The sequence below is a fragment of the Acanthochromis polyacanthus genome, chromosome 1, assembly GCF_021347895.1.
Source record: "Acanthochromis polyacanthus isolate Apoly-LR-REF ecotype Palm Island chromosome 1, KAUST_Apoly_ChrSc, whole genome shotgun sequence".
In the NCBI taxonomy this organism is placed as follows: domain Eukaryota; kingdom Metazoa; phylum Chordata; class Actinopteri; family Pomacentridae; genus Acanthochromis; species Acanthochromis polyacanthus.
Window position 1 is genome coordinate 27,493,266 of NC_067113.1, and position 63,007 is coordinate 27,556,272.

The following is a 63,007-nucleotide window of genomic DNA, read 5'->3' on the forward strand; positions in this document are numbered from 1 at the left end:
CTCATTAGTGTCCTTTTGAAAAGTTGTCCAACTGAGCTGCTTTCTTTACACCAGTAATTGGAAAAATTACAGATTTCTCTACTGTGAAACTAACAAATCTACTTTAATTTTGGCAGAAATATTAAAGTGTGATCAACTGGGAGCCCAGTGGTCATGGAAAAATGAGATTTCTCTGTTAGACTTTTAAGGAGAATTAAAGAAAAAAAAAAACTTTTTTGGTTCTTATTACCTGTAGCGTATTATTATAACACGCAGTTCTAATTACAAGTGTGAAATTAGGTTTCTTTTGACTTCTTGAGAGTTTTGAACACATTACTGAGGCAAAATGTACCTGATCAAATTCTTTACTTAGGCCAAAGTCTGTGAGAACTATATGACCACTTGAATCCAGCAGGATATTCTCAAGTTTCAGGTCCCGATAGACAATCCCAAGCTGCAAGAAGAAAATAAAACAAAGGGCAAACTTAGATTATATGTAAGCAGACAGACACTACGATTTGATGCATTAAAACTGGCGTTCACCTTGTGTAGATGCTCTAGCGCCAACACAATCTCTCCACTGTACAGGGCGACTTCTTGCTCTTTAAACCGCACCCTTTGCACCAAGTGTGTGAAAAGCTCCCCACCATTTACATAATCTGCAACGGAAGATATCAGTAATGTTATGTTTAATCCAGGATAAATTAAACATTTTTTAAATTCCTGACTGCACTAATTCATTCAGCTGGTAACAATTTGTTTCCTTCACTGGATTAAAGACAACAGAAGTGGAAAGCTACAGCTCAACAAATGCACTAACCGAGAATGAGGTGCAGCTTGGTATCCGTCTGGAAGGCATAGTGAAGTGTGACAAGAAACGGCGACTGGCGGATGTGCTCCAGCACTTGCCGCTCCGTCCGTGTGTGCTCGGCAGTCTTTGCCTTCTGTACAATAGTGGCCTTCTTCAAAACCTTCATGGCGTAAAGCTTTCCCGCATCGTGGCCACTCACTTTCCTCACCAGGAACACTTTGCCATATGCTGGTGGTTAAAATAAACAAAGACAGAGGGCAAAGTTCAGCGCTGAGCAAAGGCTTAAACAGAAATAACTGGCATGCCGCGCTTATCACTCCAAAAACACACAATATCCGATGCTAGACTGGCATGCCAACTATCTTCTGAATGTCGTGATCGGTTTCTCGTGGAAATGGTTTACTCACCTCCTGTGCCAAGCACCTTCAACAGCTCAAAGTTTTCGATGCCCACCCTCTCTACATGACCCGTCAGGTTGGCTGGAAACAGAGCAGAAATTAAAATAAATACATACAGTAATAATAATCTTTATTAATTTGCTTGTATTGCTGGCTTGAGTGACAACATATCCTGACAAAATGAAACAACAAACAGCCTTAAAAGTCACTCCATCTTTTGCACAAATGTTTAATTATTACAAGTCTACATTAACTTTATCACTAAGACCCATAAAAGTCCTTCTTCCATAGTATGTACATTAACGACTGACTATCTGAGGGTTGCCAAACATCTAAAAATGTATATATTCGCTACACTAACAGGCCAGCTGTTGGCAGTTGCGATTTAACGCTCCATTATAAATTTCTCACCTACCCTGACTGGTGCTAAAATAGACTACTCACTGCGAATTTAGCATAAACTATGAACTACTAATAGCTGCTTAATACTATGTGCTAAAATCAAGACATTAAACATCTGAGGACGTACAAGTTGTGGTATACAGACTGTAGTATAAAAGTGAAGGGTCTGATTCATTAAAAGGAACCACTTAAGTCTTTAGGCCACATTTTCATAGCCCTTATTTATTGGATAGCTGTTCTTGCTGCTACATCTGGATCTACTGTTGCTTAGTTTTTTTGTATTTTTAAAGGTTGTATGTTGATTTTTGGGGTTAAACACTTTGTGCTAGATAAAGAAACTTGACTTACAAAATGATCAAGGTGCAAAAATGCTCAGTTAACAAGCGACCCAATGAGCTGCAATGAACACTTTCATGATGAAGTCATGTGTTTTGAGGTAAAATCAGCAACCTCACTGTCTTTTTAATACTATTTGGAAAGCCAAGTTGTGAAAAATACTCCCATTTATCAGTAGTTTTTGTTGCCAAATGTTGTTCACTCTGCATGGCTACCAGAAGACAAAAGAGTGAAGTTGTACCAACACTAAACACAACGTAAAAGAAGTAACTGCAACAGCTAATGGCGAGCTTGTTTAACAAAAGCGGTAAAAAATGACCAAACACTACAAGAAACATGCACAATTTTAGGAAAAAAATCCTCCAAGTAAACAATTTAAAGCAACGTTTCTTGTCTTCAAGTGTCTCCAAAACAACTTACTCTTCTTGACTACCTCCCAAATATGCAACAGTACAAGATAATCCACCACACAACTGCAAGCAAACTGGCTACATTAACCAGCAAAAGGTCATTATCTTCCATCAAAGATCTTCAGTGCATTCGGCACACGCTGCCACGGACTCCCCATGTCTTTCTAAATCCCGGTCTCCTCCTCCAGCTGACTGAGCATAGCATGCTCTCAGACATGCATGTCCATTGTAGTGAACACATTCCTTCTGTCTCGCACTCTGAAAATAGGCTACTGAGCAATTAAAGTGGCTCATTTCATCTTTTCCGTTGCTTCTCCTGTTACACACGAGAAGAAATGCAGCAACTATTAGGCAATTTTAATGCGAGCAGTCTAATTTCAAAACAACAGCGCTGTCCTTTAAATTTGAGGTCAGAGATTCAGGTTGCATAACACCCTTGTCATGCTCCTCCCTTGCCAAGGCCAAGTTTGATTTTGGCGTTTATTAATAGACTGACAGAGGTGTCTGACCACACGATGTCTCTCTGCTAGACAAGAGGAGCCTCTTTAGTTTACAGGAGGAAAATGCCAACGGTCCTTACAAAAGTTTTCAATAAATTCTGTATTTGGGTGGTTTCCTGAGTGGTCAAAGCTAAAAACTCAACATCTCATAAAAATTGAATTAGGAATGGCTGATGTTCTGTTTTGTTATTGTGTCAACCATCAGCACAATCATGAATAGGATTATCAACAGTAATCTGGCATGTGTTTCTTACAATCCTGCCTAAAAAAATCCTTGATATGAGGCAGGAATATTAAGGTAGAATGGCACATTTATGTACTGACACTGACAATAAGTAAACCTGGCCTCAGCTAAATGGGCTTAGTAGTATTTCTGAATAGTTTATCGACTTAAAATTTAAATCATAATTTGAGACCATGCAAGTAATAAACCACAAAGGCTGCAATTTAGGACACACGTGAATAAAGCTGCATTTAATTTGAGCAGATCTGAACTGTAAAGGGTTATTTATGTGTGTCTACTTTTGCATGCTGTGGTTTCACTGACATAAGCCCAGTTTCATTCTTTACTAGCCACATTTGCTACATTTAGCAGCACACCTGACTCAGAATTTAAACAGTCACATATGTAGTTTTTTTTTTTTTTTTTTTACAAATTAATGCCACATTTTGGTGGTACCTAATGTTGAAATACCGAACATAAGGCTCAACTTTTAAAATTTATCTCAAATCAAATTGCAAAATATATCAGGAAAATCCCAACCAGATATTTTTTCAAAATCCTTTTTTGTACTTTGCAGAATAAGCATTGGTGTGGCCTTTTATTGATTTATATTTAGCAATATTGTCTCCGCTGCTACAGCAAGGGTGCAAAGAATGGGTAAGTTGATGCAGCAGCTAGAACACTGAGTGTGAAATCTAATACCAGAAAAAAAAGAGTGCCATTGACAACTAGACAGACTACATATTTAGGGCAGGGCAGTAAATTGGGGTGCAGCACAGTCATGTTGCAGCCTGAACAGCAGCATGGTGTCATTACAAACCAGCTGCAACTGAGGCAAGAGTGCAACTTCATTCAGCAGCCTGCTGCACTGAAACACTCAACACAACCACTAAATATGTAGTGATTCCACCGATATTTCCTGCTTTTTGACTAATTGATGCATGTCAACAAAAATTCACCCTACACTGTCATTCAGTGAAATTATTCCTCACAGCTCCTACTTGACTCTGGATGGTTTAAGTCAACAAGGCTGCCCAGGAGAGGAATATATTTAACTACCTGCTTAAGGGTAGAGTTGATGCAAACCTCTGTGTAATATGCAGAATGACAGCCAGGCTAACGTTAGCGTTTGTGACTTGACATCATTGCAGCTGCGTCCGTTGGTTTAGGAGAAGTTAGCTGTGACCGCTAACAAATCCGGGCAATGACCACAAAAATAAATGTAAAAAACCCCCGAGCAAATTAACTTTATAATCAAGGCGCTGACACCGGTACAAACTTGGTGAATACTCCCGTCGATAGTGTGATTTAACCCAGTTCCAACTAGCTTAAGCTAATGTTATTATGCGAGGTTGGCAAGTAACGTTAGCAGTTAGCTCAGGTTATGATTAGGTAACGTTAGTTTGCGTGAGTTAGCAGCGGAGGTTAACAAGTGATAACGACAGTCGGACAACGTTAGCCTTCCTCTGCCATTTTTTTAAACTTGGTTAACGTTAATGTTAGCGCGTACTACAAACGCCCATTGACAGTGATACTTGGGCTTCTCCAAGCTAGCCCCAGCTAATATTTCTCCCCCCTTTGACACGTGTCTCCGAGAGATAAATGCCTAATAAAATGTGCTGCCGTTAAGTTTCACCGGGTCACAGCTAACTTACCATTTTTCAGCTCATGTTTCACAGTAAACAGGTCACCTTCTCTGGAAGATCCCTCCATCGGGGATGGCATCGTAATGTCCCTGTTATGTTCAAAGATGCTTTTTTCAGACAAGGTTACGTTCACCTACCGAGCTCGTTTGCAGTATCAACATGCAGAAACTGAGCACATAAAACAAAATAATTACGCGCCCGTGAGTTCGGCGCCAAAGTTAACATATATATAGGCTGAATGTTGTTACTAAACCTGGCAGCAAGCAAGCCCAAAGGAAACACTTGCTTCTTCCAGCACACCACCACGACCACTACCTTCGCAACCAGGCAGTCCCTCTCCTCTGATTGGGGTTGCTATGTGAAGGTCTGAGCGCTGATTGGCTGATTTTGAGGTAGCGACACATGATCCCGCCTCCCTCACAAGACTGGTGCTGCCTTCAAATGTCCCTCGTACAATCTTATGTCAAAGGTCAGGATGTAAAAATTTAACTCCAATAAACTGCGTATGAAATTGCAAAAATTGAGCGCAATGCCATTTGATTAGTTGTCGCAAAATAAAGCAAACAATAGTGTCAGTAGCAGTCCCAATACAGTGGTGGAAATTCACTAAATACTTTGTTCAAGTATTATATTGCAATATAATTTTGAGGGACTTGTGATTCACTTGAGTACTTCAATTTCATATTCATTGTTTTATTATGTTACACTTTTAGAAAAAAACATGCTCTTCCTAAGCCAATATGCTCATTAGTTACTAGTTTCTCTAAAAATCAAAATACATCAATATGATAAGCAGCTGGAATATGATGCATGTGATGTTCTATTTTAAATGTCCCTCACAAAATCTTATGTCAAACGTCATTATCTGAAAATGAAATTATAATAAACGGCAAACTCAAAACAATGCAAATGAATATGCAAAAATGTACTTCAGTAGAGTCTCATTTGTTTTTAACAAATAAGGTGAACATTAATATTGGTAGTAGTAATACTTTTTCAGTGGTAGAACATTACCAAATACTTTGTGCACATACTATATTTAAGCATAATTTGTGCTTCACTTAAGCATTTCATTTTATATCAATAATTATTATATATCAATTTACAATAGGAATGTACAGTGAGGAAAATAAAGCCCTGTAAATGGCAGTACAACATGTGCAAGTAATGCAATTAGTGCAACAGCTGCAGAAAAACAGATAACTGAAAAATCATTTGGAATATAATGCATGCGATGCTTCATTTTAATAATCCAACAGTGTAACAGTTGCTACTTTTTCTAAAGAAACTAAATACTTTATTATGTCACTGCTACTTGCATTAATCAAAGAACAAAAGTTCATTTACTTTTTAAAATGCACTTTCACTTGAGTTCATTTTGTCTTGCCATAGTGAAAGTGATGTTAAAAAAAAAGAAAAGCATTGGGCAACAAAAGGCAGCATATCTGGAAAGTGATCAGTTCCTGTTAGTTGAGGTAAATAGTTCCTCAGCAGCAGCACAAACCGCTTTCCCCAAGATTATCACAGAGGTGAATCAGCATCTCCCCTAAAGTGTTGTGACAAAAACTGAATATTATAACCTTCCTTTAGGTTGAATTTAAAGCAAGATTGTTCAATTATTTTAGTTTTGACTGTATGTATCTAATAAACTGCCATTTCCTGGAAAGATGCAAGTGTAATGTAGTTCCGCTAATTACACACAGGGTGTCATCATTGGGCAGTGATCAGCACTGCTACCATTGTAAGGCAGGTGAGCAGTAACCATACTTACAACTGTCTCCTGTTATGTAACAGCAAGTATGAATTAAAACTACTCCTAAGTAAGGAGAAAATAATATATATTTGACATGCATCTCAATATATGTAAACACAAAATAGTTAAAAAATAAAAACAAAAAACAAAGAAATAATTACAATAACCCCCCAAATTAATCTGAACAATGATCAAAACCAAACCTACTACTGGTTGTGGTATGTCGTTGTATGTAAAGAAAATTATTACATTTAAGACTGGTTTATTATTGTGTGAGTCACATTGTTGATGTTGCATTTAGTTGAGATAAATTTGGAGATTTTTCAGACTTCTCCTTTATCATTTTCTCCATTTGTTTTTAAAGAAATACTGCATAATTTTAGAGGTGGAACTGTTAACAATATATAGTCTAGACCAGGAGCCTCAACAAGACAAAATAATTAGATTTCCCAGTAAATCATATGTAATACTGCGCAAATCTTAGTAACTACAGCTGTTATATAAATATGAATAGTGTGTAAACATACAATGCTGAAATTTAGAGGAGTTGAAGTAGAAGAGCTGGAAATGAAAGCACCAGAGAACCTCATATTTATAGTACATGAATAAATGTATTTATGTATTCATTCACTGGTCATCTGTGCTAAAATTTCCACCATGTGCCAAGCATCTGTCGACACTTTAGTATGAAAGGAAAATTTTGAGAGGATCATTTAAATTTGGCTTTTATTACCAGCAAATGATAACCTTGACTCGAACCCCAAATGTGCAGTTCTAGAAATGCACAATAAAATATAAAACATTTGTCATATTGTTTCTAATATTTCTATAATTCAAATATTTCTTATTGTAGCTTCCGGTGCGAATAACTAAAATAAAAGACACATTTTTTTATGTAGACTAAACAACAGACAAGCAGATGACAAATTAAAGGAAAAGCCTGAACTATTTCCCCCTACGGTGAGAGGATCTGGTGACTTTTGCTGGTACAGCTTCGGCCAACTTTAGCCCTTAAAGGGACAAGTCATTGCAAATCAATACAAAGCTGTTCTTTATGATCACCTTTATATTATGATGCAACATTTCTATCCTGATTCAAATGGTTTCTTCCATGAAGAGAAGACCCCATCTACTGAAGAGTTTCATAAGTATAAAAATGTTCTGAATCATATGCTATCAGCTTTGCAGTCTCCAGATCTCAACCTGAAACAACGCGGAGGAGCAAATGCTGAGGCAGTTCTGGTGCCATATGCAGACCCAACATCTTTCTAAGATTCTGTGCATTTTCTTTAACTTGTCACACATTTTTGATCAGTGACGATAAAAAGGCCACCTTAAAATGCAAGCTGTGTTCAAATTACATGATGCCACAGATGACAGGAGGAAGATGAATGCTGGCAGTTGGCAGGCTGGATGCTTGCATATCAATTAGGAGCTTAGCCAAGCACTTCAATGTCCACAACTTCACCATTTGCCTTCTAAGAAATAGATTCAGACAGCTCTGGATGGATGGATGTATTGCATGTTGCACGTACAAATATTTATGTGTACTCAGTATACATATTTATATTATAATTGTGTATCATCTTACATAACGTCATATTATCAAACGACGATATATCGTTTGCCCTGCTTAATTATTGGATCTTCCTTACTTTCACAATATTCATGAATATCAAAAACTCAAATCAAGTATAGTATGTGTAGTATGTGAAATGCAAAGTCACTTTTCTCCATGCTGTGCAACAACAATAAGACATTCTTAAAAGGATAAATCTTTAAAAAATACAAGAATTTTATTTTAAAAAGTCACAGTGTCACAAATGATGAAGAAGAGATCTTAAGCTAAAGTGCAGAGTATGCTTAACAAGAATGCAGTTTTGTGCGTGTGCATTCGTTCAGCCGCAGACGGCACGTCTCCTTGTCTGCTGCCCCTCAAATAAATTCTGCTTCTGTTGTCTTTTTTCACTAATACAGCTACTGGAACAATCAAATATATTGACCAACACACACACACACACACACACACACACACACACACACACACACACACACACACACACACACACACACACAGATAAGTCTTGTCATGCACTTGTGATGTCTATTGGTTTAGTTCCCCACAACTGGTCCGATATGCAACATTATCTGGTCACATACTGGCTCCACTATGGACACACACACACACACTCATTTTAAAGAAAACCACTGCTGTACAGACACACATTTGAATATACACACACTCACATACTGTACACACTCTCACAAACTCTGCGTCTGCTGGTCTAGGCCCACTGATCCTGGGTTCGGTGCCATAGAGCTTTGAATACAATGCTGATAAGAAATATACACACATATACTTATATTAACACACACACACACACACACACACGCAAACAAGACAGACACAGACTTCAGCCATAGTTGTAGTTTTTATTAGCTGATAATTTCAAGGCTCTGATGCTGTTTTTGTGTCGTTACTTTTTTCTTTTAAAGGGGGCTGAGGACTTACCACCAGACTCTACTAAAAATAATCATCACATTTAGTGCTTTCCTGTCCTTTATTATCTGTCATATTCACTGTTAACTGTGTCTTCTCTCATCTATTGCTACTGTTAATGGTGTGAAATTATAATCTGAAGAATTTTGAAACCAGAAAAACTACATTTCAGCTTGTAGTACTGATACATGTCAGTGCTGTGGGTCTATTGTATAACTGTAACACGAGCTGCTTTAAGGAGTTAATTAGTTTTTTTCTTGGCATTATTACACTCAGTCTCCACTAGCTATGCCATGAATTGATCAGGAAGATATTTGTTCAAGTGCATCGACTTTTAAAGTCCCTTTTATTATTGTTTCAGCTGAAGTTATGTTTATGAAGAAATGTTCAGATACAATTCTCCCACCAAGGCTGTTTTTAACAGCATATGCATCACATAGTGTTTAGATACTGTAGATATGTTCTAGATATCCTTTATATCTGAGCATTTAGCAAGTTGCTAACCATGTTTTCATACTTTTTACCAATACCATTTGTTGTTTTTTGTACTGAAGAGACACAAAAATTGGTCAAATTTGAGGAATTGTGCTGTACTGTGATAGTATAGAGGTCGCTACTGAAACAGTTTGGTTTTTTTAGATTTTGTTTTTTTGCATACATACAGTATACCTGAGTCTCTCAAATTTTGAACTAGAAAAGCACCGAGAGACCACAGTACTCCGGCAAGGCCGTTCATTCCCTCGTATGGCTTTGTCAGAAATGCAGCATATTTTTGTAAAAATGAAGCATTTGTTTACTGCCAAGCCCAAAGTGCCATGAGTCATCATTAAGAGCGGTTCTGACTGGTGTATGCAGCTTCCCTGGTAGTATTAACTGCTCCATCATGGAGCTTTGACAGTTTCTGATGCTGCAGTAGTGATACCATTTCTTATCATTAACCTCCTCTGCTCCTTTAAAAGAATACTCCTGTTATATCCTTTCTGTCTTCACATTTGCACTACAGTCTGAAGTGACGTACCTGGGCATATGTGTGTTGGGAATGTTAGTTTGCCAAGTTCCGGAGCGCAGCTTACAACTCCTGGAAGCTCAAGAGCCTCGGCTTCATGGGTGCAGTTCTAGTATTGACCTCCTCATCAATAAGGCCTCTTAAGAACTGCCATGTATGTTGTTGGGAATATTTTGTTCCTCTACCATCCTCCCTGATGTTTCCTAATCAGATTTTCAGCTCTGATTAGGAAATATCATCACTTTTGGCAACATGAGAGCAAAATATTTCAATTTACATTACATAGATTTCATCAAAAATATCAAAGAAATGATGTTCCTGTGCAGCTAAGCTGCCTTCCGAACTACACTTATGCTCAATTTGCATTCAGAGGTTGCTTGTGAATGAAGCAACACAATAATAAACTGGATCACAGTCAGCAGGAGGAGCTCGGGGTCGATAGAGGGCATTCATAGTGTACAACTCATACACACATATTCACCCCTGTGGTTACACTTTACACTTTTCCTGCAAAAGGCTCTCCACATAGTGAGGCTAAATGCACCACATGCATTCAAATACTTTCATTTGAACTACTTCTTATTGGTAAAGCAATGCCACCAAAGCCTGGTCCGTCTATCCTCGTACCGCTGTACGCTCATGGAGCATTTTACAGCAAAAAGTCAAATATAATGGGCACACATTGACCTCAGCCTCTGAGATGAAGTGTGATGTGGCTGCAAGATGCAGATTGTCGGGTCACACAGGAAGAAACAGAAAATAACTCAGAGCAACAACAGAAGTGAGAGGTCACTATTGTGAACACTGACAGTTATATGATGCAAGCTGAAAGGCAAACAAAAAGAAACAAAAGAAAATGGCATGCATAAACAACAACAACTGAACAATCAGTTTTCTTGTAAAATATCCAGAAAATGGTCAGATAAATAAAGTCAGATGATGACAGCACATCCTGTTCCAACTCTCTTTTTGTAGTTCAGGTCTGTATCACAAATGACACACTCTTGTATTTCAGCTGTTCTTGTTTGTCAGTGACACAGAATAGAAGTTGTCAGTCAAGTTTCATGAATACATGACCACATCTTGATGTCAAATTTTTATACATTTAGTGAAGAAACGATCAAAAGTACATTCAATTCAGTTCAATGCAGTTTTATTTATATAGTGTCAATAGCAGTTCAGATTGTGTCAAAAATTTTGAGAGAACCCATATGGCCTGAACCCCCACAGAGCAAGCCTGAAGGCGACAGTGGCAAGGAAAGAACCCTTTTAACAGGGGAAAAAAACCTTGAGCAGAACCAGACTCATGTGGGGGGACCCATCTGCTGCTGGCCGGCCAGGGAGGGGGGGGGGGGGGGGGGGGGGGGGCAGAGAGACAGACACAGAGACAGAGACACAGAGAGACACAGACAGAGAGAGAGACAGACACAGACAGACACAGACAGACACAGACAGACAGAGAGACACAGAGAGACACAGACAGACAGAGAGACACAGACAGACAGAGAGACACAGAGAGACACAGACAGACAGAGAGACACAGAGAGACACAGACAGACAGAGAGACACAGACAGACACAGACAGACAGAGAGACACAGACAGAGAGACACAGACAGACAGAGAGACACAGAGAGACACAGACAGACAGAGAGACACAGACAGACAGAGAGAGACACAGACAGACAGACAGAGAGACACAGACAGACAGAGAGACACAGACAGACAGAGAGACACAGACAAAGAGACAGAGATAGAGACAGAGAGACAGACAGATAACAACAACACAAGGCTATTGACACTTCCTAGGAAAAAAAGAGAATAAAACACATGTTAGAAAGAGGAAACATGTTAAGTTGCTGACATTGTTTTCAGACAATGACAGAAAAATGTTGATAACAGCCACTTAATATTCTGTGAAATTAAATTGTGAGAATTTGATGTTTTTATGGTGGATTTTTCAATTTAGATTTTTTTAAAATTTTGTATGAAATCAGTTTAGATTTTATATCTACAATTTTTGATTAATATTTAGCTTATTAAATATAAAATTTTAGATAACTATTTAGATTTTATATATACAATTTTACATTGATATTGAGATTATTAGATAAAAATTTTATATGAATATTCAGATTTTTATATATGATATTTCTGATAAATATTTTGATAATTATATACAATATTTTAGACTAATATTTTGATTATATATATATATATCTTTTTCATAGTTTTTTAGTAATTATATAGAACATTTTTATTAATATTTTGAATATTATACATAATATTATAGCTTATTATTTTTGTAATTTCCCAGTTCCCCTAGCTTCCCACATTCCCACTCCCACATTCAGACTCCACATGTTACTTTAACAGATGTTCAGTGATAATACTTGCAACATTTAGCCATGTAAAACATACCTTAAGGAAACCTGACAAACCGGCGCCACCACGGTGTCTTCTTCTTCTCCGTCGTCACCGGCGTGTCCCACGCTATCTTCCTTGCCGCCGTCCCTGCAGTGGTGGTGGCGGGTGAAACCTCCTGGTCCTTTTCGTTGACACTGGTAATAAAGGGAAACACAGATTTTAGTTGACTTCATGATCCTGTGACAATGACTGGACCTTTACTGCTTTGATCAAGTAAAAGTAAATCTTTAATATGTTCACGGTCAGTCTGTGTCAGATCAGTCAGAATTCAGGAAACATTTTGCTGAACGAGAGTTCACATTTTGTTCAAAATTAACTTAGTTGTTATTTGGGACCCAAAACTAACGTCTGTAAAATATTCTGTAGATATTCAACTCCTAAAATGGCTTCACATCCTGGAACACGAGCAAAGAATTTAAGCTAGCAAGTTTCAACCACAACAAGCTGACAAAGCATAAATGTTGTTAACTTAACCTCCAGTCAGCTACATCATTTTTTTAGATAGAAAATAACACATTTTCTATTGCTGGTTAGCTGTTATGTAACTGTTTTAGATAGCTGTGTACATAATTTCTGAAATTTAACATTAGCAAAGCTACAGGTTGAAAATCACTGATGTCCCTTGTGTGTTTTCCCTCAAAGTCCTACTCTCACATTTTCACATGACTGAATAAGTTTCTGATAGATTGCTTTTTCAATCTAACAGAGAATCATCCACAGAACTCTCTTTTGTCTGTTTCCTCACTAAATTTCACATATCTCTGAGATACATTTCTGGAGATATTAAACACCTACAATGGCTTCACAGCTTTGAAGAGTAGCAAAAAATTAAAGTTAGCAAGTTACCATGACAATAAGCTAATGTAGCATAAGTGTAATTAGCTCCACCTAGAGTCAGCTAGGTCTTCTTTTAGATAGAAAATAACACATTTTCTAGTGCTGGTTAGCTGTTATTTTTCTGTTTTACATTGTTGTGTACATAATTTCTGAAATTTAACTTTAGCAAAGCTACAGTTTCAAAATAATTCATGTCCCTTGTGTGTTTTCTTTCAAATTCCTACTTTCACATTTTCATGTTACTGAATAAGTTTCTGATATATTGTTTTTTCAACTTAAAAGAGAATCATCCACAGGGCTCTCTTTTGTCTTTCCTCACTAAATTTCTTCTGTGAGATACATTTGTGGAGATATTGAGTATTAATTAGCTTCACCTAGAGTCAGCTTGGTCGTCTTTTAGACAGAAAATAATACATTTTCTAGTGCTGCTAAGCTGTTATGTTAGTCAGCATATTTCACAGAACTTAGTTTAAAATGACAATTAAATAACATAAACAAAATCTGGGATGGTGGAAAAAGAGTCACCTGAAATGATCAGTTTCAAACAGTAACAGACAGTAAAAGACTTTCATACCTTTCTGCTATGGCCATCTCAAAGACAGGGATTTCAGGAGTGGTGGTGGAGGGTGAAACCTCCTGGTCCTTTTCGTTGACACTGGTAATAAAGGGAAAGGCAGATTATTAGCTTCACCTAGAGTCAGCTAGGTCACCTTTTATACAGAAAATAATACATTTTCTAGTGCTGCTAAGCTGTTATGTTAGTCAACATATTTCACAGAACTTAGTTTAAAATGACAATTAAATAAACTCTGAACAAAATCTGAGATGGTGGAAAAGCAGCCACCTGAAATGATCAGTTTCAAACAGCAACAGACGGTAAAACAATTTCATACCTTTCTGCTATGTCTGTCTCAAAGACCGGGATTTTAGGAGACAAGTCCTTACAGCCGGTGTCAACACTGTTGATAAAAGGAAACACAGCTATAATTGTACTGCATGGAGTGAACAAAATGGAAATAACATCAATATAATGTGTTCAATCAATTTAAAAGGGAACAGAAAGAAAGAGAATTTCATACATCTCGTCCTTGTATTCATCTATTGGAATCACTTGAATCACTTGATTCCTGGTTTTCTGCAGGATACAAATACAAAAAAAATAACTGTTAAAGAGAGCCGAGACAGACAACATACTACATTGTTTGTTCACTGGTTATTATTTGACATATTTAGCTTTGTTAAACTTAAAAATAATGGCAAAATCTGGCAGCAAAAACACCAGACATTTTGATCAAGTTTGAAAAAAAATGATAGAATACTGAACTATTCAAAAAATAACATTAATATATATATATATTTTCTATGATTTTACCCATTATCTGAACTAACAAAACAGGGAAATGTGGAAAATAACAGTAAATTGTAGAACAAATAATAAGTAAAACGTACCTTGACATGACAGAGCCATCTGCCAAACCACCAAGTCTTTTTGGTTTTTTTCACAGCCGGACTTGAGACTGTGGTGGTTGGACCATCAGGGGAATCCTGATTACTAACTTTTTCCTGTTAAACAGATAGAAAATCACTTGTGAGGAAATGTCACAGACACATACCTAACTGAAAAACAGAAAAATATCAACAAACACATGAAGATTGTCACAGTTCTGTGCAAATCATCTCAATCCATGAAATCAAATGAACAGTGTAGACAACAGAGAATCAGATACTAACCTTTCTGCGTTTTCTTATACAGGAGAACATCGTGGTCGTAGATCTCTCCACAAAATACTGTGACCTTTCTTTCAAGAACTCCTCATCAAACTGAAGAGTTTAACAGAATTTCTCCTCCTTCACCTCTTTAAAGATTCTAGAATGTTCTCTTATGACAACAAAGATTTTAAAACAAAACAAACTTGGTTCATTTTATTGCTGCTTTTAAAATGTGCTTGCAACCAATTATTTTTTTTGGTTTAGGTTATACAAGCAGTTCTTTGACATTATTGGAATAAATACATAAAATGTGTGAAGAATTAAGACATACATTTATTTTATTTTGTGTTTTTAAAGGAATTTAAAACTAATGGTAGGAGTTTAAAGTTCCAGAAGGCTCAAGTTTGTCAATTCCTTATTGAGTCTTTAAAATAAATATGTAAAATAAAAACATTTAATGGTGGCTGGTGTCTGAGGTGACCACAGATTTAATATTGTAACATAACACAGACATGTGATAAAAAATTCATATGAAAAATTTGAATGAAGTGAAGTGGTAGACAGTGGAGTAGTGGTTAGCACTTTTGCCTTGCAGCAAGAAGATCCCCGGTTCAAATCCTGGCCTGGGCCTGGGATCTTTCTGCATGGAGTTAGCATGTTCTCCCTGTGCATACATGGATTTTTTCCGGGTACTCCGGCTTCCTCCCACAGTCCAAAAATATGCTGAGGTTAATTGGTTACTCTAAATTGTCCGTAGGTGTGAATGTGAGTGTGATTGTCTGTCTGTATATGTAGCCCTGCAACAGACTGGCGACCTGTCCAGGGTGTGCCCTGCCTTCGCTCGAGTCAGCTGAGATAGGCTCCAGCACCCCCCGCGACCCTAGTGAGGAAGCGGGGAGTGTATAGCGGTGTATAGAGAATGGATGAAGTGGTGGACTCACCTGTTCACATATTTCTTTTTTGAAATTCTTTATTTTTTCAGATCTGAAATGCAGACATTGGAACAGATCTCATACATGGAGGAGCAATCAAGACTCCTCTGCAATCCAGTCTTTTCTTTTTCTTCTTTAAGTGTGAAGAAATAACAAAACAATAACATGGGAGAGTATAAGTGTACTTTGAAGTAAACCAAAAATACAACACTTTCAGTCACGAGAGGCAGAAGGAAAAAAAAAGCAATTTGCCAAGACTGTTAGTTCACCTCCACAAAGTCTGTCTGAATGGGTTTGACATATTTAACCCAGCTGGCCCATAGCTTCACAAAAATATCTTTTTGCAAATGTAAACAACATGCCTTTATCCCCCATCATTAAATCGAACATCTTCCTGTAAAATGCAAAATCACTCCCAGGGGGCGTATAGACATTACAAAAAGTTACTAAAACATCATCTATTTTGCCTGACACTACAACAAATCTCCCTTCCTTATCTACTAACTCCGAAGTTTGTTCAAAAGCCACTTTTGATGATATTAAAATTGCTACCCCTCTCCTACGTCCTGTTTTATAACTAGAGGAAAACACTCTGAGAATCCCATCCTCTTTAATTTCTCATGCTCAGACGGTGTGAGATGTGTCTCTTGTATGAAAACCACCGGCCCATTCTCCCTCCTCATTTTAGACAATATTTGACTTCTCTTAGCTGGGTTTATAATGCCTTTCACGTTAAATGAGATAACTTTAAGGATCTGCTTATTCATTTATATATGATTTGACAGAAATCAAAGCCTTCTCGTGAATTTTAAGTAGTATCAAAGCTGTACACAACAAAACTCTCTCCCAAAGGAACAACAGGAACATATATAAAACAGTTTTGAACATAAACTTTGGAAACAGGTTTCCTACGAACGTGTCTGAGTTAGAGGCTCGTAAAGGAGGAGCCCTATGGGGTTTTGAGAGTAGAAAACTCTCGTTAGGGGGTGTCCCACGCAACAGCATCGGTCGTGGAGCCCTAGTTTTTAGTGTATAGGCTGAAGATAATTCGCCAACTCACGAGTCCCGACTCATTTAGATACAGAGCAGTAAAGTAGAATTCACACATTGCTGTGAAAAGTGCATCTCGGCTCATCAGTAAATGTTCATTACTTACAGGCTGCAGATAAGGTCTTCATATCAAAGGTACTATAGATCACTAGTCTTTGTCCATAGGGGATTGCCTTCTGAATTCTTTGAGCTTTTCTTTATACTGGAAACGCTGATTTTTCTTAAGCCGTGGGTTGTCCCAGTCCTCCGTGTCGGGCTCCGCATCTCTGCTCCGGCAGCGCCGTCTCCCCACCGTTTGCCAGGTGGACAGGTGTTGGAGCTCCTCTGGACTGGATCAGCTGTGGGCTTAACCACATTGACTGGGTACCCTCGTGAAGCCATGTCTTTCGTTGCCTCCGTAGCATCTTGGAACAGTCTGTTGCCGTCTGGATAAAAGATTCGTATCTTTGCAGGATATGGTGTTTGAAACTTAATGTTTTTAGCTCTCAGCACTCTCTTGGCTTCAGTGTACTCACTGCGTTTCTTCAGAACCTCTGGAGAAAAGTCATTGTCAACGTAAAACCGTACATTGTCACACAGCAGCTCTTTCTTCTGCCATTCCCGCCTGAGCACCTCCTCTTTCATACGGTAGCTTCCGAATCTGAGCAGGATGGACCGGTGCCTTAGCCTAGCCGCGCTAGACAACCCTCTGCCAGGGTGGGTCTAGTTACCCTCCATAAGGCTCGAGGCTGGATTCTCCCAAAACTGGCCAGACGAATCACCATGAAGTGTAGAGTCAGAAGGCGGGCGTAGCTAAGTGACGACAGAGGTGTGACGATTCTGACAGAAACAACCGGCGCACAATAAACAGTTATCTTTCGACTCGGCTTTGGCCACAGCCAGTAAAGATTTGAAGCTAAAATTCAACTTGAAAGATAAACAAAGGATGGCACTAAAGTGTTTCATTGAGAAGAAAGACGTATTTGGACTTATGCCGACGGGATATGGCAAATCCTTAATATACCAGTTGGCTCCGTTGGTTGGGAAGCTAATGGGACTTAGCCACAATCCACCGGCGCTCTAGGAACTCCGTCTGCCTATTCATTGTGCTGAGTGATTTGAAAGACAACCTTTTAGCCTGCCTCCCTCCCTGTCGAGCGGCCCTAGACCCTTGTGCCTTCAGAACATGGGTCTAGCGTGGCTAGGCTAGCGGTGCCTCGCATTAGCGTCAGTTGGCCTCTGCGCCAGGGCTCAGTGAGCCCGCTGAATTCCAAGGTCTTCATCCTGAGCGAGGCCGAGTGTGGTTTTAAATAAACTGTCCATGAAACCAATCATATAATTACCCTCTTTTCCTTAAAACCTCAAATTGTCTCTCCTAGCTCGGCCCTCCTGGTCTATTAGCCTGGCTTCCAGATTAGCCTGGCGCTGCAGCAGTCCCTTTATTAGCGAAGTTGTCGTCTGAAGCACGGTTTCTGTCTCATTTATCCTGTCTTCTGCTTCATCCAGTCTGTCATTTGCTCTTTTCAGTTCGTGTTTAATATCAGCGAGCTGCTCCCTGTTGTCATTCCTGAACTCTCGAAGTTCATGAAAGATGCTCTTCAAGCTAGCTTCTGGTCCGTCCTCTGGCTGCGGGAGAGAACTCGGTGAGCTGCCTCGGCTGATTTGTCTGATTTCAGTTGCCTTCAGTAACATTTTTGGTCATTCTACTTCTATTAGTAACCCCTTTCTCCATTATTAACTTATGAACACTGGTATTATAAGTTTAAAGGGGTATCCCGCAAAACCGTCGGGGAGCTCGTAAATTAGGCTGTCATCCTTTCTGTGGCTAGACCAGAAACCCCTCCTGTTCACATATTTCACATTTGATTGCAGCCCGATGAACTCCTCAACTGGTTTATTTTATGGGAACAGCAGTGTGAATTATGGTTTCATTTTCTCAAGTACAACAGACGGTTTTGTTCATAAAACAAAGCAATTGCATTAAAGCAATTGCCTTTAATGTAATCAGACTGATGCACAGTCGCCCCACAAATGTTGGTTTTGATCTACTATCTACTATAGAGCATCTAAAATAATGAGAAAGAAGCAGAAATGTTTTGTCTTCCTTGATAATATACTTTCATTTTTCAGTACTAGTTCCACCTGTGTTCAGGTACTAGTTTTATATTTGTACAACACCAAACATTTATGAGGAACTTTTCAAATCCAGGTTACATAGTGCTTCACAAGTCATAAAATCATCAGACACTAAAAGACGATACAAGCACAACATGGTGTTTAAAAAACAAGAGACGAAATCATTGCACAAAATAGAGGTCAGTTCAAAGAAAATAAAACTCAAATATAATCAGTAAAGGAGAAGAGACATAAGATACTCAAAGGTTAGAAATATAACGAGAAAAGAGGCCATTATGTACCTTTGAAGATTGAGTTTGATAATGAAAAAGAACATGAAAAATGTCTAGATATCAGCTCTTAAATTAAAGTCTTATGACAGATTTTTGTTGCTATCATTATACTTGTCCAAACAAATGTACCTTTAGTGGTACCAGGCAAGAAAACAGGGGTGGTCTAAAAAATTTGTAATGACTGTATAGGTATGTTTTTTCTTTTTATCTGACATCTGCAGGTATAGCTCCATACAACCTGATATTTATATAAAAATAATGCTGTAAAAATCTCAATATTCCACAGATTTTTTTTCATGAAGCCTGAATGGTCTTAAAATCAGATGTGCTTTCTGGTTGTTTAACCAAACAAATAATTACACCAGTGTGTGTGTGTGTGTGTGTGTGTGTGTGTGTGCTATGTGTGTTATGCATCAGAATGTGGGTGCATGTGTGTGCATAGACCTACATGTTATTTACATATTCACATCAGTCCAGTGCACTGTAATACAGATAAGTGCTATATTTTAGATTTTGAGCTGTGGTCAGATCTTCACATGTAAGTGCATAGTGAGACTTGACAAAGCAGACAGCTCACATTTCTACAAAATGTGCAGCGAAAGGCTGTTAAAATTGCCCAGAACAAACAGCTACTGATTGTGTTTTCACAGTTTGAAGTCAAACTGATTTCTGCCTCCACTTTGTGGTAGCATGCTGCTATTGCACTTAGACTAACACTAACACTGCATATTTGCAATAGGCAAACGATAACCACTGTGTCTTACAGCAGTCTAAAAATATTTTTTAATATAATTTCAATAATAGTGTAAGCTATTTTATAAGGTTATTCGAGTTAACATTGAGAAGCAGTGCATAACCTATCTGTGTCTCTTATTGTGAAAGACCAGAGGTGGAAGTGTGGTTGGCTGCCTTGCAGCAGTGGGTGTGTGTTAGGTGTGTGGCAATAAAAAACGGTGGAGCCGTCTGTGCAGCACCAACGGAGCCTCCGTGTTTCTTTATTTTTTAGCTTCATAAGTATAGGCGCAACAAGAACCCTCGGCTACATTGGTGGCAGCGGTGGGATCATGCGTCCCAGCTTTTACGACCCGCCGGAAGATAAGTTTGCTGAAGTTTAAGATAGTTAGTAGAAGTTAGCCACTGCTAACTCACGCTTAGCTTAACTTTTACAGTGTGGATAGAACACGAGTTCGTGCCGTGTGCCGCCCGGGAACTCACACAGTTGGGTAGAGAGGTTGAACGAAAACATAAACATTAAAGAATAAAAGACGAACACTCACATCATGTGGAAGCATGATGAGGACCCGTTGAGCTACACTGAGCACCGCGGGGAGAGACTTTGTGCCAGCAACAATAGGACTGAACTCCCACCGCCCTTCGCTGGAGATGAAAAGCGGAGTTTCCCCTGCTGGGCCCGGCAGTATGAAGTGGCAGTGAGAGCACTGGTAGGAGACAATGAAGGAGACTATGAGTTTGAACTGGTCCGGATTTTGCCGACACGACTTTCCAAGGCTGCTTTTCTGTTGTGGGACAGCCTTCCAGCAGCTGTCCAGACTGACTACTCTGCTGTGAAGGAAAGATTGCAGGAGGCTTTTGGACAAAGACATTTCCTGGACTGTTTCAGAGCAAATCTCGCTGCCCGACTCCGTGCCCCAGGTGAGAGTTTGGAAGTGTACGCAGCAGAAATAAGCAAACTAGTTCAAGAAGCATTCCCAGGTTATGGTGACATCGCTCAGAAAGAGGAAAAGTTTCGCAGATTTCTTGCTGGACTTCACCCGGCTCTGAGAGCTAAATGTCACGAGCAGGGTGCCACTGATTTGGAGGAGGCTCTGGTTATTGCTGGTCATTGTGAGATGGCTCGAGAGACGCTAAAGAAGGACTATGTAAGCCCTTATGTCCGCCAGCCTCCTACTACCGCAGCCATATCTGATGGAGGTGGGGTGTACAGGGCTATGGACAGACTTGCAGAAGACATGAGAGAAATGAGGATGGAAATGAGACGAATGACGGAGGAAAATAATCGACTAAGGTCCAGTGGTTGGAAAGAGGAAGGGAGAATGCCTCCCCGGGGAGGTCAGTGTCAGTGTACCCGTGGAGAGCAAGGCTGCAATTCATGCCGAGCACGTAATGAACAGAGAGGACGTTCCCCCGACCACGGCTGGCATGACCGTGGACCAGAAGGAGGACCCAGGGAAAGACAGGAGTACTGGGTATCTGAATACAGCCGCGCGGGGTCTCCCAATTGGCGAAGCCCTAGACCTGTCAAGGGCTCCTTTAACGATGAAACCGCCAGGCGTCGAGGGGTACGTTTTCTCTCCCCCAGGAGGGAGGACCCGGCCAGCCAGCCGGGAAAAGATATGTAGCTGATGTTGCGGCCCAGACACCAGCTACAGATTCCATGGGCCCTGTTGGGGAAGAAATGTTTGTCCCCTTCACAAGTAAGACACGGGACAGGATCGAGCAGCAGCAGACCTCATATGTGAGGGGAAGCATCGAGGGGACTGAAATCAACATACTGGTGGATTCAGGATCAACAGAGTCGTTCATCAGTGCTGACTTTCGCATGGCTGTCCCGGCACTGCGCAAGCGACCCCTAAATGCTGACCTCATTGCTGCCCACGCTGTGAATGGCCAGATGCTTGACACATTGGGCACGATAACAGTAACTCTTCATCTAGGTAATGAGACCTGGCAGCATGTTTTCTATGTACTTCGGGACTCTACACAAGCAGCACTGCTGGGCTTGGACTTTCTTGTTGCTAATCGCGCCCTCCTGGATTATGCCCATGGCCGCCTGCAGCTATGGGAGACCGTTATTCCCCTTTTGAGTGGGGGGGACTTGATACCCGAGTGTTGTAATGTTTCCATGGCCACTATGGTGACACTGCCCCCCCTCAGTGAGATGCTGGTGCCGGTGAATGTGTCACCAGCCTGGCACGTTGACCAACTCCCTGAGTTTGTGGGCTACTTATCACCCAACCTCCAGAGTAGAACAGAGTGTGTAGTGGCTCACACGGTGACATCGGTGAAACACGGGGCTAAACACGTGTTTTAAATCCAACCGACCAGGACATTATATTGAGAGAAGGCATGCACCTTGGGGAGTTTTTCTCTGTGGATGAATCTGAACTTGTGGCACTCCCCCAGGTCCCAACTAAGACTGTCTCTACCATTTTGTCCACTGATGGTCCTGTTGTGTCACTGGAGGAGTCCCCGGCTAGTCAGCAGCAGAAGGCGCAATTGGCTGCCTTACTGGCAGAGCATGAGGAGATATTCAGCACATCCAAAGGGGTGACTGGCAAATGCACCCTCATCAAACACCGCATCAAAACTGCTGGTCACCCCCCCCTGCGACAGCGTGCCTACTGCACCTCACCGGAGAAGAGAGAAGAGATAGACAGGCAAGTGGCGGAGCTGCTAGCTGATGGGGTAATTGAGGAAAGCTGCAGCCCATGGGCCTCACCTGTCGTCTTGGTAAAGAAAAAGAATGGCGAGTGGAGGTTTTGTATTGACTATCGTCGCTTAAACAGCATAACAGTGAAAGACTGCCACCCCCTTCCCAGGGTGGATGATACCTTGGATGCCTTAGCGGGATCCCTGTGGTTTAGCACATTGGATTTCTCCAATGGCTACTGGCAGGTTGAGGTCGCTGAGGAAGACAGGGAGAAAACGGCCTTCACAACAGGCAGGGGCCTATATCAGTGGCGGTCAATGCCCATGGGCCTCACCAACTCACCTGCAACGTTTCAGCGCATGATGGAGCTCGTGCTCAGAGGGCTTCCATGGCAGGTGTGTATGGTATACCTCGATGATATACTGATATATAGCCCCACCTTTGAAGACCATCTCTCCAGTCTGCGTGAAGTTTTCAGCAGGATCCAGGCGGCAGGCCTCAGGCTCAATGCTCAGAAGTGCCATCTGGCCCGAGATCATGTTGTTTTCCTGGGGCATGAGGTTTCACACCACGGTCTGCAGCCTGACCCTCGAAACACAGACAAAGTCAAAAACTGGCCCACGCCCCAGAACCCAACTGAAGTGAGAGCTTTTGTAGGCCTTTGCTCTTATTATAGGCATTTTGTTAAGGACTTTGCCCAGCGTGTGGCTCCCCTGCACCGTCTTACATGTAAAGACACGTCCTTCCTGTGGACTGCTGAGTGTGACGCAGCCTTTGAGTACCTTAAAGGGGTGCTCTCGTCTGCCCCAGTCGTCACTATGCCTGACTTCAATGCTCCCTTTAAAGTGTACACAGATGCCTCCATGGAAGCAGTGGGGGCTGTGTTAGCGCAGGACAGGGATGGACTGGAGAGAGTGGTAGTTTATGCCAGTCAGGCACTCACTCCCACAGAAAGGCGATGGTCCACGTTCGATCGGGAGCTGTGGGCTGTGGTGTGGGCTGTGCGCCAGTTCAGGCACTACATAGGGTCAGCTGTGTTCACCATAATAACGGATCATAAGCCGTTGTTAGGCCTCCGCGGCATGTCTGTGGACAAGGATCCCACAGGCAAAAGAGCAAGATGGATTTTGGAATTGGACCCTTTCAACTGGGTCATCCAACACAAAGAGGGACTACAGCATACTAATGCTGATGCTCTCTCCCGGCGGCCTCAGACCCCCGATGCTTCTGTGGTAAATCATGCCTCTGGGGCATCTACCATCGAGGTGAACGCCGTAGGGGTGGAGAGGGAGTCAAGTGTCCCCCAGGCAGGTGCTTTGTTGTCGCAGCTTTCTGCTACGGAACCCCCAGCTCTGAACCTCGTGACTGGGGGGCGGCAAATGGACATGGACAGGGGGTGGAATGACTTGTTTGGTGTGTCTGCACTTTCACATGATGGGACTGAGCTTAGGGAACTACAGCAGGCTGACCCAGACATCGCTAAAGTGCTTGAGTGGGTTGTGAGGAATGGGTCCCGGCCTCCTCGCATGCAGATGAGAGGCAGCTCCCGGGGGCTTAGGAAGTTGTGGACGGAGTATCCTCGTCTGTCTGTTGTGAATGAGGTGCTCTCTCGGTCAGTGAAGTCCTCCCTTACGGGAGATGACCATTGTCAAGTGGTCGTGCCCTCCTCGCTTGTTCCTGATGTGCTGCAGCACCTTCATGGGGGCCCAGCTTCAGCATATTTCTCAGCAGAACGGGTATGGAGCATGCGCGACAAACATGTTACTGGCCTTCTATGTTCAAGGACATCCAACATTGGTGTGAACAGTGTGTGCCCTGTCAGACCCTCCGAGCCCCGGTGCCTAAACATCGAGCACCGATGGGGGGGTCCCTTGTGACTCATCCATTTCAAAGGGTGGCTGCTGACATTCTTGAACTTCCAATGACTTTGAAGGGTAACAGATATGTGTTAGTGGTGGAAGATTACTTTACCAAGTTTGTGAATCTGTAGGCGCTGTCAACCCAAACAGCCCAGGCAGTTGCACAGTGTCTGTTTGAGGATTATGTTCTGGTACATGGCATTCCAGAAACGATTCACAGCGAACAAGGCCGGCAGTTCGAAGCTGAGATTGTTCAGAGACTGTGTCGACTTTTGAAAATCAAGAAAACACGGACAACGCCGTACAATCCCAAATTGGATGGGATGGTTGAGCACTTTAACCGGACCCTCATCGACCAGTTAGCCAAGTCGTTGCTGGCCTGTGGGGGTGAATAGGATGACTACCTGAAGCATGTGGCTTTCGCCTATAATACGTCTGTTCATGCCTCCACCAGCTACACTCCTTATTACTTGACTCATGGATGGGAGGCACGTGTACCAGTGGATGTGTTGGTACCGTCTCAAGCAGTGCCCCTGGATGTTCCTTTTTCTCATGCTGACTTTGTGACTTCTCTGGCAGGAAAGCTGGAGACTGCTTTTAGTGGTGCCAGACAGTGTGGGGCCACTGCACATGAGGACCAGAAACTGTACTATGATGGGGCAGCCCGTCACCGGCCGTATGTTGAGGGGGATCTGGTGTGGCTTCATAATCCTACGGAGGACTGTATGAAGCTGGCTCCCCACTGGAGGGGACCCTTCAGGGTCCTAGCCATGCTGGATTCCCTAGGGGAACCTGGGCTCACTTATCGTATTGGTGATCCTTGGGACTCTGATGGGCCAGTGCAGGTGGTCCATTACGATAGGCTGAAGCCCTACACACTGCCACTGTCTGCAGGGTCTTCGGATGGCCACTCAGCTTCTCCCGATCATCCTCCCCCGCTGCAGGATGGGGGGTCGCCACATGGTGGGCATGGGGTCGAGGAGCCACGCTCTGCTGGCGGCACAGGGGTTGGGAGTAACTCAGCTGTCGGCAGGGCGCATCACACTGTGTCTCATTCTGGAAGGCCTGTGAGGCAGCCGGTTCGTTTCAAGGACTTTGCCTTATATGATTGACTGGTTTTGTTCGACCCCTGACGAATATTCAAGGGATGACTGTTCATGTTGTTCATATCATATCCATGTTTTTCATATTAACATTTTCTCCCTGTTTCTCCCTTGGGTTACTGCATGTGGTGTCTCTGTGTACTATGGCCTGTGTATCAGCAATGTCTGGTGTACAATTAAGAGTTGTGGGAGCATTCTTACTGACTGTGCAGTTCTGATGCTGTTGTTCTCTGTCGTATGTTTGTGTATTGCATTCATGCTGATGGTGTTTGGAAACGAGGACGTTTTCTTTTGGAGGACGGGAGGTATGTAAGCTATTTTATAAGGTTATTCGAGTTAACACTGAGAAGCAGTGCATAACCTATCTGTGTCTCTTATTGTGAAAGACCAGAGGTGGAAGTGTGGTTGGCTGCGTTGCAGCAGTGGGTGTGTGTTAGGTGTGCGGCAATAAAAAACGCTGGAGCCGTCTGTGCAGCACCAACGGAGCCTCCGTGTTTCTTTATTTTATAGCTTCATAAGTATAGGCGCAACAGGAACCCTCGGCTACAATAGATTGGATTTAATATTACGAGATTATCGGCGTTGGCTCTTAACTGACTTTTGGGTAAGAGGAGTTTTGAAGTCTTGAAACTCCACTAAGCTGTGAGTTCCGCAGAATTGACCAATAGCGTGCGAGCTTGTTCGGCGACAGCCAATCATCTTTTGTCAGATTGATCGTTTTCAGGAAGTAGCACAAGTCGGTAATCTTCCACTCCAAAAAAAAAATCTCCCACTCCGATGATAGTAGTGAGGCAGACAGCGAGCTAGCTTCACTTCACACCACTGAAGACTGACCTCGGCTCCCAAGATGGCTGGTGTTCGAGCCCTTGGTGTTCTCTCCAGATTGTTAGCAAAGAGATATGCTCTCCTCACAGGTACAATGTACAAGTATTTAATATGTAAGATTTACTGCAAACCGGCGGAGAATGATACTTAATCCTGGAGGGTTTGCTAGTTGTCCAAGGTTAATAATTAGCTTGTTAGAACTAGCTGTTAGCGTCATAGAATACTATGGAGAAATATGCGGCAGTGCCACTTATACCGCAGTTGTTTATTTTTTTCAGCAAAAGCATATCCCAGTGACAGTTTAACCAGAATATCCATGTGAACAGAACTTGCCAAGTATTTTATTTTAGCCGGGCAAACTTGTGTGTAAACTTGTGCTAGTTAGCTAGCTAGCTAGCTAGCTGCTACGGAATCTTTCAAGTCAAGCGGCCCGAGTTCAAAACGAAGCTTTTAATTCAGATTGTTTGCTTTCACTCTAACCTTTGAAACGTGCCAGTGGAGGCTTTTTTCGGCTGTGTTTTGATAGGTAAGACAGACATTTGAGGAACTTGTGCCATTCGTTCGCCATTGTGTTGGCCACTGATCTGTGGTAGGCGGAGAATGTAGGTGAAGGGTCGTTTTCCATAGCATTGCACTGTCGAGCCGAGATAGTCTGAGGTCACAGCAATCTGAGGAGAATGTCTCATAGACTGTTCATCTATTTTATTGTACAAAGACATTTTGTTGAGGTGAAGCTTTATTAATATTGTAATAAACAATATAATGTTTTTAAAGTGGGTGATAGCTTGGTCATATGTGGCAAACCTATAGTAAATATAAGGTGCAGCTGTAATATATTTTTTCTTTTACAGGCAGTTCTTTTCGTACCTTCTCAGTAATGACTGCCATGCAAGGTATTTAAAATCACTGCATGCGTATATAGAATATGCATAAAAATAGGTCAGTTTTCGCTGATATAATTACACTTTCTTGTTTCTCTATTTATAGCCAGAACTCATGTGAACTATGAGGTGAAGGATGATGTTGCTGTCATACGCGTGAATGACCCAAGCTCAAAGGTGTGAACTCATGCAAGAATTTATGCACATGAGTTGTGTAGATGAAATGTGAACCTAGTTGACATGTCTCCTTCCAGGTAAACACACTGTCACTCCAAGTGCAAAAGGAGATGACAGAAGTGTTGAGTGAAGTGTGGGCCAACAATGCTGTGAACAGCGCTGTCCTTATCTCCTCAAAGCCTGGGTGCTTCATTGCAGGAGCTGATATCAAGTAAGACACGACTGCTAAACATTCCCTGGCCTCATTGTGTCTTGGATTTTGTGGTTCTCTTCTAATAAACTCTACATCTGATACAGTATGATCCAGGCCTGCAAGGACGCAGAAGAGGTAACCAAACTTTCTCAGGGAGCCCAGAAGATATTTGAGCAGATTGAAAAATCTCCTAAGCCAGTTGTTGCAGCCATCAATGGCTCTTGCATAGGAGGAGGCTTAGAGGTAAATTTAAGTCATTTCAGCAACCAACTGTGTGTTTGTGGAAGATAAATTATAGTAACGTGTTCTCTTATGGGCTCTTTTATGTGTTTCAGTTTGCCATTGCCTGCCAGTACAGAATTGCAACAAAGAGCAAGAAAACAGTTCTCAGTACTCCTGAAGTCATGCTGGGTATTCTACCTGGAGCCGGTGGTACGCAAAGACTCCCCAAAATGGTATATACTGGAATAATACAAATTTTCTGGGCTTTTAATTAGAAACAAAAACAATATAATGCACAGGATGATCAAGAGAATAGCATGTAAAAGCACCCTCATCTAGTTGTACTCTGGTTAATGCTCATAATTGGTTTAGGATGTTTACATGCACCTTTGACACTCGACACACCCAGAGACAGATTGCTCTCCTGGTCATCATGTCCAGCTGTCAACAACCTTGTGCTTCAAAATATAGGTTACATTAAAGCCGCTATAGAATTTTGCTGTAGTGCATCTTTCAGATATATATGTGTGTATATATATCATAAACAGCTAGATACACCATTAATAGTGACGACTGACCACTTCACTTATGTGCACTTTTCTTCCCTGTAGGTTGGTCTACCCAGTGCCTTTGACATGATGCTCACAGGAAGAAATATCCGAGCAGATCAAGCCAAGAAGATGGGGCTTGTCGACCATCTCGTAGACCCTCTTGGTAAAACATTGTCTTGACTCACAGATAGTTTAGAAACACTGAACTGCTTCAAATGGGTGAAGTATTGCCATATGTAGGAATGATATGTGCAGTTTTATTCAGTCTTCAGGATTAACCCTTTAAGCTTCAGTCAATTCCAGCCGTTTTCAGTACAAAAAATCGCTAATATTCTATTTTCAAATAAAAAAAATTACGAAAAATACGGGGAATATTGGACGGGCATCGCGAGGTGCTTTTCGTTGAAAAGGACCGATTCGGGGATTTTATACCGACTTCAGGACATGTTTTGGACAAAATAGTTTCCTGGCTTGTGTCATCTGGATGTAAAAGGTTGGATTATGGCCGTTTTTTGTGGAATCTTTTTTTGTGTATAATAATGAACCCGGAAATGTGAGTCGCGCTGCGTGCGTTGAAGCCGTGTATAGAGAACGGATGGATGAATATTTGTTTTTGTCGGACAAATGTGTTTTTCTCACCCGCTGTGGTAATCGCATCTGAAAGTGGTTTATACCGGCAGATTCATGAGAATCTAAGCTTTCCATCGGTGTATAGTGTTTGTATAAGCGCGTTTGCGGCCGTCGGACATTCTTGAAATTCCTATGCAAATTAGTAGGTGTACCGCCGGCGGTACACTGAAGCTTAAAGGGTTAAAGATACAAGCATTTTGGCATGTTTTTTCTGCTATTTCTGCTCATATAACAGGACCTGGGCTAAAGAGTCCAGAGGAAAGAACAATAGACTACCTTGAGGAAATTGCCATTGAATGTGCCAGAGGCATTGCCAATAAGAAGATTTCTCTTCGCAAAGAGAAAGGCAGAATGCAGAGTGAGTCTTAGTGCATTTACTTAGTACTTGAATCTACAGTCACTTGAGTTTTATTTCATCATGTATAACATTAATGTTCTTTTTCCATAGAAATTCAAGACTACGTTATGAGCTTTGAGCTTGTGCGGAATCAAATTTACAAAACTGTCCATGCTAAAGTTATGAAGCAGAGCAAGGGACTTTATCCAGCACCCCTGAAAATCATTGATGTAAGTAAAAGCACCTTCTGAGCAATGAATCTGAGCAGCTATGTTTAAAAGTGTACATAGCATTGAGAGTTTAAGTCACAGTGTCACGCTCACACTACTTTAAAGTTCCAGTTTCATATAAGCTCTCCATTGGGAGAGATCTAAAAAAATTAGTTTGACTTGAGCACATATAGTAAAAGGAGTCCTACAAGTGTGCAAGAGTGATCACACAATTGACAAAAATACTGAAGAACTACTTTGTTAATTAGTTAATTTTAACAAAAATGCCAAAAGGTCTCTGGCCCCTGCTTGTCAAAGGTAAATATCTGGTTTGGAAAGTCTTGCAGTCAGCTTCCACCCTCTTTTATGTTCTCTGTTCTGTTCAGTGATTTCTGTTTTGTTGTTCATTTTTCTCAGTGTGTGAAGACTGGAGTAGAACAAGGGCCCACTGCTGGATATTTAGCTGAGTCTCAGGTAAGGTTTGTTGGCCTCCATTATTAGCACATTTAGCTTTTGCAGTAGTGAACTGTGTTAGTGAGCATCATCAATTTCTGTGTTTGCCTCAGAACTTTGGTCAGCTGGCAAAAAGCACAGAGTCTGCAGCCCTGATTGGTCTGTTCCACGGGCAAGTTGCATGCAAGAAGAATCACTTTGGAACTCCTGAAAAAGAAGTGAAGTAAGTGTGCATGACTTTCATAGGCAGAGCTTGTGTTTGTGGTGGGAAAATGAGCACATGTTTAGTCTACATTTGGTATTTTAGATCAGTTTGTTTGGTCGTGGTTAAATCATTGATGCTGAGGACAGAGCCAAGTCTGACACATTTGAAGGCTCAGAGTTGACTGGGAGTTGTTAAATCAAAACTACAGGGACCTCATTTTCATTTTTTCATTATATTTTTGGGAGTGTTGGATAATGATTTGATTTCAAGGCTGGGACAAATTGTTCTAAGTAGACTAACATTGTCAATACTGTGCGACATTACAGAGAAATATGAAACCACAGCCCTTGAGCTTTTGAAATATAAATATTTAACACGCATACATGAAACAAGCTTCAGCAACACTGACAAAAGTGGTGTGCCTATATTTCTGAATGTGTTGGAAAAACCAGCGAGAAGATGTGACGTTATGTAAATGAGCCTAATCCTGTAGTACACCTTTGGTCAACAAAGCACAACCAGCAAACAACTCATCCTCGGAAAGTTAACACAGGAACTCTAGACTCTATCTTCAGCTTGTCTCTGGTGCTACATTGGTAATGCCTGCTATTTTTGTTTTGTTTGTTTTTTTTTTTTTTAGTGGTAGATAAATTGTGTTTGTTCTTTACTACCAGGACTCTTGCCATCTTGGGAGCAGGTCTCATGGGAGCAGGTATCGCCCAGGTGACCATAGACAAAGGTGTGCACACAATCATGAAGGACACGACTGAGGCTGGACTGGCCAGAGGAGAGCAGCAGGTCTACAAGGGGTAGGTCAAATTTCATATCAGGACAGTATGGCAGCAAATATTATCAATGCAGTGGCCATGCAATAATAGTAAAAATATTTATATTACTGGATCATCTGACTTTTATTTTGAAACAGGCTCAATGACAAGACCAAAAAGAAGAGCATCACGTCATTCCAGAGAGACTCCATACTGTCCAACTTGACCGGGCAGTTGGATTACAAAGGCTTTGAAAAGGCTGACATGGTTATTGAAGCTGTGTTTGAAGACATTAACATCAAGCATGCAGTCCTGAAGGAGGTGGAGGCTGTAAGTGTGACTGAAAACTGGCTCAGTAGGCCCTTTATTTACAAAGACACTGCTCTCGCTTTGTTGTAGAACTCAGTCAGTGTAACTTTGTAGTATTAAATCCAGGAGAATATCGTTGTGAATTACTTTCGCTGTCACTGTGAGCTCCGATCTTACAAGCTGTTGTCTGCAGGTGGTGTCCCCTCACTGCATATTCGCCACCAACACATCAGCTCTGCCCATCAAGGAAATTGCTGCTGTCAGCAAGAGACCAGAAAAGGTTTGCACCCAGGAACACTGCATTTTACAGTTTAAGTTTGATTCTAAATTAAAAGAACCGGTATTTAATACTTTCTCTGTATCCCTAGGTGATTGGAATGCACTACTTCTCCCCAGTGGACAAGATGCAGCTTCTTGAGATTATAACCACTGATAAGACGTCAAAGGACACTACAGCCTCTGCTGTGGCAGTCGGCCTGAAGCAGGGCAAAGTCATCATAGTTGTCGGGGTGAGACTTTGCATCAATGTGTTTGTTCTTTCCATGTGAGAGGATCTTTGAAAATGTTTAAATCTAGTAATTGAACATCTGCAATGTAACATAAAAATAAGAAATGGGCAACAGTGAAGTTGTACAGCTGTTTAGGTGATTCTGTAGCAGCTTTATGAGTGACCCAGTGACATATACAATAATGCATGTAAACAATTGCAGCCTTATTGCTCTGAATGTAATCAAATATTTCTTTGCAGGACGGGCCTGGATTCTATACCACAAGGTGTCTGGGTCCCATACTGGCTGAAGCAATACGAGTACTTCAGGTTAGTAATATCACAATACATAATCCAGCTTTAAGTTTACTGCTTCTTGCTGCAAATGCAAATTTCTTAAATACCGTCACAGTTGGAGTGCTGAGAGGAAGATGAAGCGTGAGAAAAGGCCAGTTAATGATTTCTGCATCCCAGTGCACCGACTGATGCGGTCTTTGACAGCGGACTCAGTTCATTCTGCATTATGCACATGTCGCTCTGCTGCAGAAAGTCACATTGCTTCTCACACTGTACGCAGAAAAAAAACACAAGGTCCTGTGAATGTTCCTGAAAGGCTATGTGTGACTTACAGCAGATATTTCCAGATTGCCCTGCAGTCCCTCTGATTTTTTTCTGAAGTGTGCCAACACAGTGGGAGATTATAGCACAGGATATCTGGAGAATTTGGAACTTCTCACTGTGTTTTGGCCGCCGTCCATGTAAAGCATGTACAAATCAAAGCACCTCCGAAGTCCAAAGTCTGACTACTATGATTACAACTCTTAATGATGAGTTATAAAGATGTGGATAATGATCAATCCCCTTGCACAGCCTTCTCGTAACATGTATTTGATTTAGGCAGTATTTGTTTTCCTGGCACATGTAGCCGATAAACGTTCAGTGTGTGTGGTCATGGACCCTCGCGGACTTCTGCAGATGAATATTTACATAACATGACCTCTTAAGCATGAATTGGCCTTAAGATGAACTCAAGTCAGTATTCTAGGACAGTCGTCATACATATTACTGATTATTATTATTTCACACATACAGGAAGGAGTTGACCCCAAGAAGCTGGATGCCCTCACCACAAGCTTTGGGTTCCCCGTGGGTATAGCCACACTGGCCGATGAAGTCGGTATTGACGTTGCGACTCACGTCGCTGAGGACCTCGGCAAAGCTTTCGGCTCCCGCTTTGGTGGTGGAAATGTAGATCTTTTGAAGACCATGGTGGATCTGGGATTCAAGGGTATGGGCGGCCATATTGGAATTTAGTGCCCCATTTAAGTCGTACATTGTGCATTAAATGTATTCCTTTCTGTTTCCTTTATTATCAAGGCCGCAAATCAGGAAAGGGTTTCTACGTCTACCAGCCAGGATCCAAAGTTAAGGGGGTCAACCCAGAAATTGGAGACATCCTGGACAAATTCAAGATGACAGCAAATCCTCCTGTGTAAGTCGACACAGGTTAATTACAGAAGTAGCAATGCAGCAATTTAAGAAACACTTTCCACCTACTTTTTTTTTTATAAAACTTCTTAAATTTCATGGCACTGTACTAGCTTTTTATATTGTCACGTTTAACTACATAAATACTCTTGTGACTCTTTTTGCAGTTCATCAGACTCCGATGTGCAGTACAGGCTGGTTTCCCGATTTGTCAATGAGGCTGTGCTGTGTTTGCAAGAGGGCATTTTGAACAGCCCCTTGGAGGGAGACATCGGGGCTGTGTTTGGGCTGGGATTCCCCCCATTCCTCGGAGGTCAGAGTTCAGCTTTTGTCATATCATCTATCAGTGGAAAGAGCGTAGCTTCTCCAAAGGATATCCTTTGGTTCTTCAGGAATAGCAGTGCCGAGACATTTTAGGATGTAATCAGGATTGTAGGACAGGATAACTTCTGGTAGTGTTATGTTTTAGTCCTGTACCTTCACTGAAATTTGCCGAACAATATCTCTGTTGTCTGTTGTGCTAATTAGACATAAGTTTAGCCTTTAGTAATCAGACAGTGGGGAAGTTTACATTTTTATAGCAGCAAAGTTCTGGAATTAACAATATTGCACATATCAGGTGATATTGTACAGATTCTTTAATTGAAAGAAATACTTTAAGTGTTAATATTCCTCAGAATTTTCTCTATATTGCACAGATTTGTCCATAAGTAGAAAGATAGCAATAAACCAAATATTTTGGTGTCTGGAAAAAAACAGATCTTGCACAGGGTTTTTTGAAATGTACAAAATATTCATTATTCACAGCTTTCAATGTGTTACTACAGTATTTCTAACATATTACCTTACTGCTTCTAGGTCCTTTCCGTTTCGTGGACTCCTTTGGTGCAGACAAGCTGGTGGAGAAGATGAGGAGATTCGAGGCCGTCTACGGGAATCAGTTCACACCATGCCAACTCCTACTGGATCACGCAAAAGATTCCAGCAAGAAATTTCACAAGTGACCGACTCACCACGTGTGCCAGTAGCTCAAGAGGAAAAACTCCAGTCTGCCAGTAGAATGTGCCTAACATTTATATCATCTGTAGGGGGCAAACATGCAGATAATACACTTGTTGACAGTTTAGTGGGCTCTCCTAGCATAAAGTGATGCCGTCTTGCAGTAAATCCTACTTCAAGTCAGCTGTAATGTTCCCATTTTGTTGCAGGTTGCAGATTGTGGTGCTATTCTCACCATAGGAATGTAGCGTAGCCCTGCAATCGTTGACGAAATTGTAATATTACAGTTTTCATGGAGATCAGATTGTATTAGTTTTAGCCAGGTGTGCCTGATAAACTGGCAGCTGAGCAGCAAAATTGTAAGATTTCTTTTTTACTTGAACGTTATCGACTGGATGTACAGAGTCTGGTGCATATGGAGGCTAATTATTAACACATTGCATATAAAATATAGGACAAAGGAATGCATCCATGTTCCAAAAGGCAGTTTAATTCTAAATAATTGATGAATGTCTAGGAGTATGGTTCAACGGGTGTCTTTTTCTTTTCCTTTTTGTACATTAAAAACTTCCCTGGCTTGGTTTGGACAGTGATGTAAATGTGAAAGCTTGGATTAAAATCTTTGTTATTGAGTCAAACCTGCATTCGAGGTGGTTTCACGTGCTTCCGGGAAGGGTAATTTATCACCGTTACAGAATTGGGACCATGAGGAGGAGATGCGCTCGAATCTAATTCGCTTGCGCAGGTCACATGGCTGATTTCCATTGTCCGCAGCGCAGGGTGTGTTCAGCGGGGAGGCTGTGTGGGCTGGGTCGGTCTGTCTGGCTGGGTGTTTTTCTCCACTAGCAGCATCAGCAGCAGCATCCTTTTCATATCTTGTGACATCGCTTCAGTCCTGAAAGATGCTTAAACCGGAGGAGAAGCTGCGCGCATCTTGATCATGACCAAATTGGCTCACATGATTACGCAGCGACTTATTTGGCTGCACGTTTACGCACCGTTATGGGGGAGAATTGTGGCCGCCGCCCCTGATGATGGCTGTTTAGGATGAGGATTTTATTTCTTTTTCAACATTTTGTGAACAAAGATGTCTAAAAACAAACACTGCGAGGCGGTGAGGGTGGTGGTCCGCTGCCGGCCCTTCAGCAGGAGAGAGCAGGCATCGGACTGCGAGAACATTTTGGAGATTGATGACAAGCTGGGGCAGATCACCATCCGGAAACCGAAGGCGCCACCTGATGAACCCATGAAAGTGTTCACGTTTGATTCAGTTTATGGCTGGAATTCAAAACAAAGCGACATTTACGATGATGCGGTGAGACCTCTGGTGGAATCCGTCCTCCAGGGCTTCAACGGGACCATCTTCGCCTATGGACAAACAGGAACAGGTAAAACGCACACCATGCAAGGGGTCTCCAACGACCCAGAGAGGAGAGGGGTCATCCCAAACTCATTCCAGCACATTTTCACCCAAATATCCAGAACTCAGAATCAGAAGTACCTGGTGAGGTCATCCTACATGGAGATCTACCAGGAGGAAATCAGGGACCTTCTGTGCAAAGACAACAACAAGAAGCTGGAGCTGAAGGAGAATCCGGAGTTTGGTGTTTATGTGAAAGATCTGTCTTCTGTTGTGACCAAGAATGCAACTGAGATTGAGCATGTGATGAACATTGGCAACCAGTCCAGGTCCGTGGGCTTCACCAACATGAATGAACGCAGCTCCAGATCTCATGCCATCTTTGTGGTCACCGTGGAGTGCAGTGAAGTGGGGCCGGACGGTGAGGACCACATCCGGGTTGGGAAGCTGAATATGGTCGACCTGGCCGGTAGTGAGCGCCAGAGCAAGACAGGAGCGAAAGGGAAGCGCCTGAAGGAAGCCGCCAAAATCAACCTGTCCCTCTCGGCTCTGGGGAATGTCATTTCAGCTCTGGTGGATGGGAAGAGCACCCACGTCCCCTACAGAGACTCCAAACTCACCCGGCTGCTCCAGGACTCTCTGGGCGGCAACGCAAAGACGGTCATGATTGCAACTGTGGGGCCTTCGCACAAGAACTTTGAGGAATCCCTGGCCACGCTGAGGTATGCCAGCAGGGCCAAGAACATCAAGAACAAACCTCGGATTAACGAGGACCCCAAAGACGCCCTTCTGAGGGAGTTTCAGGAGGAGATCGCACGATTGAAGGCTCAGCTGGAGGAGAGAGGGATGCTGGCGAAGGAGAGGAGGAGGAGGAGGAACAGCAAGAGGCTGAGTAGAAGCCTGGCTGGTATGGAGGAGGAGATCATCACAGAGAGGGATGCAGATGTTTGGAAGACTGTGGAAGAAGAACCAGATGTGAAACACTACATGAAAGAGGGAGGCGACTTCCCAAAAGCTCTGACTTGCCAGGGAACAAGCGAGAAGTTAAAGCACCTGAATGAAAACAGGAAAAGCGTGGAGGACATGCAGTGGGACCAAGATGCTTTGGAGAAGATCATAGAGAAATATAAGGTACTGGTGGAGATGCTAATCTGATGAATGAGACGCTGGTGGAACAAAAGAAAATTGCATTAATAATTTATTGTATGTCTTTGTTCACAGGCGATGGAGAGCAAACTGTTGGTCGGAGGAAAGACTATAATCGATCACACCAATGAGCAACAAAAAATGCTGGAGCTGAAGAGACAAGAAATTGCGGAGCAGGTAATTAATAATATATAGAAGCAATAATAGTGAAAATACCTACTTTTGTGGTGCTTTTCAAACTTAAACAGTGGGGTCATTCCACCTCAATTCACCAATTTTAAAAACACCTGACCACCTCGTAATTGTCAGATTTTTTTTTCCTGTGCAGATGTATATTATTAAATAAAATACAAGTAAAATCCGGGATTATAGGTAACATTAGTTTTTGAGTTAAAAAAAAAAACTTAAAGAAGGGTGGGGTCATGTCGATTTTGCCATTGTTTCCTTCAGGCCAATCTGTGGATCAGTGTTTAAAGTGCCATAACTTTAGAAATAATGTTCAAATTTTGCAGACTCATTGATATTTACATATGATCTTCCATGGATCAATCCTGCTTTGAAAGAATAATACAAACCATTTATATGATGCAGCAAAGTTAGTCAAAAAATTCTGAATTTTCAACAATAAAACCTTTATTTTTAACCTTAAGAGGCTGATTTTCTTTCCTGTGACTGGCACCAATAGGAGCTTTAAAAATGTAAAGCATGGTGCCAGTCACTTATTTGTATTTATGCCCAATATTTGAACAAGCTTTGAGCAGAAATGACGATGAAACCAGTCCAATAGTGTCCCAGCTGGAAGAGTTACATAATATTGTTGGAATCAGGATTTTTCCAACTCAAAGTGGTTCCAATAGTTTCATGAAAAGTGTCTCAATAAGCAATCATGTGTACATGCCATACATATATTTTGATAACTTTATCAAGATCCTTTGTACAATTTATAGCGTCATTAGCAAAGAGTTAGTCAGTTGGCAGCAATAATACATTATACAGGCTGAAGATGGTCAGATGTGGGGCATTCAGTGAATTGAATGACCCAGTAGTGTGTTTTATAAAGTGGCCTTAATCACTAAATGTGCATTATTTCTATTCAATTTCTGTGTTTTTGCAGATAAGACGGGAACGAGAGATCCAGCAGCAGATGATGCTGCAGGATGAAGAGACCGTAGAAATGAGGGAGACGTTCTCCTCCCTGCAGCAGGAGGTGGAACTCAAGACAAAGAAGCTGAAGAGGGTAAAGATGACTCATGCAGTCTAATGTGTCCCAGTGGCATCATCGCAAAAGCAATTACTTGACAGTTAATCCTATTTGCAATACAGAATCCCTTATAAACAAGAGATGTAAATAGAAGAGAGAGCGCTGGTGGTTTCTCTGGATCACTGGCGTTTATATTTTCTCATTTATCATCAGTGCTTCAATGTGAACGTTTCCCAGTCCAGCTGTGATGATGTGAGCGTATCTGTTCTGTATAGTTGTACACCAAACTACAGCTGCTGAAAGGGGAGATGAGAGACATCGTTGATGAACACGTCACAACCAGGCAGGAGCTTGAACAGACGCAGAATGAACTCACCAGAGAGCTCAAGTACAAGTAAGTATACAGATTGATTTGAACATTTTTGTCATAAATAGACACATATTCTTGCCCAAATCTGAGTGTCACCAACATCACGTGTGTTCAAAACTTTATTTCATATTTCCTGGTATAAGAAAACAGAGAGAGACCATTGCTGTGTTGTCATTATCTTATTTGACCTTTAATAATATTCTGTATTTTCTCCTACTGGGAAATATGATTATGACTGAGCTAACTTGCTTCTCGGATGATGCACATTTTGTTCAGTTTCAGTTTGTATTGGGTTATCCTAGTAGAAAGGGTAACATAAAACCGCAGTCATCAGATGCACACCCCCTGATTGTGCCGTGTACATGCAGAAACTACCGTAAAATAACGTCTTTCACTACTCCTAGTCAGATCTCTTCAATACACTTTTGCGTATGAGATTTGCTCTTTTTAGCAAAACATGAGATTCACTCGCATTTGTTCAACTTTAATAATCAATAAAGAGGATAAATGTCGTTTTTTCTCTGATTATTTTGCTGCTTCTCACAAAGAATTTCCAACACAATCTCCAAGTTCAAATTTATGACAAGAAAACCACAGACTGATTACATATGACATGATCATATTGCTAATAGTGAAGCAACTTAGCTCTAAAAATTACTGACTTTACTGTAAGTATAAAGAGCATATGCAGGGTAATTATTTACACATAGCATATAAGATATCAGACAAAATTTTAAGAATGCATGCACACGCAACCCTTGGCATTATACCTCTTTATTTATGACCTTCTGGTTCCCTTTAATTTTGTAATTTTGCACTAAAACTGTGGTTCACTCTGAACATGCTTCTTTAACACATAGTATAACAGTCATATTCCTTCCATAACCTCTTGCCTTTGTTTAAATCCATGTGTGTTTTATTTTCTGTAAGTACACAATAAAGTAAACACTGGGTTCATATTCCTTGTATGTGTTCACATACTGGGCCAGTATAGGTGGTTCTTCTGCTGATTGAGAATATTTAAATAGGTTATGACAATCTTTTACATGGCCTTGCATCATCAGGTTTGCTATATTTACTATAATCAGTAATGCAAATAATTTAAGGCGGCTTGCTTGTGTCCAAGATAATACAGATTGCATTGTGACACAATGTATATTAATAATTTACAAGCTTAAAATAACTTTCCAAAACTGTGTTGGGTCAGTATTAAATATGTATGATGGCATTACCAATCATGTTTCACAGAAAATTATCATGTCTCTTAAATATTATCTTCATTTTTTTATTTATTCATCTCAAATATAAACATGAAGAATTCTGTTGATAAATGTTTACATGTTTTTTTTCATTTATTTTCTTGTTCAAGTTATTATTGAAATGCCTTGACTGACCACAGCTTGCACTGACTTGTGTTTTTCATGCTGCAGATATCTCTTGATTGAAAATTTTATACCTCCTGAGGAAAAGAACAAGATCATGAACAGGCTGCACTTTGACAGTGAGGAGGATCAGTGGAGGCTCCAACCGGTCCTTCCTTCTCAGAGGTCAGTGAATGAGTTTTACATTGACGTAAGTTACTTAAAGTGGTGCATTTAAGAAAAAAACAAGTTGCTGAATCACATACGACATAAAACTCCATCAGTGAAGCTGCAGAACACCACCTTCCTAACCAACTACTACATGAATGCTATGCATTTTTAATGTGTTAGTTTGTAAGCAAGTGCTTTGAGTTGTGCTGTTTCTGCTGCAGCCATTATAGTTTTTTGACCTCCACATTTTACACTTGAATTCACCTGAACGTTCTCTTTCCCTGCACTGCCAGTTAACCCGTTGCACTTCAGTTGCGCTTCAGTGTCCCGCCCGTGGTACACTTTGAGATCTGCATAAGCAGTTTGCTAAATGTCTGACACTGCTAACGCGATTATACAAACACTATACGCCGATGGAAAGCTTAGATTCTCATGAATCCGCCGGTATAAACCACTTTCAGATGTGATTACCACAGCGGGTAATATAAACACATTTGTCCGACAAACAACGAATATCCATCCATCCGTTCTCTATACACGACTTCAACGTACACAGCGCGACTCACATTTCCGGGTTCATTATTACACACAGATGAAAATATTCCACAAAAAACGGCCATAATCCAACCTTGGACATCCAGACGAAACAAGCCAGTAAAATATTTTGTCCAAAACATGTCTTGAAGTCGGTATATGATCCACGAATAGGTCGTTTTCAAGGAAATGCACCTCGCGATGCGCGTCCAATATTCCCTGTATTTCTCGTCATATTTTTTATTTATAAATAGAATATTAGCGATTTTTTGTACTGAAAATGGCTGGAATTGACTGCAGCTTGAAGGGTTAACATTCTGTGAAATGTAGGGAATCAGTAACAGAAGCATACAAGGGTACTGCAAAAGGTTCTCTGAATCAACCTGAAACAAAGGGGGGCAACTTCCAATTTGGGATATAAATGCTTATTATAAAGCCTTATATCAATGCCCACAAAAACTCAAATGTTTGAAGCAGAAGAAAGAAATCACACACAGGTGGCCGAAGCGTGCTCACACGACCTGCACTGTTTGACTTCTGTTTCCAAAACGGAATCCCACTTGTGAGGCTGCTATTTTTTAAAGTGATGAAAAGGTCATGCATGCTGTTGAGGAGAAGGTGAGGCTTTCACATCTTGGACCAATTGCATTGTAGCTGAAGGAGACTAAATTGAAAAATAATGGTTGAACAATCTCTCTATTGTTTTCTGGTGAAACTGAGAACTTTATGAACTATGTACTTTGTTTATAGAATAAGCAAACAGAGTACAAAAAACTCAAGGATACTATTTCAGCTCTCGATTGTATACTTTGTTGAATTTTTACATGATTGTGGCATCTAATAGTATCTTTTTGCAATTTTTTTAATACTTAATGTCTTTGCAATATTTATTTTTCGACAGAAAAGGTACTATATTGTGATTTTTGTACTTACAAATCTGTGCAATATTAATACTTCTCTCAATAATTTGATAAATGAAAGAATCCGTGCACCACCTGATATTTGCAACAATGTTATTTCTAGAACTAGTACTGGTGTATATTTTGATTGATGTAAAATTCTTCTGCTGATATCCCTTAAATGTTTGCACTATTTTATTTTATTATATCTTAATGCCACCACAGGGAGTCACCAAAGTACAGAAAACATCCAATCCTACACACTGGAACCTTAGCAGACTCTAACCTTACAGGCTATTGATAATTTATGTATTACGTCTTCCCGTGAACCTGATATCTTTGTATACAAAGCAGAGCAGAGAGCTCGGCCTTCTTCGATTTTTCAGAACAGCTAAGTGGAAGATGGCTTAAGGCAAAATAACAGCAGTGATATTTCTGTTTTGAGTTGATCACTTGACCTTATGGACCTTTGGGGGTTCCAGAGTTTTTCCATTTCTGCCGCTTCGCCAAGTGCAATTACAGTAATAACAGAATCTAAAATCATCCTTTCCCATGTTGTTTTTTTTGTTCCCCTAGTACACCCCCTCAGGTCAAGAGACGGCCTCTCTCCGCTGTGGGATACAAGAGGCCAATCAGCCAATATGCACAGATGGCTGTTGCCACGGCTACCGGGGCCCCGTGTAGATACCAGGTCAGTGCTCGGACGTTCTCGAGGCCAGTTGGCAGCGAAAGAGTGAAGTAGCGATCTGATTTTCCATTTCCGTGTTCACAGCCGCCTTCTTCGCCGGAGGATGCGAAGACGGCCGTAGCCATGGAAACTATTCACACGTTTATCTGTTGCATCTTTAGCTAGTGCAGCATCAATTTTAAGGTCACAAAGCTGATGCTGTCAGCTTTTCAAATAAAAGCCAAATCACAGTGAAGAATGCAGCCTGCTAGATTAAATAAAGGTTTAGTTCCAGCGATCAACACAATGTAGTCCGGCTGTATTCACAACTCTGTGGCTGTGAGTTTCTCTTTTGAAAAAGGAACACCAGCTGTACTTTCTGCGCCTTAGCATTGTTTAAAATACTTTTTATTACATATCATGCCTATTTTTCAAAATAAAAGCTTTCAATAGAACGGACCAAACTAGAAATGATTGAAATTTTTCATGTGAAACAAGTTCAGGTAGTTTGAGTTCTTCCAACAAGACAATCAGATCAGTAAAAAAATGTACTTTTTCCCCCAAAACATGCTTTTATTACTACAACTTCACTGTCGTACGTTCTTCCAGGCTGAGAATATCATGCTGTTGGAGTTAGACATGTCACCACCAACCATGTTCACCCTGAACCTTCACGGTGCCCACCTGGAGAGAGCCTTTTCTCCCAGACTGATACAGGATCTTCTGGCAAGTGTTCCCATTAGAGAGAGAAATGCTGCTTCATCATCATCATCTCGGGTCAGGAAATCCCAATCCTGGTAAGAGAACTGACACACAAATTACATAGTAAAACAATCAAAGCTGTTGCTTTTCCTATGATAAAAAAAAAAATAGCACAAAGACTTAGATACAGTAGATAGATGACCAACTTCTCCACAAATGGAAATGTTTTTGTCGAGGATGGAGCAAAACAAATTGAACATAGGTAGCTTAAATGATGAGCCTTGTGTTTTCTTTACGATCTGCAGGTATCAGGCACCACAAGCAGCATCCGTCCCATCATCCTCATCCTCCAACGCTCTGACATCAGGACCTCAGAGCTTCTTTCCCCCTCAGAGACAAAGACCATCCTCTGCTGCTTATCTCCCGTCAGAGGGTGCTGCTCGGACAAGCCCATGATTTGCATTGACACACCTGTAATGTGGGCGTGGCCTTAATTTAAGGTGGCACAAGCAGATTGCAGCTCAGCTAAAGGGGCCATCTAGCAGAGATGGAGGGGAAACTGTAGGTCTCGATTTGATTTTGTACTATTGGAGAAGCTCTCGTACGCCTGTACATGAAAAACAGCTCGTTGTATGTGGGGATATTTTCCAATCTTAAATCAAGAGCGTGGTCTTTTAATTTGAGAGCGTTATTTATTCATTTGATGTCAATTCCATGTTGTTTTTCCTTAAAATTCTGCCCTCTCTCCCACATCCCTGCTTGGGTGTAAATCTGCTCTGCAATCAGGTGTATTGTTCTGCATTTCCTCCAGCTCGGATTCTTTTTCTGAAGTAAAATGAATGCACCAGCAAGGATTTAGTGGCGACTACAGTGGTTGACGTCACACTATTGGCATTTTATTGCTTTGGTTATTTGGACAGTTTCATTAAAGGCTCAAACCTGAGAGAAGCTTCATATACAAACGCAAGGACACATGCACCTTGTTCCATTAATCTGAAGGCAGTTTCACATGTTTGTGTCTGAATCTGCACTTTGATCATGTTTCCATAAAAAGATGCACTGGCAATCTTAGTACTAGACACCTAATAACATTTCTGCATCACTTTCAACCCTGCACAAATTTGAACTGAACAGTCACACTACCAGATAGACACGCACAAGTAGTGGTACTTTCAGTTCTGCGAAGTGAACAATGGAAGGAATTTTCCACATTTTTGCACCAATATTCATCCAGACAGATTACAGAAGAGATGTGCAAAATCACAACACACAAATCTATTATGCTACAAAATGAAATGTCCATAATAATAACACATGCTAAACCAAATTGCAGGACATTTGTGCAGCAATCTGAGCACAAACATTTTAGAGCAGAACAGATTTGCATTTGAGAGAGCTGGCAGGGTTTTTCAGGGAAAGCATTGCAAATAATGATAAGACAACACTCTCAAATTGAAACTAGGGGGAAAACACTCCATAAAAGTGACTGTTTGGTTTAAGGATGTTTGCCTTCTTTGCTTCTGTTGCCTAAACTTTGCAGTTTACCCAAATAGCATATCCAGACCTCCCAGGTTGTCACATATAACAGTTTATTTATTTGATATTATCTTATTAGTATTTCCCCCCAGTTGCAACTCTTAAATATTCTTCTTCTGTGCACAGACTGTAACTTTGCCAAAACACTGAGGGGGATGAGAGTTTTTAGCCTGTATGCTTGATGAACTGTTGCTTCAGCCAATGTAATCGTGAGCCAAAAAAAAGAAAAAATAATGTGAGGAAAGCTTGCTCTTGATTAGCTGCCTTATTTTTCATAGTTGTGTGAAATTGTGCAAAGCCCATTTTGCTTACACATGAAAAATAAACAGACTGAAATAACACTGAAGTGGCTGCTGTTATTGCAAAGAGCTGTGGTCGTGTTTGTCATAATTGCATTTGACAGCAAAGTAAATAAATGTGGGAAACTTGAAGACTTGGACTGACTGTTATATACAGTAAGATGACGTTTCCCTCCGCGGTCACATGACTCTTTACAGTAAGTCCAACATGGCAGACCGAGTGGATCTTACGCGGTAACTAAAGCAACATTTCAACTGCAACACACATTTCTGCACTACGCCGCAACAGGACGTCCACAATGAGGGAGAGACAGAAGAAAAAGAAGGGCAGGACGTGGGCGGAAGCCGCTAAAACGGTATTCTATGTGTTTCTGTGTGCCGTCTTGTTGCGGTTGTTTTCCTTGAACGCTCCCACTTTGAACAACTGTGTTTATGAGTTCATGACCTGCTGCCTGAAATGTTGCGTACAGCGCGCAAGGCCTGTGTTGACGGTTAGGAGCGCCGCTGTCACTTTAGCCGCGTTAGCCTGCTCCGTGTTTCACCTCCTGGCCACGAATACCAGCAAAATTAACCTCCGTTATGTGCACGCAAGCATGTCTCCTAACCCGCCGTGTGTGCTTTACCTGGACTCCACGCCTGACATGTCACACACGAGCCTCAAGTCCCAGTAAAGTCAGCCATGAAGTCAGTGCTGCGCGCTAGCCGGGTTAGCACTGAGCTAACTCCTGCTAAGTCCGTCAACAAGTTTGTTTGATTCCGTTTGCGGAGAAAACGCAATAAAGCGCTCAGTGAGCACAATAAACCGGCTTGCTTTAACTCTGTAAAAGATGGCAAAGTGGATCCATTGCATGCCAACGTTTGGAGACGGTACAGAGAACAGTGATATCAGTGCAGCTAGCTGCCTAGCTTAGCATGCTAATGAGTAGAAAATGTCAAAACTCCATGCAACAATTCCAGAATCAAATTATATTTATATTGCTTGAGGGGATATAATGCATATGCACTCCCTGTGATTTAACCTCCTAAATCATGGACACACCACCTGTAACCATGCAATAGTTTTGCTTGGCATAAAACTAGTAAATTATAATATATTTTTTAAAAAGGACACAAAAATGACAAAAAAAAGTTGTTCAAATAAAATATAGCTCAATGAATAACTGGGTAGAGCCAGCTGCATAAGCTGTAGTGGATAGTCTAATAAAGGAATAAACTTTCATATAATTCTGTACTCTGTCTTTATTCAATTTGCGTTTTATGTTGTATATTTGTATTTCTTAAGTAGATATAATGTACATTATAGTATTGTAGAGGATAATGTATATCCACTCCCTGTGATATCACCTCCTTCATCATGGACACATCACCTGTAACCATGCGATAGTTTTCTGGCAAAGCTAAGTAAATGGTGAAAAGGACACAAAAATGACCGCTTAAAGTTGCTCCAATGAAATATAGCTTAATGAATAACTGGATAGTGGCTGCTGCATATGCTCTAGTGGACAGTTTATTAAAGGAAGAAACTTTTACTTTTTCCACAGATGTTTCTGTATTTTTTTCTCCATTCTTACTTGTTTTTTTTTTAAATTTGCAATATATTTAGTTCAATTCACTGAATTTGCAGTTCAAGAGTGGCCTGTAATTTTCTGAAGACAGCATATATTGCATGTTTTACAGTCTAGTGACACATTAATTATACGGTAGATTCACCAAATAGTTTGTGCACGTAACTTAGCAACCTGAATGGATAGTAATTACAAACATTTGTTTCTAAATACCCATGAAGTTCTATTTCACTGCTAACATCACATAGTAGGTGAAGTAATGCAGAGATTTCTGAGAAGCTAGCCTTAACATTTGTTTCAGCCAGCGTTAACATTTGTGTGTTAATGCTGGGTGTTTGAGGTCACACTGCATTCCTTGTTCATGTCATAACATATGGCAGAGTTTGCATCAATGACAGCATCCCAACCATATGTGAAAGTTAGAGGGTAGTAGTTAACCACCTGTTATTCATTATATCAGCCTGGTCCACATGGAGAGTGGACCAAAATCATGCAATATCTACATTTAATAGTCGACATACTGGAGAGATTGAGAAATGTTTGTGATCGTGATTATTTTAAAAATAATTTCCACCACTTAAACGAAGGAAAAGTCAAGGGAATTGAGGCTTTTTGGAAATTTGTCAGCAAATCTAAGCAGATCGAATCTCAAGCTGCATCAGAAGTACATTTATTTTTTTCAGTAATCGTTATTTTATTATTATAGGTTTTGGAGAAGTACCCCAATACGCCCATGAGCCATAAAGAGATCTTGCAGGTGATCCAAAGAGAAAGGCTGAAGGAAATAAGGTAAGCATGTTCCTGGTTTTTATACCTTTACAACCACAAATACCCCTCAGATAGGAGACATTTTCACCATAGAGGCACGACAGCGTTCTCCCCTCAGTCCTCGATTTCTCACATCATGTACTTTTCTTGTTCACATAGTCGCGCTATTTTACCCAATTAATAACTGTTTCATTTCTTTTTGTTTCATTGTCACTGTTCTCATCCAGAAGGTAAGACAAAGCTAGCCCCCAACCCCACCCCTTATCTTAACACACTCACTGCAATGCCATTTTTGTTTGGATTTACCTTTCTGCATGTTATTAACAATAACATGTCTTAGGTTCAGTTGCATAAAACGCAGTGTTGTTACTTAGAATCATGTACGTTGTACAGCCACCTGTTGCATAAAGCTTATTATATTTTCCTTGTTGTTTTTCAGTAGTTATGTAAATTAATGAGGCAAGATATCTGGAAAACAAAGCAATATAATGCAGACTTCACTAGTGTAAAAGTGACAGATATTTCTCCAACACATTGTATTTTGTATTATCACTCTGCTCTGGTTACTGTACGTTAAATAAAGTAGCACAAATGGAAGTTGACAGAAAATAATGCTTGGTTCACTATGTAAACCCGATTTGTTTCCATGAAGTTTGACTGAACTAGCAAGGATTTTTATGCAACAGACATTTTTTTTTCTGTCAGACTAGTTTGATCAGATAACGTCAGACTTCTGCAGTGACTCGATCAGCTCTGGATCAAATTTATGCAACTGATTCCTCATAAAACACAGAGCAAATTTCCTCCCCAGCCGTACTGATGCAAATCTGAACCTGAACTCACACACGTCCTCCTGATGCATGATAGCAGTTTGTGCTCAGATGTCAGACCAGCCTTTGCCCTTCTTTTTCCCAGCTGTCTGATTTATTGTGGAACAGATGTGTAATCTGCGTTTTTCTCTCGTGATCCAGTGGAACCTCGCCGCTGGCATGTCTCAATGCGATGCTGCACACTAACTCTCGTGGTGAGGAAGGAATCTTCTACAAAGTTCCGGGCAGAATGGGAGTCTACACATTAAAGGTCAGTTTAATACAAAACCGCTTTAATTACTCAGCACGTCGAGTTGGAAGAGATGAAATGATGAAGCTCTTTGCTAACTGTGGTGGCATCTGGACACAGTGAAATACACAGATACTCGAGAAGGCAGCATCATGACAGGCTAATAAAAGAAAAATATGAACAGGCAACTTATAAATTCTGTGGGTGAAGAATGAGTGTGATGTGACTGTATATCCTGGAGAGAGTTTTTTATTTCCTTTTTTTATCTCTGCTTGGCTGTTCCTCAACTCTATCTAAAAACTAATATGCAGTATGTGCTCTATTTTTCATGTAGAAGGACATCTCAGATGTGGTGAAGGAGCTGTCGGAGGAGGGCTCCGAGGAGAGCAGTGATAATCTCTCGGACTCCCGAAGCTCAGAAAACAACGGCAGCGCCATCACTCAAGAGGGCAGGAGAGGAAGGTGGATGCGAAGAGGTACTGTGCGCCGCATACGGGTTTACTAATAATAGTTTTTTCATCACTACATGAGCTGAATGCACAAAAGCAGGAACGCAGCCATCATTGATACATCTGTGGTTTCCCCACCTTGACGAGTCAGGATATTTTCTGTGAACAAAGGTATTTTTGGTAAAACAAGACAAAAAAAGTCAACATTTGCAGACTGGTTCACTGCCAGGGCCTGTTGGGACACCTAATGGAATTGGAGACATCTTTTATTCCACGTGTACTTCCCTTATTGTAAGCAATTATTTTAGCTTGACTTACATTGTGTCATCATTTAGTCAAGCTTAATTTTGCAAGCTAAATATCACTAAGTACTTCCCTAAAATATGTTATTACTGCCTTAAAGAGCACCTTTGATGGCAAACTCTCGTTATAAAATTAAAAATAGTGACTTTTTTCTTTTTGCAGTGCATCTCTGCTGCTCATCAATCATTGATTAAACCCTCAGCATTCTTTTCAAAACTTCGTATCGCAATAACTATATTGCCACTCTTGTTAGCTGATTGGTCGCCTTCCTCTTTTATGCCAATAAAAGTCGACGCCCCCTTTTCAGATGTTGTTAAGTCTTTGCGGAAACACAGGAAGCCAGCAGAAGTCGCAGTAGACAACACAGACTTTACCACAAACATCGATCAAATCATCTGATCACAAAAAACATTACTGGAATACACTGAGCACCAAACATGATGATAGCAAAAGGTGGGTTTTATCTTGAAGCAAACATGGTTTGTCCGTTATATCTTCCAGGTTGTGGTCACATATCACAGCAGCTTTTGCTCTTTCAACTGTCTGTGTGGCTTTGTGTGTGGACGGTGCACCTGATTGATGCTGATTGCAGTGCAGAAACGGAGAATGAGCTTCTCATCAAGTGCCAATTATTTTGTTTTCCTCAGGTTGTGCTCTCGCTGACTCTCATTAATTTCTCTATGTCACTTGAAGTATTTTAAGTGACTGTTAAAACAGGAAACTGTATTTTCTCAATGTGACCTGTGACCACTTCCTCATTATGCACAAGTTAGAGACTGCCAAGCAAATAACCTTGGTTTACAGCTGAGTGGGAGGACTGCGATATTGTTTTATTTTTGAACTAATCAATGCAAAGAAACCACAAAGTCAAATGCAAATTAAGCAGCACTGAAAAAGAAACAAGTGGAACTGCTATGGTGTGTAAAGAAGGTGTTTTAGCAGACAGCAGAGAGAGAGGGGATGTTCTGAACAAAATTCCTCTAGAGATGTTCAGCCCATGTTTAGCAATGTGATAGTTGAGTAAGTTCATGTAATCTGCGTCTTTGTGCACGGTATTGGTTTCAGTTTCTACTAAACAATAGCTTAATGTGATCGTCTGTGCAACACCCTCAGGAACTGTATGTTGTCACATCTGTTTCGTGCTTTTGTGTTTCATAGTTCCCTCCAAGCTGCAGTCGCAGCCGTCGTCTCCGCAGCCTCGATGCTCGTCACCCTCTGTCCCCACCAGTAAGCTCATCTCTCCCTCGCAGAAACACAGCAAGAAAGCTTTGAAACAGGTACTGGAAACACACTCTGTATTTCTTGTTTTTCGTCTTTACCTGCGTAGAAGTTGTTGCTTTGTGTCGTTAGTGCACCGCTGTTTGTGGAAGTGCTCGTCTCAGATGTAACATGAGTTCCTGCCACACCCTCCTGCTGACATAAGCTGTCATAAATCCCTTCCACCGCACTCTGCAGCACACAAATTCATAATTGTTAAGAATGCTAATGTATTCATTTAATTTTTTCGTCTTACTATGTCAAACATGAAGTTTTTAAAGTAGACTTCTACTCTTCAAATTTGGTTAATCTGTTGGGTGTTAGTAAATATTACTGTATGTGTGTCTTCATAATTCACTGCATTTGTCAAAACCTTTTCCCTGCCTTGTTGTCAAGCAACATGTACATAACCCACGTTGGTATTTCTGCAGACATTCTTCTTTTCCATGTCCGACATCTTGTACTGATTACTTAAACAATGAGGCGTCAGGAGAAAATAACTGCCTATAGCTGTTTTTTTTTACAGTATTAATGTTCTCATAATAATCCACCCATTCAACATTTTCCTATTGGCTGCTTCGTGCCTTTTGTGTTCCATTTAATTAGACTTCATTTGATTGCACAGATTGTAATTCACTCCATCTGTGCTGGTGTGGAATTTTCAGCTCCCTTAGACCAATTTTGTATTCATTTATTGGGCGAAGGTAACACTAGAAGACAGCGATTTGGCTAAAATATTAGAGCTGGGAACAAGAATGGTACATTATTCTTCTGTTATTTCCTATATGCTTCGATCGGCTAAAACCAAGGGGAAGGCGCTCAGTGGACTTTATTTGCATTGCTTCTTTAAGCGGTTGACATTGTGTTTGTGAGGTGATCATATTTCCTAACAGAAGAGATGATTTATACTCGTGTTATGCAAGCTTTGTTTCATTGCCGGTTGTTATTTAGCTGTTATTTAACCAGGCAAGTAGCCCTGGGGGTGCAGTTGCAGGAAAGCTGAGGGCTACACATAATCACACTCTCTTCTTCTTATACTGCTGGCTATTTATTCCTTCTTATTTTGCTCGTTTTTAGGCCTTGAAGCAGCAGCAGCAGAGAAACCAGCGCAGACAGGGGGGAATGCCAACCGCCTCCAGCCCAAGACTGCTTCTGAAGACCATCAAAGATATGGCTGATAACATTACAACAAAGACTGGTAAGTGGAAGCTATTCTATTGGCAAATTATATTCGTAGCTTCTCTCTGGGTTTATGTAACGTAGCTACATGCAGCTCAGAGAACTGAGGTGTGATTTCACTGTGTTTGGATATTTTACTCGTGTTGATATTACACACAGTTTTGGAGATAAATGACTTCAAATTGATGGAGTTCTTGGATATTGTCCTGTTATTGTGGGTTTTCATAACCAGACAACAAAAGGCGCCGTATCAGCATTGTCATACAAACATGACTCATAGAATTGGCAGCATTAAAGTGGAAACGGAAGCTGTCAGATCTCAGTCCTGCAATTCCTCCGAGTCTTTTTTTCTTTCTCTTCCCTTCAGCTCCTCTCCCTCTGTCCAAAACAGACTTATGCCATCAAGTCGTACCCAGGAAGGTTTCCCAGAGGTCTGGTCGCCTCAGTGCAGGTAAATAAGACGGATGATTTCATTTAATCGGGTTTGGAAATCTTCAAGAATGAGGCTGAGGTTGTTTCATAGAAAACTGCTAAGAATTATGTGTGTTGCCAAAGCCTCATAGAGCATAGTCCTTTTTCCTGCAGACATCCATTGTGGTCCATAAACTATTACAAACCACTTTTTAATTTAATTTGAATCATTTCCACCCATACCACCATGCTGCTGTAAATACTCATTAGTGAACCGCAGCTGTAATCATCTGCAACTGAAGCATTCCCCAACAAATACACTATTTACTATATACTATTTGAGTAATATTTGCTAAAAAGTGCAGTGTCCATCTGTTTAACAGCATTTTCTAGCTTTCTGACCTATTTTAAAATATTTATCTTTATGTTTAGTACCTTTGAGCTCATGGTTTTGTCAAAGTATTGAGAAGACATTGCTGGTTTTGGTCTTATCATGGGATTTGTTTACAATAAGAAACTTTGGGCTTTAAATAATCTTGACAAGTAGCTGCAAATCTATATAGTTCTTGCTGGCTTGCCTAGATTTAGTTAGAGTTAGCTGCGTTTATTGTTTGTAGACATCTGAAAGTAAGTGAAGTGGTCCGACCTGAGCAGATCGTGTTAAGACGTAAAACAAATGATGTGGCTACGTTTGAAACTAAAACATCAGTTGTGTTTTGCTTCGCAGAAACTGTCTTGTCTTACATCTACTTCCTGTTTTGTATTTCAGGGCAGATAAAACGTACCAAGTGTAAAATAGACGTGGAGACACCGGACTCTATTTTGGTCAACACCAACCTGCGAGCAATCATCAACAAACACACCTTCTCCGTCTTGCCTCCAGACTGCCAACAGAGGCTCCTCAAACTTCTCCCTGAAGTTGACCGCCAGGTTCGCTCTAAGATTATTCGTACTCGTACATCTTTTGGATTTCATATCCCTAAATGCAGGGAGTGGTATATTACTGGATGAAAGTTCTGTCACATAAAATAGTTGGGTGGTCTTTATGGATGCAGAAAAACTAAAACTAAGTATTTATTTACTGATTTTAGATGTTCAGTTCAACATTACATGCAAAACGCAGTGTGCTGATGCAGTGTTTGTCATGGTTTTAGTTGTAACTTTGAGCCTCCTCTCCTCAGGCTTGCTTGGACGGCCTTCTGAAGGTCACTAGCTCTGCCTTAAACAATGAGTTCTTCACATCAGCAGCGCAGTCCTGGAAAGAGAGACTAGCTGAAGGTCAGTTCAGCAGCTTTTCCAATTGATAGTAACGGCTTTCATTTCACATTTGAAGTAGAGTTATATCACCAAGGTTCGGTGTGAAAGCACAGAACAAGCGTGGCGTAATTTTATTTATTTTTTTAATTATGTAACTTTCTCCTTTGCAGGGGAATTCACTCCCGAGCTGCAGCTCCGAATGCGGCAGGAAATTGAGAAGGAAAAGAAAGTTGAGCACTGGAAGGAGGCCTTCTTCGAAAACTATTACGGAGAAAAGTGGGTTTTGTAATTTTTGATAATTTCTTGATTCACTAATACAATTGTGGAGGATTTGGAAGGCATTTTTTTCGAATTAGAAAAGACAGTTCATTTCATATGAACTTCTCACTACCTGTAGTACTTACAAGCAGAAAATTGTTGTCTTACTTTTCTCAAGAATTTTGTGTTCTTCATGTTGTTGAGAAGACTGAGCATCTACTTATAGAAATGCATCGTTATCAAACTGTTTAATCGTGATTCCAAATACAATGTGAACAACATCCTCATCTCAAGTGTCAAAATTTAGAGCCGTCTTATTCTTTCAAAAAATACACATCTCAGCCTGTCAAAGTTATTACAAATGAATGAAACTGAAGTGTTTTTTTCTGTGATCTGTAAAACATTATTTGCAATTCAAGTGTTGTTTTTATTATGTTTGAGTCATTGTCACACACAAAGGTCTTCACATGTGTTCTTAATTCCATTAAAAGCTCTGTGTTTTCAAGGAAAGACAACACTTGATTCATGAATGTATTTCTTTGTGTGTCATTCTGCCCCTCTCTTCTTCCCTTCTGTACAGTTCGGGGCTCAGCTATGAGGAATCCAAAGAGCTGACAAAGGCTGATCTGAATCAGGAGTCTGCCAGGCCTCATTCCCTCCCTCATCAAACAGGGCCTGTCGCTCAAGCACCGGAGGAAACCAAGTGTAACAAGGACAGCAGTCAGACTAGTGCTGCTGCTAAAGACATGAAGCCAAGTCAGGCATCGTCACAGGAGCCTCGGAAGCCACCGCACGCTCACAAAGAGTCCGTCTCTGCCCCAGAGCCCATGAAGACTCGACGCTCGCAGTATGCCGAGGATCGTAGGTTGAACACCGCTGCACCAACACCTGCAGTGAGAGCACCAGAGGCTGGCAGACAGACCGAATGGGGTGCGGCATGTCCACCGCCTGAAAAGGAGCGTAAAGAGGACACGAAAGAGGAGAAAACTGAACTCCCTCTGTCACCCATGAAGAAAAGCCCTCCACCGAAGGCTGGTCCAGAGTCAAAGGAGGATCAGCCCCTGAGTACAGTTAAACCTGCGGTGGAGAGCGAAGAGGCCAACCCTGAGCTCAGTGGCCCCTCAGAGCCACTGAAAAGGAAATCTCTCAGTGAGACGGAGGGTGAACTGACGCCAGAGAAAAGACCCCGAATGTCCTCAGTGTCGTCGGTGTCTTCAGTCTCCTCTGTATCTCCGTCTCCATCATCCATATCCAGCCCTGCTACACCAAGCCCATCAGCAAATCAGAGGGTTCCACCGCTTAAGGTAGGAATACATTAGGGATATTTAGAGTTGATACGTTGCCAATTACTCGTGATCAAGAAAAGCCGATAACTGATGTTTGAACCAGTATCCGTTAAATGTAATGTTTTAACAGCATGTGACAGCAGAGTATATGTCGTTAGTAACTATGCTTCTTCATTAATAAGATGACTATAGCTGAATACATGGAATAGAACTAGGAGTGATTAAATTAGGATGCTCTCCTCTTTTTATGTGGGATTGACTGAAATTGACCTTTTTGTCTCCTGCTGTTGCGTCTGCTGTTCTTCACTGTTTTCTTAATCATTCATTGTTCTGTCACTGTCATTGCCCACTGAGGTCCATATCTTAAAGATTTATTAATCATTGCTTTACAGACTCTGCTTCAGGGTAATTTGTGGCTGCCCTCTAATTTAGCGGCTAGCTGTTAGCATAGCCGTAGCCACCGTGAGAGTAGCTACTGGTTTGTGGGTGGGAGAAAGCCAATCATCGTCACTAATTGGCCAGGCTGATAATCGGTCTGATTTGTCTTCGGGGGCTCTGACAACTTTGTAGCTTGTTGCTTTGCATACGACGGTAGCTGCAGTTAGCTTAGTTTCACAAGTTAGAGTGAAATCCCCTAGCAACCCAAGGTCATAGAAAAATGTGTCCGTGTTAACTGTCATAGAAATTTCTCAAGCATCTCTGGCAGTATAATCTCTTTACTGAACATGTATTTTAATCTATGCTTAGTTTGTTCTAAAGAGTCTTAGCTTCCTTAGTAAAGCTTTTCATTTGCTACAGCGGGTTTTGAAACTGTGAGGAAATGACAACGTAACGCAGAAGTAGTGTGCTTCTTGTGTATTCTTGAGAAATCTTTCATTAAATGTAATTGAAATCTGCATTTTTCGAAGTAATTCCTAAGTATTTATCCCATTTTCTCTCCCTTTGCAGATCCCAGTGTCACGAATTCTTTCAGTTCCTGTGTCACCAAGCCAGAGCTCACCAAGGACTCCCCTTCCTGCCCCACTCAGCAGCCCTGGTCGAACCGGAGCTCGCACTTTGGCTGACATCAAAGCCAAAGCTCAGCTCGCCCGAGCACAGAGGGCAGCAGCAGCCGCAGTATCGTCTGCATCCAAGGGAGCGGTGCCAGGACCAGGGCCAGGGGGAGGCAGTGGTGAGCAGACACAGCCGTCACCCAGCCCCAGCCCAACATCCCCTCAGGCGTCAGCCAGATTTGCAGCCACCAGCGGTAACAGCAGCCACAGCAGTACACCTTCTCCTCGCCCAGGGGACTTTTTCGGTCAGCTTAGCCCAAACCAATGTCAAATGTCTTACTTAAGCAAAGGTGATGACAAACACAAAAGTCATTGTGCTGGTATAGGATCCCATAGTATCCAAATGAGCTCAAATGCAGCACAACTGTTACCTGTGCATGCTATGAAGGAGCAGGAGATCCCATCAGCTGCTGGATCATCAGGCAGAACTAGCTCCTGCATCCCTGCAAACAACCCGCTGGTCACTCAGCTTCTGCAGGGCAAAGAGGTTCCACTTGAGCAAATCCTCCCAAAACCGCTGTCCAAGGTAGAGGTGAAGATGTCAAACTTGCCCTCTGGTAGTAAAAGCAAGACACCGCATTCTGCCGAGCACAGTGCTGGTAAACAGATGTCACAGCAGTTCAGTGCAGCGGGACGAGCTTTCTCAGAATACACAAAACATCACAGAGAACTTCCTGATAAAGAAACACAGGAGCAGATCCTACAGGCTCTCATGCAGAGGAAAGTCCAGCAGGGCCAGCCTTACCGAGGTCTGGCGCCTCAGCCGCCTCAGTACAAAACGCATCCACTGATGCACGCAGAAGAGCGTCTGGACCAGTCCAGGATCTCTGTAGGCTTCTTGGGTAGAAAGAGGATGCCTAGGCCGGCCATGACGGGACATTACCTGCTCAATGTGTCCACGTACGGGAGAGGACCAGAGAGCAAAAGACTGCACCTGTCCGTCATCCCCAACACGTCTGTATCCGGTCTTAAAAGGGAAAGCACAGACGGAGAGGAGGCGGCTAAGGAGGAAGAATCAGTCAGGAAAGTTTTCTCATCTGTTTCTGGGGTGAAAACGGAGCAGCAGGGATGTTCGGTCACCAAGTCTGACGACGTAGCGAGCTTTCAGCGTTGCTCCAGCGTAAAGACTGAGCCTGGATCAGAGGACAATGCAGCTGGTGGCGAAAACAGCAGCAGCGTCAGTGTGACAGCCAAAGACACCAGCCCTTTCTCTCAGTCACACCGAAGGCACCTCGAACTCTGCAATAGTAATCAAGGAAACTCTGAGCCATATCTTACCCACGTGGACCCCAGTCACCAGCGGCCGACTGCCTTTCAAACCCAGAGAACACTCGATAATCAGGAACCTGTGGTATCTTCGTGCTACGGCGGCACCATCAGCATGTCCGTACCTCACACTTTGAACCACGGCACTGCAGGCACCGGCTCTTCCACGTCCTCGTCGGAGGCCGATGGCGGCGGCGTCCACGGGAGCGTCATGTCTTTCTCAGTGACGGTCACCACCATACCCGCCGGTCATGCATTAGACCACGGCAACCAGGGTGAACCGTCACCTGAACCGTCGTTCATCGAAGGCTCCAATATGGAGGACGTCCAGTCGAAATGCTACTGCCGGCTGAAGGCCATGATCATGTGCAAAGGGTGCGGAGCCTTTTGCCACGATGACTGCATCGGCCCCTCGAAACTGTGCGTCTCGTGTTTAGTGGTACGGTGATCTGAAATTAATAACAACTGCGGAATCTCCTGGTTTGATTTGCATTTGAGGCACAAAGCAGCTCATTTAGAATCGATACAGAAAGAGACGAAGCGCGTTGGTCGTGTTTCAGACAAAACAGCCAGCATCTGGTCGCTGTTGGAAAGGCAAGGATTTACACTGGATGCTCTTGTTTTTCCACCAACTTCTAAGAAAAGTTGTTTTGTGCAATTTTGTGTAGTAGAAAATGCCAATCCGTTTTCAATCAGATCAGTAGTCTGTCAGATGTGAGAGAAATCTACAATCTGGCAGTGTTTGCACTCAGCTAGATTAGTGTGATATATTTTTTTAAATATATATATATGTGTGTGCGTGTGTGTGTGTGTAGTTTTTAAAAAAGGAGGGAAAATGAATGTTGCTATTTTTTTAGAACATAATGACTGTTGTTGTGCTTTAGACTGACACTTTTTATTACTGGGCCTAATCAGTTATGGTTTAAAGGCAAAAAAAAAGGACGCTGATGATAATCATTGGTTGTAGAGTACCTCCTATTTGGCATTTATGCTCGCGTGGCAGGGAAGTGCAACTTACAGTAACTATTTTATATATAAAACTGTACATTTATTACCGAACACACTCAGATTTAAGAACTAGAAAGAACATGTATAGTTTTAGTATGAAAATATAAAATGATTTTTGAATGATACTTTATAAAAATCAACTCGTGAGGATTGCACATCACATCATTTCTTTTTGACTAACAGTTACAGGGCGAAGCACTTGAAAACCACCTGGATATAAGGTAGTAACTGTGTACAGCACTTAAATTCAAACATAGGGAAAAGAAGAATCATTTATATATAAATATAAATATATATATATATTCCTTTTGGCAACTGAGATCTTTTCCATTTCATTTGAAGGTCTTAAGCCACTTCCTACTGTATAAACCTACATTTCCTCCACAAAAAGCTGGTTTGTAGATAAAGTCTGCCTCGAAGTGGGGTTTCTCATGCTTGTATGTCTGTATAGGTAGATAAGCAAACTTTAAAAAAAAAAAAACACTCAAGGCAAGGGGAGAAAATGAAGACTTTTTTTTGTTTTTTCACTGTAAATACTTGCTCATTCATGGCATTTGCCGAGATGTAGAAATAATATAATTTTCCTCATGCAGAACACCGTGCTTGAGAATATCCAGCTTTCATTTGTGACAAAATCATTTTTACTGTGGAAAGAAAATAGAGAAGAACAGTAAATTATGCTGGAACGTTAAATGCCGTATCGTAGAATGATTCAGCATAGCGCGTCGGTTTTGCAAAATTATTTGGAGGTACAGTAGGTCACCGATTAGTGGGTGAGTGCAGCACTTCACATTAAAATGGCTTTTTTTTGTCCACAGTATCATGGTATGAATTATTGTAAACCCAAAATAATATTGTTGATATAATGCACAATAGTGTGGATATGTGATACACGGCACACTTGTGGTGTAGAAACTGTTGTTACAACCTTTTGTAGTCACGTTCTGATGATGGTAACACAATAATAGTGCTTTCTTTACCACAGATTAACATGTAAGAAAGGCCAGTGTGAAGTGTTACCTCAACAGGTTAGTCGAGTGTTTATGCTGGCTACAAAAAATGACGCATCAATTATATTTTGGAGTCTCCTGGCGACGCAAAATAGACCTGTTTTATAGCAATTATTTCCAAGGTAATATGCCAAAGTCACCTTAAAGAAAACACGAATAATCAGAAGTTTTTTTTCATGTCTGACTAGTTAATCAAAGTAATATATTTTAATTAATATATTTTAATATAAAAGATCTATTTGCTAGTTGTTTTTGACAAATCAACAGGGTATTTACTATAATAATATATTGGCTGTCCGTTTTTTCCTATAATTTTGTTTAGACTGGACAGACCACCATGCAGAATAACTTGACTTTGTAACTCAAATTGCCCAGGTATCTGATATTCTGTATGGCCCAGGTTTTACAATCAATCCGTTGGTCTATATATTTCCATGAAAATGTTGTAATGAGTGTATCCTTTTAGTTTGTCTGCATTTGTGTCATTACTTTATAAAAAATAAAAACAAAAATGTACGTTCTTAAAGCACCATTTTTTTTTTTTAAGTTAGTGGATTAATCTGAATCCATTCTTAAATGTGTTTGTTATTAAATTGGGTTTTATGTCTTGTGGAAATTAGGGTTAGCATCTGGAAGGGTTCCCACATATTTAGCATTGACACTTCACTAAAACTGGTTTACCAATATTTGATTTTGTTAACACAGATTTAATGTTACCCCACCGTGAATATTTAGGTTTTATTTGGTTGAATGTGATGTTAGAATGCTGTATTTACTCATGTAGAGGTGGGGACTGGATTGCACTGCAAAAAAATCTAGCAAAACTATTCAATCACAACCCTAAAGGCAGCTGAAATCTTTGTTAATAAGGACTGAGACATGAATCGGGCAGCAGTCCCCACTATTACTAATGTAACTTGTTGATGTGCGTTTAGAAGTGCAGTGGGGGTGGGGGTGGGGGTGGGGGTGGGGGGGGCAGGGTTTTTGGGCAATCACCACCGTTTTTAAAAAATGTCACGTTTGGCACTAGGTGAATTTGTTTAATATGTCTGTGTCCTTTTGTCTCCATTTAAACTCCGGGTGAATGTAATATAGTAATCAGCACTTGTAAACAAAGTGTATTTTATCAAAAGTTATAGACTATTATGAATAAAGAATGAAAAGGAAAAATTGCATGTGTTTTGGTTTCCTTGCTGATGCTTAGCTCAAAGAGAGGGATGCGTTTATCCCTCTTTACCCCCAAATGCTGAGGCTTAAAATCCATGTCTCCCTTTAAAAAAATAAATACACTCCGCTTGAAACATCCCCCGCCTTATATATAGTGCCTCTAAGTGCAAGAAATAATAATATATACCGGACGATACACCTCACATCTTCACTACAATGAAAACAATCAGGTCAAGGTCATACACCAAAAAAGGCAGATCTACATTATGCACAGGTGGTGTTGGTGCAATATGCATGAAATCCTTCAGGTAGTTTCTGACATATGCTCCAGAAACAGAATCAAAAACATATTTGAAGTGCCTCACAATGACCTTGAAAATCAGGTCACTGTCATGCACCCCAAAAGGCACATCGACATTACCAACAGGCTTAGTGTGCGCAATATGAGTGAAATCCCTCAACTAGTTTCTGAGATATGATCCGGAAACCAAAAAATATTTGAAGTGCCTCACTATGACTTTGAAAATGAAGTCAAGGTCATGCACCCCAAAAGGCACATCTATACTATATAGAGATGGCCTGGGTGCAATATGAATGAAATCCCTCCAGTAGTTTCTGAGATATGCTCCGGAAACGAAATGTGGACGTACGTACATACCTACATACGGACGGACGGACGGACGGACGTGCCCACGCCAATATCCCCCTTCGTGCCTACGGCCGGCGGGGGATGAAAAAGCCAAAATGACACCATTATTACAGTGAGAAACTAGAGAAAAAGAAAGACTTCAACTTTCCATCAGTGTAAGAAAAGTATCGTGTATAATGTATGAGATATTTAGGTCAAATCAATTTATCGCACATGCCCTATTTAACCATTTGCACCTGATCCTGTAATGATCAAAAAGACTTTTCAGGTGAAGTGCAGGCTGTGTTCACACAGAGCACAGAGGAGACAACTAGAGAGATTAAGAGGACAGTGAAACATACATTATTAATAAAATAAATGCAACCGAGGTTAAAAAACAGGATACAGAGGAGAAAGTTGCTGAATGCTACCTTCTGCATGGTGAAATACTTTTCTATCGTTGATATGAAGAGAAAAAAGAGGTTGTAAAAATGTAAATTGGCTTACCTATCTAGAGCATAAAGACCTACGTTTTTCCATTATTGGTGACACTTGTGGACACTTGGAAAAATGTACATGTTGATTACATTTTTATGCCTAATTTGTGTAAAACAAACAATTAAAAATGGGTATTTTTTTAATTTATGGTGTTATAGTTATGTCAAACTGCACATTTCATTTCTGTGTTCTCTGTAATTCTAGTTTGCTGTTTCCATAGAGGTGCAGGAAGTTGTATTGCAGTGAAAACAAACTTACGGTGCACTAATCATGGTGTCTAATCAGCATCTTGATATGGCACACCTGTGAGGTGGGATGGATTATCTCAGCAAAGGAGAAGTGCTCACTATCACCGATTTAGACAGATTTGTGAGCAATATTTGAGAGAAATGTGGAAAAAGTTTTAGATCTTTGAGTTCATCTCATAAAAAATGGGAGCAAAACAAAAGTGTTGCATTTATATTTTTGTTGAGTGTATATATATATATCGACTCTGTATGGCAGCTCTCTCTATAAAGATGTTTCTGTGAATATTTTTGAACTGAATCAACTTTACTAGGACGCCTTTGTCAGCTAGTCTCAGAGCAAATAAAAAACAATATTATACTTGCACACATTGCATTGTTTTGATCAACAACTCCTTTGTTCCCTTATAGTGTCACTGGACGAACAGTCAGTTTATCTCCTCAAACAATAAATCATTTAAAAATTATTAAAATATGCATGAAAGGCTAAACATAATTCCAGGAAATGCACTTTACATTGTCTGAATAACTTAAAGTGGAAGGATTCATATGTTCAGAAATGTAGTGTTGTTTACAAAATGAAAAATGCAGAGCGAAAGGTATATATCTGTATATATATGGAAGTGTGTGTGTGTCTATGAAAAATGTTTAAGCTGAGTGAGATGAGAAAATAAATGAAATTTTTGTGACAAGAAAAGTGTTTATTTTACAGTATGTAATATTTTACAACTAATTAATTTGCAGTATAAAAATAGTACAGCATTGCGTGTTACAGTCATCTCATTTTTACTCTGACAAAAAATACAGTACCCTTTTACTGTGATGGCATTTACAGTAGGATCATTTTTACAGTAAGAATTATCTTACTGTAAGCTTACTGTAAAACATTCTACAGCAACTTACTGTAAACAGGTTCTACAGTACATATTTGGTCATTTTACTGTAATATTACTGTAAAAACTACAGAAACTTGTTACAGTGTGGTTTAAAGTCTGAATCAATGGCAGGAGCATTTGCTCCTTCATCCAATGACTGCCTTGATTGCATTGTTCTTCTTCTACACTGGTAAGCTGCTAACTTTATTTTGAATGTACAGTGGGGATCAAAAGTTTGGGCACCCCAGCTAAAAAAATGTATTAATGTGCATAAAAAAGCCAAGGAAAGATGGAAAAATGTCCAAAAGGCATCAAATTACAGATGACACATACTTATAATATGCCAAAAAAAAGTTAGATTTTATTTCCATCATTTACACTTTCAAAATAACAGAAAACACAATAATGGTGTCTGCAAAAGTTTGGGCACCCTGCAGAGTTAATAGTTTGTACTGCCCCCTTTGGCAAGTATCACAGCTGGTAAACACGTTTTGTAGCCAGCTAAGAGTCTTTCATTATGAGAAATGTAGGATTAAGTATTTCTGAGGCTTGACTCACTAGACGTTTTTGACCATTCTTGACTAACATCTGTCTCTTTGTGGCACATTAAACTGCTGAATTAATTCCTTCAAATCCAAATAAATCAGTGTTTTTGTCTGCTGTGCTGAGGATCATAATTCAAAGCAGCAGCAGCAGTGACAGTACTAAGGTAGTTTTTTAATTTAAAAAAAACTTCAATGATTTTTGCCTGAAGTAATACATTTTATTGTGATACATTTTCACTATATTGCTCAGTTTTAGTATGGATGTTTTTGCATACACTAGCTTT

At 40.9% G+C, this 63,007-nt stretch overlaps 4 protein-coding genes across 8 annotated transcripts in view; 3 read left to right on the forward strand and 1 right to left on the reverse strand.

The window, feature by feature from the left end:
• Positions 1-5,039, reverse strand: part of rps6ka5 (ribosomal protein S6 kinase, polypeptide 5) — a 22,246-nt gene extending 17,207 nt beyond the window's left edge. The window contains exons 1-6 of one of the 2 annotated variants that reach the window (XM_022196992.2): positions 4,959-5,039; positions 4,715-4,794; positions 1,198-1,269; positions 800-1,018; positions 523-638; positions 332-433 (exon numbers count right to left, since the gene is read on the reverse strand). In XM_022196992.2, the coding sequence (XP_022052684.1) occupies positions 332-433; positions 523-638; positions 800-1,018; positions 1,198-1,269; positions 4,715-4,784 (579 nt within the window). In that variant the 5' untranslated portion in view covers positions 4,785-4,794; positions 4,959-5,039. Of the gene's footprint in view, positions 1-331; positions 434-522; positions 639-799; positions 1,019-1,197; positions 1,270-4,714 lie in introns of both variants that reach the window. The other variant, XM_051949242.1, reaches the window with a different exon arrangement.
• Positions 5,040-26,128: 21,089 nt separating this feature from the next.
• On the forward strand, positions 26,129-35,033 carry hadhab (hydroxyacyl-CoA dehydrogenase trifunctional multienzyme complex subunit alpha b). Of its 2 annotated transcripts, none has more exons than XM_022210483.2 (20): positions 26,129-26,262; positions 27,335-27,376; positions 27,471-27,541; positions 27,619-27,752; positions 27,839-27,977; positions 28,070-28,189; positions 28,568-28,670; positions 29,373-29,495; positions 29,586-29,704; positions 30,101-30,157; positions 30,250-30,359; positions 31,016-31,150; positions 31,267-31,438; positions 31,611-31,697; positions 31,786-31,926; positions 32,166-32,234; positions 32,997-33,192; positions 33,282-33,396; positions 33,560-33,705; positions 34,251-35,033. In XM_022210483.2, exons 2-20 carry the CDS (start codon positions 27,361-27,363, stop codon positions 34,394-34,396), a joined length of 2,199 nt encoding a protein of 732 aa, XP_022066175.2. In that variant the 5' UTR covers positions 26,129-26,262; positions 27,335-27,360; the 3' UTR covers positions 34,397-35,033. The 2 variants fall into 2 exon arrangements, with proteins under 2 accessions (XP_022066175.2, XP_022066173.2); XM_022210481.2 differs by lacking the exon at positions 26,129-26,262 and adding an exon at positions 26,393-26,572.
• A 126-nt stretch (positions 35,034-35,159) lies between these two features.
• Positions 35,160-44,679, forward strand: LOC110962504 (kinesin-like protein KIF3B). Its single transcript, XM_022210480.2, has 8 exons — positions 35,160-36,882; positions 36,973-37,074; positions 38,012-38,134; positions 38,374-38,492; positions 39,899-40,015; positions 42,010-42,124; positions 42,710-42,897; positions 43,108-44,679. The coding sequence occupies exons 1-8, from the start codon at positions 35,479-35,481 to the stop codon at positions 43,256-43,258; spliced, it is 2,319 nt and encodes a 772-aa protein (XP_022066172.1). The 5' UTR covers positions 35,160-35,478; the 3' UTR covers positions 43,259-44,679.
• Positions 44,680-44,806: 127 nt separating this feature from the next.
• asxl2 (ASXL transcriptional regulator 2) lies at positions 44,807-59,291 on the forward strand. Of its 3 annotated transcripts, none has more exons than XM_022210478.2 (12): positions 44,807-44,993; positions 46,909-46,991; positions 47,942-48,050; positions 48,364-48,505; positions 49,940-50,058; positions 51,116-51,236; positions 51,585-51,668; positions 52,398-52,558; positions 52,810-52,906; positions 53,056-53,161; positions 53,724-54,447; positions 55,378-59,291. In XM_022210478.2, the coding sequence occupies exons 1-12, from the start codon at positions 44,937-44,939 to the stop codon at positions 57,193-57,195; spliced, it is 3,621 nt and encodes a 1,206-aa protein (XP_022066170.2). In that variant the 5' UTR covers positions 44,807-44,936; the 3' UTR covers positions 57,196-59,291. The 3 variants fall into 3 exon arrangements, with proteins under 3 accessions (XP_022066170.2, XP_051804366.1, XP_051804388.1); XM_051948406.1 differs by having other exon boundaries at positions 51,609-51,668; XM_051948428.1 differs by lacking the exons at positions 44,807-44,993; positions 46,909-46,991; positions 47,942-48,050; positions 48,364-48,505; positions 49,940-50,058 and adding an exon at positions 50,687-50,796.
• The last annotated feature ends 3,716 nt before the right edge of the window (positions 59,292-63,007 follow it).

Bases quoted from the DNA above. Each gene is read 5' to 3' on its own strand.
- LOC110962504 (XM_022210480.2), top strand. From the start codon at position 35,479: ATGTCTAAAAACAAACACTGCGAGGCGGTGAGGGTGGTGGTCCGCTGC. The intron at 36,883-36,972 runs GTACTGGTGGAG...CTTTGTTCACAG, and splicing joins AGATCATAGAGAAATATAAG to GCGATGGAGAGCAAACTGTT. The intron at 42,898-43,107 runs GTAAGAGAACTG...TACGATCTGCAG, and splicing joins GTCAGGAAATCCCAATCCTG to GTATCAGGCACCACAAGCAG.
- hadhab (XM_022210481.2), top strand. From the start codon at position 26,506: ATGGCTGGTGTTCGAGCCCTTGGTGTTCTCTCCAGATTGTTAGCAAAG. The intron at 28,190-28,567 runs GTATATACTGGA...TCTTCCCTGTAG, and splicing joins CGCAAAGACTCCCCAAAATG to GTTGGTCTACCCAGTGCCTT. The intron at 28,671-29,372 runs GTAAAACATTGT...CTCATATAACAG, and splicing joins CCATCTCGTAGACCCTCTTG to GACCTGGGCTAAAGAGTCCA.
- asxl2 (XM_022210478.2), top strand. From the start codon at position 44,937: ATGAGGGAGAGACAGAAGAAAAAGAAGGGCAGGACGTGGGCGGAAGCC. The intron at 46,992-47,941 runs GTAAGCATGTTC...CTCGTGATCCAG, and splicing joins GAAAGGCTGAAGGAAATAAG to TGGAACCTCGCCGCTGGCAT. The intron at 53,162-53,723 runs GTGGGTTTTGTA...CCTTCTGTACAG, and splicing joins GAAAACTATTACGGAGAAAA to TTCGGGGCTCAGCTATGAGG.